The 72,089-nt window shown below is 34.3% G+C and overlaps 2 protein-coding genes and 1 non-coding gene across 3 annotated transcripts; 1 reads left to right on the forward strand and 2 right to left on the reverse strand.

Moving 5' to 3' along the window:
- Nucleotides 1-25,912: 25,912 nt before the first annotated feature.
- Nucleotides 25,913-26,744, forward strand: LOC112765241 (uncharacterized). The gene is made up of 2 exons (XM_025811157.2): nt 25,913-26,056; nt 26,453-26,744. Exons 1-2 carry the CDS (start codon nt 25,963-25,965, stop codon nt 26,653-26,655), a joined length of 297 nt encoding a protein of 98 aa, XP_025666942.1. The 5' UTR covers nt 25,913-25,962; the 3' UTR covers nt 26,656-26,744.
- A 1,807-nt stretch (nt 26,745-28,551) lies between these two features.
- LOC140181091 (uncharacterized) lies at nt 28,552-29,875 on the reverse strand. The gene is made up of 4 exons (XM_072223820.1): nt 29,692-29,875; nt 29,395-29,610; nt 29,027-29,296; nt 28,552-28,918 (listed from the first exon to the last, which is right to left on the reverse strand). Exons 1-3 carry the CDS (start codon nt 29,788-29,790, stop codon nt 29,195-29,197), a joined length of 417 nt encoding a protein of 138 aa, XP_072079921.1. The 5' UTR covers nt 29,791-29,875; the 3' UTR covers nt 28,552-28,918; nt 29,027-29,194.
- Nucleotides 29,876-54,410: 24,535 nt separating this feature from the next.
- Nucleotides 54,411-54,518, reverse strand: LOC112767705 (small nucleolar RNA R71). Its single transcript, XR_003185147.1, has one exon. It is a non-coding gene; the product is annotated as a small nucleolar RNA R71 (small nucleolar RNA).
- Between the last annotated feature and the right edge of the window lie 17,571 nt (nt 54,519-72,089).

Here is a 72,089-nt window from a genome sequence, read left to right on the forward strand (position 1 = left end):
ACCATCTAGGCCATTCCATCAACCTAAAGCTTATAATTTTTTTGTTTACCATATTTTTCAACTCAACCTATTAAAGATTAATGCATTGTGGATCAGAGCTTTATTTAAAAGTTGTCGCAGACCAATATGTTACTACATGCACAAAATGAGATTCAGACCTTAAAACTTACTTAAAAAAAATAGTGAACTAAACACTAAATTAATTCTAATTGATTATCTTAAAACTTACATTATCACCCCGATTTAGGAGCAAGTCATCACATCAATGCTAAGCGTGCCAATCTCCCAAATCAGAGAACAATCGAAGGTCCTAATCAACTTTTTGTAGGCAATAGACAAATTTTTTCTTTTTCTTTGGTATAACAATGAATCAATAAATTTTTTTATTGTCTACGATATTTCTCAATCCAATAGGTCAATAACTAATCGTCAAGGATCTGAGTTCTATTTAAGGGTTTGGTGCTGGCCAATGCATTATTGATACAAGGTGAGATTCAAACTTTCGACAATTACTTAAACATATGAGTAGGGTGACCACTCGACCAACCCAAATTGGTTAATCAACCAGTAATTTATATCCTTTTTTTTGGACATGGCCTAAGGCCAAAAGAAACGACCCGACCCACACAATCAGAACTCAACCCGACCCGAAGAACTACCCACACAGAGACCCACCCCCAAATTGACCCCGATCCTCTCTTCTTCTCCTTCACCTTCGACCATAGATCTTCGAAAGCTTGAGCCTATTGCTGCATGTGGATGGAACGAGCTCTCGGACCCTCATCAGTGGCTTCAGTCGGATTCTGCAGGTGTTGATTTCTCAAGGTCGTCAAAGCTGTGACTCCTCTGCTTTAAGAAGGCTGCTCCTCGTCTTCAATGGTGGCGATTTGTGCTTCGCCTGGTTTGTTGCTTCCTCGCTCTAAAGCGCAAGTGGTTCCGTTCTCCCTGGGGTGCTTTGTCCATTTCTCTAAGGAAAGTCCTACTCCTGCCCTGTGGTAACTCATGTTGTCCCCTCCCGTGGCACCTCCCAAGTTTCATTGAGGCTGCCAGCGACTTCTACCAAGGGCCCTTCTCCCTGTCTCTGTTGGTTCGTTGTAGATCCCAGTTCCTGACCCAAGCATTCCAAATGCTCGAGTCTGATCATCCACTCCAGCTTCTTCACTCTCCCCTGGTTCAACACCCACCCTCCCAGGTAAAATCTCTTCTCTGTGTTGTCTTTGATGGCTTGTTGAAACTGGAACCAAATTGGTATGATTCTGTATATTTTTCTCCTGCTAAAGTGTTGCGAACCCTGCTTCTATTCTGATTGTATTCTTAATTTGAGCAGGTGGATTGACGATCCACTGCCTCTGTAATCCATTCTCGCTGCCATTGCTGCCAGTTGGTGAGCTAAGTTGTTTCCGTCTCTTGGAGTCCAGGTAACTCCCACATCTGGAGCCTTATTCAGCAAATGGAGAATGTCTCTGATGATTGCGTTTGCCTCTGCCAAAGAAGTTTTTGCCTTAATTGCTTGAACCAAAGGTAAGCAATCTGTTTCTATTATGCATTTTTCTAGCTGAAGATTTTTAATAAGAATGAGTGCTTCTCTGTATGCTTGAACTTCTGCTGCTAAACATGATGTTGACTTGAAAGTTGTTAATCCTGAGACAATTTTTTCTCGCCAGTCTCTGGCTACCACTACTGAAGCTGCCATGCCTGTTTCCTTGTAAAAATCCGCATCAGTGTTCACCTTTAACCAATCCTTGGGCGGAGGCCTCCAGGTAACTCTCTTCTTTTCTGTGCTCCTGCCTGCTCCTGATATATTTTCATTGTTAATTTTCTCAATTGCATTACAAACTTCTGCTGCTAGATGTTCTGAAGTGAATATTACTTTTTCTTGTTTGACTTGTGATTGCTGAAATATGTGCTGGTTTCTCTCTTTCCATATGCACCAACACACACATCCCAATTTGCATAAAATTTTGTCCTAGTCCTTCCCAGTCTTTCTCTTGATCTTTTCAATTGTGTCCATCACCCAACTCCCAAAAGATGTCATATTATGAACCGTAGGCAAAACTTGTAAGTTAGATCCGAACCACACAACTCTAGTCCATGGGCATAACAATAATGCATGTTCAACAGTTTCATCTGCTTGCTGGCATATACTGCATAACAATGTTTTTACTATTTTCCTATGATACAAGCTAGCATTCACTAGCGGAATTCCATGCATTGCTTTCCATAAGAACATTCTTACCTTTTGTGGTACTGGTAGCCTCCAAATTGTCTCCCAAACCTTCCGCAGCTTCTGACTTGTTGATGCTTTGCTTAGTCTGTTCTCCTCTATGGCATCTTTTTTCTCCTTCGCGTTGTGGTAGCCTGTTCTAACTGAGTACTCTCCATCGCTCCTATACGGCCAGACAAAATGATCCCTTCTATTGATTAGACTAATTGGTGTTTTGATTATTAACTCAGTTATGTTGTCAGGAAATAAATCCCGAATTTTATTTGCATCCCATCTCTCTCCTTCTTTTATCAACTCACTCACTTTTTGAAGTTGACAATCCACACACCTTCCCAGTTTTCCTTTTTCTGCCACCCAGTTATCTTCCTAAATATCTATTTCTACTCCACTTCCTACACTCCACCAGCCCTTTCTTTTGAGAAAATCTCTTCCCTCCAACATGCTTTTCCATATCCATGATGCGTTTCTTCCTTCTTCTGCCTCCCATAGATTGCAATTAGGATAATAAATGGCCTTCAAAATCCGAGCCCATATAGCATCCTCCTCTTTTAGCAACCTCCATGCTTGTTTAGCCAAGTGTGCTATATTTTGACATTCTAAGTCTTTAAATCTCAAGCCTCCATTCTTTTTACTCTTTGTCATTTTTGTCCAACTCTTCCAATGAATGTTTCTTTCCTTTTCATTATTCGACCACCAAAATCTGGCTGTCGCTGCTTCGATTCTTTTGCAGAAGGATATTGAAAAATTAAAGACATTCATAACATAGATTGATATTGCCTGTATTACCGCTTTTATCAAGACCTCCTTACCAGCTTGATTTAAAATACACTTGTTTCGTCTACAATTTATTGGGGTAGATATATAAAATATTTTTGGTAGTCATCATCAATATCTATTAGTACAATTTTTATCACAATTAAATCCATATTGAAAATATTGAATGCTCACTCCAATGCATTTTATTACGATTAACTATGAATGAATTTTTTACTAAAAATTAATAAGGAAATTAAACAATGATCATGATTAAATATAAGGAAAAAAATAACAAATAAATTAACTTTTATTAACCTATCGTCAAGTGAAGCATTTTACATCCTATATAAAGTGCCCTATTATCAAGTTTTTAACATCAATATCATAAAAATCCACGCACTATACGATTGTTTTAATTTTCTTGTGAAAAATGAATTCTAAGAATAGCTTGCTCGTCCTAACTCTCTTTGTCGGAGTGGTTCTTATCTCCGCTAGGAATTTTCCCGACGAGACATCTTCTGACTCAAAATCATCAGGTTATTATTAGGTTCATCCTTTTATTTTTTTTTTTAATTAATTTCTACCCGCCTTCTTTTTAAACATTCAATTATTAAAAAAAATTATAAAAGTGCTTACGGACTTCCTCGATTGAGTTACGATTTTTTCATGTGTTAAATGAAAAAGTTGCATGTAATTTTCATATGATAACACACATGATCTAATAATTTTTAATGATTCAAATGTCAGGTACTAACACTTTCCGATTCCCATTCCCCCCAATCGGCCTATTCCCCCCACTCCAACTCCCCCCAATCGGCCAATTCCCCCCAATCGGTCAATTTCCCCCATTCAAATTCCCCCCAATCGGTCAACTCCCCCCACTCCAATTCCCTCCATTTCCGTTATCACCCGGTTCGCCATTCACATTTCCATTCCCATCGCCACCCTCCTTGCCGTTACCATCGCCATCGACACCGGGCTTGCCAGATACACCACCAGTTGGGCCCCCGGAAGGAGAAGCACCAGTGGAGCCACCTACTACCAGTTGATATGGTGGAGATATAAATATATATACCTATATATTAGTGGCGAAGTGCTACAAAGAATAAAGATATTGATATTACTAGTTAATGATGACACATTGTAATATAAATATAAATATATTATATATATCGTACCATTATAGATAAATGTGGTGAATTTTTATTCATATTACATTGTTACAGAATTTTATTTGCTTATTAATAAATAGATAAGGACTTTGCTAGATAGATAATGACTTTTAGTGAACAATAGGCTCTAAAATTAGCCAAATAAAGTAAAAATACACTACACTCCCAAATTACTCACCTAAATCTTAATATTATAATAACGATTCGCACACCTAGTGAATTGAATATCCGATATATCCATTATTTAGTATTTTCATTGCTTACTTATACTTTTCAAAAAATAAGTAGATAAATAAAAATACTTTTATTTAAAAAATTTCCTACCACAATTAAACTAGTAATTATAATAGTCACAAAAAAAAAAACTAGTAATTATAATAATTTAATACTGAATTCCATTTTATATTTTTTATTTGTTTATCACCGATAAATAGATGATTATTTTATATCATATTGGTAATGCATCTGATTATCAAGTTTATCATTTTTGAGTTATTTACGTATTATCATGAATTCTAAGTTTCTAACACTAAATATGTTAAAAAAAAATATACTCATTCCAATCTAGAAACAAACTCAAAATCTAAAACTTCAAAATATTTGACAAGGTTAAAGTTCATACATGTTCATTATGGGTACTTTACAATGATGTATAACATTTAATCTGTCACAAGGATTATAGAAACTAAATAAAAGGTTGAACCGAAAAATTTAAATATGGTAACGTCATAAAACATATTAAAGTGAATGTTCAAATTTTGACATATGGACAAATTAAAGTTTTCATTTCATTACATACACAAATAGTGTAACACAAACACATAACACCAACTCGGATTTGTATTTGTCGTTGCTTCATCCAAGTTCTACATCTATCTATCTTTTCAAAGCCTTTTGATTAGTTGTTGTACATGTGAATTTTGATGGTTTTTTATTTAAATAAGTTAAAAAAAATAATTCTCAAAAAACCATGATCTAAAAGCAAACTCAAAATGTGCATGATTCATTTAACTTAAAAGGCCTGCTAAATGAGTTTTTGTTTTTTTGTTTTTTGTTTTTTCATGGTATCCCCCAATTATTCAGTAGGTTAAGGACTAATCCATCGCTAATTGAAACTCTATTTAAGAATTTATCGCTATTTGTTTCATTTAATTAACACCAATTTTTTTACGAAAAATGGACCAACTATCATTTAGGGTCCTGCACGAACCAAATGAGCCACATGCCCAGGACTTGAGAGATGCAAATCTTAACTCTCTCTAGTTTACCACAAAGCTAAAGATAATGTTGCTAAACTAAATGCTAAGGGAGAATGTATCTTAAGAGAATGTAAAAATGTATTTATAACTATTGAATTAATTTAAATGATTGAAATTAAATATGACAAATAAATCGGTATATAAGTAATGTATTTAATAGCTATTGTATTTATAATCATTATCTTTAATTTTCATTAAAATATATCTAATAATAAATTAAAATAATTAAATTTCACATAATTATAAAAATATAACATAATTAAAGAAATTTTATGTATATGTCTAGATTAAGGAATGAAGATTTGTGACATCCTAATTATTGAGATAAGAATGCAGTAAAAACTGTTACTTGTTAAGAAACAAGTTTATAATAGTTCTGTTAGTTTAGTCATTGTGTAACCATTTCTGTTACGAGACAGTTACGTCAGGTATTAGTTTGTTATTCTATTAAGTAGTAGAGAGAGATTATTGATGTCATTCAAACTAAGTGGTGACATGTATGTGAAGAGGCTTTATAGTTAAGGGAGACAGAGGTGGCTGTAATTGAAAGAGATACAAGATCCAATTGGAAGAAGCTAAGACTACAGTACCAACTCTTTGGCAGACTTAGCCATGTTACGTTGTGGTCAATTACTATAGGCTTGATTAGTAATTTCAGCCCTCTTCTTCTACTTTAACTCCACAACAGCGGATTCCTTATGCATTTTCATTCCCTCCATCACTATCATCTAGGCCATTCCATCAACCTAAAGCTTATATATTTTTTTTGTTCGCGGTATTTTCCAACTCAACATGTTAAGGATTAATGCATCGTGGATCAGAGTTTCAATTAAAAGTTTGTGCTCACCAATATGTTACTATATACCCAAAACAAGATTCAAACGTCCAAAACTTGTTTAAACGAAATAGTAAATTAACCATTAAATCAATTCAAATTGATTATCCTAAAACTTACATTATCAACCTGATTTAGAAGCAAGCCATCACATCAATGCTAAGCGTGCCAATCTCCCAAACAGAGAACAATCAAAGGTCCTAATCAGCTTTTTGTAGGCAATAGACAAGTTTTTTTCTTTTTTTTTTTTTTTTTTGGTTTGGCAATGAATCAATAATATTTTTTTGTTGTCTATGGTATTTTTCAGTCTAATAAGTCAATAATTAATCATCAAGGATTTGAGTTCTATTTAAAGGTTTGGCGCTGGCCAATGAATTGTTGCATATTAAGCTGATTTTGGGATTCACCGAAAATCGAACTCTTGACCTTTCGGATCTAGAATTCTTTTACTATGTCATGAAACCACTCATCCCAAAAGCTTAACCTGACAGAAAAAGGTAACACTAATGGTTATATCTCTAATACTGAATAAACCTCCATTATACACATTGTACACTTAGACCATTGGCTCCCTATATTTTCTCATTACTTAAACATATAAGTAGGGTGACCACTCGATCAACCCAAATTGGTTAATCAACCAATAATTTATATCTTCATCATGGTACATCTTTATTATATAATGGGCATCAAAATATTTGTTTGTTAGGAACAACAACCTTGGGGTGTTTTGAGGGCCTGCTATTTAAGTGAAATATCGTGGTTTCAGCCTGGTTTATGAAATGGGCCTACGTAGTGAAAGTGCATTGATCTAGCTATAGGAATAGGGATACCGATCCAAAAAAAGAAAAGTTCAATTACAGAATCAAATTTTTTTGTCAATATCAATAATTTTTTTTTATATTTTAAATATTAAAATTTAAAACCTTAAATTATAACTATAAATCTTAAATTTTTCAAAAATAAAAGTCCAACAAACAAAGATTGTCAATCCATGCATTTTCACTAGGTTAGAACGGGTTAAATATTCGCAGATACAATTAGTATTTCATGCACTAATATTAACTGCTGTATTTTATGCAATTGTAAATTCAAAGATGAGGTTAGCATGACATAAAGCTCTACGTCAAACACCCAGCCAAACTTAAAAAAAAAAAGGTTAAGTATAATCATCAAGATTGATCCAAAAATCCAAATGTTCAAAGTTGAAACAAACACTCCAACGAACAATGTTAAATTGGCTTGATCACGTCAAAACAAGATCATGCACATGGATCCTTATACTGAAGTGTGAAAGCGAGCAAGCGCTCTACACTTTGATGCGTCTATTCTGTGTCCTTTTCCTTTGATTTCTACTCTCATTAATTTCCAGTTCATACGTACGTGCCTATATTTTATGCATATTTTTATCTTTGATGAACATCTGTAATCCCAGGTGGCAATACATCTTACATCATCAAATATATAGGCCATTAAATTGCATGTGTGTGTGACCTCTTATATATTTATGGTAAATAGCTAGAGAAGAAAGCTTCACATTTTGAGTGCCGCATAATAGGGAATGAATTAGGTCACTTTTATATAGCTCTTGGTTTAATTTTGAAATTTCTATGCTTGAGGTGTATTCTACTAATAATCTACTATCTATTATACACGGACACTAATATAAAGACAAAATATGATATACAATATAAATATATAAATATATAAATTTTATAGGATATAAAAATACGATGTATATATATATAATATAAAATATTTTTTAATTATATAAAATATTTAAAAAAAATTAAATAAGCTGACACATAATAGTATTTAAATATGTCAAAAAATATACATTTTTTTTTATTAAAATACGATCGGATATCAAATACACATATCGAACAAATATCATATTCAAAATATATCTGACACGCAGGCACAACAACTAACTTGGCAAAAGATCCGTACTTCATAGTTTACTAGTATTCCTCCAAAAATCTATGTTAAATACTAGTTTTAAACAAAATTTAGAATGATCTTAAAAGTTTCTACAAATTTGAGTGAATTATCATAATATTTTTTTTTCAAAAGTCACTTTGCAAATAAAATGATTTATGAGAAATTAAATATATTAGTTTTTCAAAGAAATACCAGAAAGAGTAAATGCTCACGAACTAATTTTCTCTCTCTCAATTAAATATATCTTTGACTAATTTTCTCTCTCTTCATTTTTTAACATAATGCAGTATTTTGGATTTTATTCTATTTAGATTTAGCTAATATATATTTTAAAGGCACAAAATAAATTTAATACTAGTAAAAAATTTTAAATATTTTTATTTAATAAATATAAAATAAATATATTAAAAATTTAAATTTTTTATATTTTTAATAAAAAAAATTATTTTATAATCTTAACATGTGTGTCCTAAGAGCACGAAATAGATAAATCCAAAATAATAATCTTTTTATTTTTCAACATTTATCACTTTTCAATTTCAAATTTTAAAAAAATCTAATAACTTACATAGTAAACTTAAAATACATATATTTAATCATAATTTTAGAAAATTAATATAATATTCTAGACAGAACATGAAAATGAGAATATCACTTCTTATGCAAAATAAAATAAAATAGCTAAAGGTAAAGATTTTTCAAATTTTATAGTTAAAATTTATACTCTTAATTTTTGAGAATGTCACTTTTTACATGATTTTTTTTACATTATATATTTGTATAAATTAAAAAAAAAACTCACATTAGCACATGAGAATATCGAGTTCTCTCCCGTCAATAAAGAGAGAATAAAGTAGTAAAAGAAAAAATAAGTATTGATGTCAAAAATAATAAAACCTCATCTACATTATATCTATATTATATTTCGAGAAAGTCTAGGGGATAGCAGATTTTGTGGTTTTTAGCCATCAATTAGATATTAACGATGTTTTTAATGGTGTGAGATTGTATCTAATAATATAGAATCATTAGATATCCTTTTGATGGTTAAGTGCAAGGGCCAGAATTTAACAAAAATAATGGAAGTGCTGTTACATAATATTTTTTAAAAAATATCTTTTATACATATAATTTTACTATTTATATTTTTTAGTTGTTACATTTTTTTGTCTGCGTTTTTTTTGGTGGTCAATTTTGGTGTCCAATTTTATCGTAGGTATTAATTTAGAGACTTTGATGATAGAATAAAATGATTCAATTAAAAATAAATATTAAAATTATAAAAAGAGTATTAAAAAAGTACAAAAAAAAGTACATATTTCTCTTTGATAAAACAGCTCTAACTAATTTTAAGAAGTAAAAAATACTAATTATGATTGATTGGAATGATATCTAATTTAATTATTCATTATTTAATTACTCTCTATTAATTTATGACAACATTAATGAACAGAATCTTAACTTTAAAAATTTAGAATATTAGTTTTACACCTATATTTTATTAATTTAATAAAAAAATAAAATTAATTTTATGGAAGTTCATTTTTTAACCATGTACAAAATTTTTATTCTTTTTCAATCTAAAGGTATCAAATTCTTTAAGTTTTAAATTTATCTATTTTAATTTTTATTAAGGGGATCACTTAAATAAAAATGCATATTTCATCTTTTAGTAAAGATGTACGTATTGTATTTTAATTGGTTTCTATATAATTTATTTGGTATTCTTTGTCACATATTATTAAATTCTTTAAAAAATTTTCTTTCCAAAAACAATAAAAAATATTTAAATTAGACTAAAACAAAAAATATAATAGATTAACTATTAGATTTTTTCTAAAATTGTTTATATAAAAAAATATGTCACACTCATCAATATATATATATAAAACAAGCTTAAGTCTCTTAAATTTTTCTAATAGTTAATCTATTATCTTTTTTGTTTTAGTCCAATCTAAATATTTTTTATTATTTTTAGAAAGAAAATCTTTTAAAGAATTTAATAATATGTGACGAGGAACATTGAATAAATTATACAAAAATCAATTAAAATGTAATACAAAAACATCTTTAATAAAAAATGAAATAGGCATCTTTATTTAAGTGTTCCCCTTTTATTAATACCATATTTTTTTTAATTGAACGAGTTAAAATTCTAAATTCTAATTAGTATGTGAAATTTTTGAAATATAGTTTAAAATTATAAATTTTACAATTTGATATTTTTTATTAAAATTAAATTTTACTCTAAATTAAAAAATTATAGTTATTTCACTAAATAAAATTTAAATTAACATTTATAATATTTAGTAGCTCATTCACCCAATTTTAACAATAACTCCCTCCAACTAAATTCTCTGATTGCTCATTTAAGTTTGATAACATGCAACCAATCCCTTTCGCTAGTAACGTTTTCTTCAGTTTCTCCAAATCGTAATTTCTTAGCTCCTGCACTTAGATCAAGCGAGCTAACCTTTAGAGCAAATCTGTTTCGTTCAATCCGTTCCTATTTAAGTTCTGGGTACGATCACAACGAACGTTTTGCGAAAGTGTAGGGACCACGATTTGCACCCTCAGTTCGAGTCGCCAAAGAAGCAAACAAAATCGGCAGAATTTGATTCTATCGGCGAACCCAAATCGCAAAGAAAACTTAAAAGGAATCTAAGTTGCTTCATTGCACCTCCCTTACAGTCACTCTCTCTTTGAAGGTAGTATTATGAATTTTGCCTTTAAAACACTGTAATACGAATCTCCTGGGTAGATTTACGTTTTCTCTTCTTGTCTTGTTGTTAGTGGAGATGAGTGCGTTGTCTGATGCATAACCTGAATTTGAGGAACTCTTTCGAAAGTATGCTTGATAACTTTTTTTTTCCCCAATATTTTTTGTGTAAGAACTAGATCTGCATCTGCGTGTATCAATGCTGCAACCTTTGGCTCTTGTCGGTACTGAGATCTCCATGCATGATGTTATAAGTTATAACTTTAGTGTCGGATACCTTAATAGCACCCATTTAGTTTCATGGTTTTGTAATTATTGAAACTTGTACGAATATGGACAGATTTAAACTATGTAGAAGACAGTACTAGAAGTCCTGATGTTACCGTTGGAATTCTACCACCAAAGTTGGATAAAGTGACATTTCTTCAGGTTAATTTTCATGGGATCATTTTATTTTTTATATTTTTTTAGTCAACAATAAAAATTAATTTTAGACCTTTCTTTCTTGTTATTTCAATATGCATTCTTTCTTTTGTTGCTGACTGTAGATAGATTTTAAATTACTGATTAACATTTTAAAATATGTTATGCAACTGACAGCTCCAAAGCAGCTGCAAATTACATCCAAAAAGTAAGTGTTGTATCTTATTTTTTCTGATCATCTTTGAAAGAGTCAAATCATGGCCTATTAATTTCTTAGCTGATCTCTATCTTGCTTAGCAGATTTTATTGGAGCACACAAAGTAACGGGAGTATCGACGGTGTTAAAACCGTGGTTATTGGAGTAAAAAGCGTGACTAATTAAAAACGCTTTGCCCTCTTTAGCCGTTCATTGTTGCAAAAGCATAATTGCCACAGTTTTTTGAAATTTTTTTGTGGCTAAATTCCTTATCTTTTGTAGTAGATCTCTCTTTCTGCGGTGGATCACTCCTTACCAATATAATTAATGGTGAGTTTGATTATTAAATTTTTTTATTCAAAAAACATATCTTTATTTAATTATATGATGGAACATATATTCGTATATAAAATATAACATAATAAATAAATCTATTCAAAGTACTTAAAAATATAATTAAAATTATAAACATACAAATATAATAATAAAATTTAGACTCTAAACAAGTAAACATATTTTTTATCATACATAAATTATTTAAAAAATAAATGAATTGTTAAAATTAGTAATATACACAAAGTTTAAAATGATAAAATCTAACTTTCTTACAAATATTTTTTATAGTATTTTTATTCTTTTAATTTTTAATTTATTAGTACTTTATTATTTAATTAATGATTGAATAAATTATTTTCATGAGAAATTATTTTTTGTATTATCTTAAAGAAGAGACGAATATAACAATTTAAAAAATAATGTGAAAATGATATTTTAAATAAAAATAGTTAATATTAAAATTTTTAAATACAAGAGTAAATTATATAGATATTTAAGAGATAAATATGAAATACATGTCTAAAATAAATAAAACAGACAAAAATAATTCTCTATTTTCCAAGAGTACTCGCATTTTATCTATTTTATTTATTTTAAGCATGTATTTCATATTTATCTCTTAAATGTTTATACAATTTATCTTTGTATTTAAAAATTCTAATATTAAATATTTTTTATTTAAAATATCATTTTTACGTTATTTTTTAAACTGTTATATTGGTCTCTTCTTTAAGATAATATAAGAAATGATTTATCATAAAAATAATTTAGTTAATCATTAATTAAATAATAAATTACTAATAAATTGAAAATTAAAAGAATAAAAATACTATAAAAAATACGGTAAAAAAATTAGATTTTATCATTTTAAATTTATGTTATTAATTTTAATAATATATTTATTTTTTAAATAATTTATGTATGATAAAAAAATATGTTTAGTTATTTAGAGTACAAATTTTATTATTATATTTGTATTTTCATAATTTTAATTATACTTTTAAATACTATGAATAGATTTATTTTATTATATTATATTTTACATATGAATATATGTTTCATTATGTAATTAAATAAAGATATGTTTAATCACAAAAAATTAAAGATATATTTTTTTAATAAAAAATTTAATAACCAAATTAACCATTATATTAGTAAGGAGTGATCCACGGTAGAAAGAGGACGTCAGTGCGCTGGCTATACTGGGAGGAAGGCGTGAATAAAGAGAGATTGCGTGAGAAGACAGTAAATTGCGTGTCGCACTGCTTTTTGTCACGACCACAATAGTGATGCTTGAAAAGACCGAAGCTACATAACGAAGAAAGACGGAGGAACGAAAATATGTTTCAACGAGAGTGGAATTTTAATATTTTAAGAAATTATACCATTATCCATCTCAAATAATAAATTACAACCCAACTATGGTTAAGATAATAATCCATTAAAATGTGACATATCATGAAGGATACATATTATTTTAGAGGAAGTTGGGTAAAATTTAATTTTTTTTTAATCTAGACTAATATTTAGAAAGCAACAGTTCATTGAAGACAATAGAGTAATGATAGTGGTTTAATTTTTTTCTTTTGGGTGAATATAATGGTTTAATTTGATATGTGATGAAAGTTCTGAAACTGATCTCCACTAGACACAAAATACGTACTAAATGTTGAAAAGTTTCAACTAAATGAAACTGAAAACAGGAGAAAAAAGGCCAGGATTCTCGCATTGAAAGGTTATCATCACACGTATTTATATAAATTGTTAGGTGGGTCCCACTAATTCTTTCATATTGAAGTTTTTTAGTGTTTTTTTTACTGCTATATATATGGGTGTGGAAGCACCCGTTTTCTTCATCCTTCTTAAGAAATTACAGTGTCCACTAAAAATAAGAAAAACAAAAATGAGGTTCAAATCAGTTCTCTTGTGTTGCCTTTTGGGATTGGTTCTTATCTCAGCTGTAATTGCTGATAAGCCATCTAGAGATGCTGTCCAAGGTATGTGAATTTGATCCAAAAAGTAATTAATTCATTCATGTTTAATTTTAGGTAATCGTTATGTTTTTAGTTTAATTTATACATTTGAAAATTTGCAAATCAATTTCAGTTCGTTTTAAATATGATTATCAAAGCCACATTATTTTGAGATACATTATATTTGAGATTTAATTTTAAATCATGTAATAATATATGTACGTAATTTTATCATGCAGCTGTAACGATGGAAGACCTAAATAATCCCAATGTAAGATGCTTGGGTTTTACAATCAATTGTGGCGGTGGAGGTGATGGTGGTGGCGGCAGTAGCGGCGGCGGTGGAAGTGGCGGCGGCGGCGGAAGTGGCGGCGGAAGTGGCAGTGGAAGTGGAGGAGGTGGTTACGGTGGTGGCGGAAGTGGCGGTGGTGGAAGTGGTGGTGGCGGAAGCGGAGGAGGTGGTTATGGTGGTGGCGGAAGCGGCGGTGGAGGAAGCGGAGGTGGTAATGGTGGCGGTGGAAACGGTGGCGGAAGCGGCGGTGGAGGAAGCGGCAGTGGTGGAAGTGGAGGAGGTGGTTATGGTGGCGGCGGAAGTGGTGGGGGAAGCAGTGGCGGTGGTGGAAGCGGAGGAGGTGGTTATGGTGGCGGTGGAAGTGGAGGGGGAAGCAGTGGCGGAAGTGGTGGGGGAAGCAGTGGCGGCGGTGGAAGCGGAGGAGGTGGTTATGGTGACGGCGGAAGTGCCGGGGGAAGCAGCGGTGGCGGTGGAAGCGGAGGAGGTGGTTATGGTGGCGGCGGAAGTGGTGGGGGAAGCAGCGGCGGCGGTGGAAGCGGAGGAGGTGGTTATGGTGGCGGCGGAAGTGGAGGGGGAAGCAGTGGCGGAAGTGGCGGGGGAAGCAGTGGCGGCGGTGGAAGCGGAGGAGGTGGTTATGGCGACGGCGGAAGTGGTGGGGGAAGCAGCGGCGGCGGTGGAAGCGGAGGAGGTGGTTATGGTGGCGGCGGTGGAAGTAGCGGTGGGGGAAGCAGTGGCGGCAGTGGAAGCGGAGGAGGTGGCGGTGGGGGAAGCAGTGGAGGTGGTTATGGTGGTGGAGGAAGTGACAGCGGTGGCGGCGGAAGTGGTGGTGGAGGAGGTTATGGGGGAGGAGGTGATAGTGAATGTGGAGGAGGTGGAATATAATAATAGGACATTATAGTGGTGGCAAATGTTAAAATGTCACTAAAATCATGTAATTCATAATCTATAATCCAATGTAACTGAAGGCGGATCAGCCTATAAAAATTTTCTATTTCATGTTTGTGCCAAAAGCTTAGCTTGCCTCTTAAACTTAATAATCATATTTTTGTTTCTATTCATACATGATTTAATATATAATAGTATTAAGCAACTCTAATTGATAAATTATATAAATTTTTCCACAGTTAAACGCACTAACATGATGTTTAGACTCAATTAGGATTCGATTTTATAAGAAAAGTTTTTGGTGACCTTCATATGATTTTATAAGAAAAGTTTAATCTTGATATTTTACTTTTTAAAAAAATAAAGATTATCAATTAAATTTCTTTTTTATAAAAAATACATAAAACTAAAGTTTTAATATATTTAGTATGTATTTATTAACGTAAGAGTTTAATTTATACATGTTATAAACGGACTTTTGTGGTGCATGCTTAATTATTACTCTCTCGAGAAAAAAGTATTTCAATTTTTTTTAAATCTTTATTTGTTCTTCAAGTTTTTTTCTAAGTATGTAAAAACATAAATATTTAATCAATGAATTTATTTAATAATTAACAATAAAAATAAGATTATTCTTAAACTCATTTTGTGGTTTTTGTATACGTATGTATGTGTGTCTCTTTTTTTAACAGAAAATTAAATAAAATGATGAAAAACCAGTTCCTTCCTTTTTTCTCTTTTACTAAAAGGTTGATGATTAAATAAAAATCAATTTAATAAGTAAAAGGATAAAAGGCTTCTAGAATTGATACTTACAGCAAAAGAGTTTATTAATATACTATTATAGCTAATTCAACTATATTTTTTAAAATCAGCGTTTCTCCTCCACATATATCCGCTTCTGCTCTTGTTACTAAATTTTTCGATTAAGGGTGAGTTTGGATAAATAGTTTAATTAAGATTTTTAAAAAAAATAATTTAAATAATAAATATTTATATTAAAAATAATTTAAAAATAAATTATTTTGTATTTGATTTTTAGTTTTAAAAGTATTTATTTTTAAAAAAATACGATAAAATTTTTTTATTATAAAAAAAATATTTTTTAATTTTTTATAAGTATTTAAATAATTTTTTAAAAAGTTATAATTTGGCTTTAAAAATAGTATTAGATATTAATGTTACTACTTTTTACAAGTCAAAAATTCAAAAAATAGTTTTTGAAGCTTTTTAAATAGATCCTAAGACCGCTCGTAAACTAATTTTCTCTCTCTTAGTTAATTATAATTTTAACTATTTTTTATATAAATTTAATTCACAAGTATTTAAGGCTACATTTTAGAATGTAAAAAATTTGTAAAAAATTCAAATTTTTTCAAGTTTCTAAAGCATCTATTATTGTATAGAAAATGTATAAAAGCGGAAAGCTTTGTAAAATTTTTTTACCTCAATTGCTAGTATTTTTAAGATTCTTTTAGCATTTTTTTTGTGTGTTTTTTTGGATAGAAAAAAAGATGTTAGAGATCCCAAAAAATAAAACACAATAAAAACAGAAAAAACTACCTAACTTTCTTTATATTTGGAGAGCCATTATAATTGAAATACATAACTAGAAAGATGTTTGGAGTGGCTATATCAAATAAGTGAAGTCCAAGAACAAGGTATTGTCCTTTCTTGGCTAGAATATCCGCAACAGTGTTCGCTTTGTGAAGAGTATGGTTCCAAGCCACTTGTTGAATACGCCTAGCGTGCATCATGACTTTATCCACCAAGGGTGCGCAGGGGTGGCTAGCTAGAACGCTTTTCCTAATCATATTGATGGCCATTAAAGAATCAAACTCAACAATGACATGCTGCATGTTATTGGCGACGACAATTTAAAATCCCTTAACCATGCCCCACAGTTTTGCATGCATGATCGACCAGCTCCCCAAATTACACTAAAGTTTTTGACAAACCTTTTAAGATGGTCTCAAAATATTCCACCACATACCACACTATTATTATGGGAATGAAAGGACCCATCCACGTTAATTTTGATACCATTCTCAGGGGGAGAGAATCATCTGATCAACCGGTCGTAGTTCTTCTTGCAAAGCTTGGGATATATCTTCGTATTCAGAGCTCTTTGAATGCCATGATATTGAGCCTTAATAGCCTCACTATCTTTTTTCAGAGAGGTAATCTTTCCTTCAAAAATATATTTGTTTCTAAAGAACTTCAGGGATGATAAGATCACTCCGAATAGAATAGACAAATCATTTTTCTTAGACAAGTTTAGGATAAGCCAGTCACGAAAGTTGGATTGGAAAAACATGTTACAAAACTCTTGGGGGATAAAGTAATTCCAAACAATCCGAGCAAAAGGACAATTCCAAAGGGTGTGCTCGGTTGTCTCGTCATCATTATTGTACCTAGTACAATTAGCAACCGTAGATAAATGCTGTCTTTTCCTCTCTGAACTCGTAAGGATAGCATTGTTTGCTACCAACCAAATGAAGGTACAAATCCTCTCAGGTCCTTCCAGTTCCATGCAAGTTTAAAAATCTGATTCGGGTTAGGAGAATTATGGGCAATCGCCTGGTAAGCAAATTTTAGACTAAAGCTACCATCTGGCGTGAGAGTCTAGACAATATGATGATGTTGACTGAACTATGTCTTCCAAGCACAAAACTACATTGAGTGGGTTGAACAAATTTTTCCATCACTTTTCGAAACTTTTTCACTAAAATCTTTGTAACAACCTTGTAACTAATGCTAAACAAACTAATAGGGCGCATTTGTTTAATATTAATGACCACTTCCACCTTAGGAATTAAAGTTATGGGAGTATCATTTATATCTTTCATCTCGGCTGGAAGTAAAATAATATTCTCAACCAAACGACATAGATCAGCTCCTACTACATCTCATTTATTTTGATAGAAAATAACTTGAATACCATCCTTTCCAAGTGTTTTCAAGCTGCCAATATCATAAACAGACTCCTTTATTTCTTGAGGAGATACCCTGCAACCCAAGAAAAAGAAGTCATTATCATTTAAAGGAGGAAAAGAGTTACTAAGAATAAATGGAATATTTGACAGATTATTAGAATAAAATTTAGAATAAAAATCTGTGGCCAATTTTTTCAAGTCGGTTGTGTTGGATATCCAATTTCCGTCATCATCTTGAAGGGTATCAATGTTGTTCCTTCTACGCCTTGCCTTAGTAGTGTCATGGAAGTATTTAGTGTTGCGGTCCCCAAATTTAATCCACTTGCACCTTGATTTTTGGAACCAAAAAATTTCTTTTTGGTAAAGTATCTTTTTGTATTTCTTCCAGAGGTCAACTTGAAGCTTCTCCAGGAACTTGTTTCCATTGTGGTTAAGGCTATTTTGAATTCCTTGGAGTCTTCTGATAATAGTACTTTTCTTCTTGAAGATGTGACAAAAAAATATTTTCATTCCATGTCTTGAGAGAGTTCTGGAAGTCTAAGATACCCATTGTCCATGAATCTCCCATCTTCTAGGTAGTTGTTATTATGAAATCACTCATCCCAAAAGTTAAACTGATGGTTATATCTCTAATACTCCCCCTCAAATAAGAGCCTCTTTTGGGTTTGTTTGATTTTGCATAGGCCTTCTTTTGTCTTTTATTTGTCTTATGCTATTTTTTCACTTGTGGGGTCCACCAAGGATCGAACTCTTAACCTTTGGGACATAGAGCTATAATACTATGTTATGAAACCACTAATCCCAAAAGTTTAAGTTGATGGGAGAAGACAATATTAATGATTATATCTCTAATAGTTGTTACCAAATTATTGAAATCTGGATGGTCCATCCAAGCTGCAAGAAATCTAAAGGGGTGTCTTCTTCTATTGGGGGAGAGAGTAGGGCAGAGTTGCAGCCATAGTGAAAAATGGTCAGATTTAAAACTGGGGAGGTGCTTAATTCTGGCTTCTAGAAAAAGAATTTGTCAATATAAATTGCTTAACCTTCTATCCAGCCTTTTAGCCAGGTTGGCCCTTTTCCTAGTAAAAGGCCAGCCTGAGAAGCCTAAATCAATGATACCACAGCCAGTAACACACCTTTGGAAGTCAATGCAAAATAGCGCCCCCTCTATGATCATCATTATGAAGGAAAGCGTTGAAATAACCAATTAAGCACCAAAGGAGGCTTGTTTCTGCACACACTTCACATATTTTATCCTAAAGAATTTTCGTTGTACTCTCTGTGGGTATTTGTAGATAGCTGTGAGAATTCAGGGAGGAGCTCCATTACACTCCACTTTCATATGAATAAAATACTAGTTATGATGAAGGACTTCCACTTTCTAGATGTTTAATTGTCAAAGACATTAGATACCACCTGCTTACCCCCTAGATTCTTCAATGAAATAGTTATCAAACCCCAATTTATCTCTCACAACTCTGCCTCTAGACCCATTAATATGTATTTCCAAAAAAAATCAGAAAGCTTGAATTATATTCTATTGTTAGATCCTTGATAAAGGAAGGAAAATTTCTAGCTCCAGCACCACAACAATTTCAAGCGACTAAATTCATCATAACAATGGAAAAGAAAGAGGTGGTCACTAAAGACCCTAACATTGTTCTTTCGGGGCCAGGCCCCTATTGCCAGTCACATTCTGATAAATAGAAAGACTTTTTTTGTTATGGTTGGTGTCACTAACATTTTCAGAGGTATCTGGAGTTTTATCCGGAGATAACCGTGGGCTCTAACACGAACCTGAAGTTGAGGCCACAAGGTTGTGTCCCATAACTTGGATTAAAAATTGATTCTTCACCATATAGTTCTCTAGAAATGAATTGTCAAGCTTTGACGCTTCATAAGCTTCATTATGTTTGTGTTGCAGCTTTCTCATCTCCTCAAGCATGATTAACTCCATTGCTACCACATCAGAATTCCTTAAACACATGCTCTCGGTCTTAGCCAAAGGAAGGGCGGCAGTTAGAGATTCTAGGGCCATTGTGATGGCCTTTTGTTTAGCTTTAGAGGTTTTATTGGGCTTAGAAGACCCAATTTTTATTGAGACATTCTTTTTCAAGCCTTGTAGGTTTTTTCCCAACTCCTGGTTTTATAATTTTTTCTGGATCTGATTAAGGGGTTGGATCTCCTTATGGCTTGAGGTTTAGGAGGCCTAATATACATGGTTTGTGAAGATAGGGATCTTTATGCATAAAAATCGTGGTGGCAACATCTTGGGTTTTCTCGTTAAGGATAACGAACCTAGAGCCACTAAAGTGTGTTCTTGACCATATCTGAATTATTTCCTTCCTTAAGCATTGGAGATTCTTTCCCATGAAGAGATCTCTTGTGATTTGGCGTAATCTTTTCGTGCTTCCTTCTCACCTGCCATCTAACCATGATCCACGGCCCGAAGTTTGAGGGGTTCCTGATTTGGCCGAGGATTTTACTACCCGTTAGGACTTTCCTTACCAATTCCTTGATCATGATTATCGACGGAATTCTGGGACAACTTTGATATCGTCAGACCACCTGTGGCAACTTTTATCCCCGGATCACTTTCTCCAACAACACCCTCACCACACAGCTCCGATCGATTCCCATATTTACCACAAGTGAAGTAGATGAGATGCAACCATTCGTACTCAATGTTGAGCATCATTCCAAGCACCAAGATTCTAGGAACAAGTTTTTTAGATAGGTCTATTTTCACATAGATTCTGGCAAACCGCCCTCGAAAGTGAATAAATGTGGCCTTATCGATCTTTAACATACTCCCAATAGTTGATCCCACCAGCCAGAAAAATGGTGGTTATATAGCTTAATAGGTAGATTTGGAATCCTAATCCAAACTGTAATTTTTTTGACATTTTGTTCTTATGTGAGAAATAAGGGTCTCTATCTTTGAACAATAAGGTAATTTTCATCAATTATCCATGGTCCTTCCATAAGTGGATGGTTGTAGTCCTCTTCATATGAAAAATGAACAAAAAAGTAGTCACAGTCCATGTCAATAACAATGAGCTTACCTTTTGTTGCCCAGTCTCTATTTAATCTTTACTCCATGAAACCCAAGCTGATCCTTTTTTCCAGGACTTTAACGATGAGGGATGCATGCCAAGGTTTACATCATTCATTAAATTCTTTCCTGGAGACTGGAATGATAGGGCAAGAATCAAACGGTACGGTTTTCCTCATTACGTTTCCATCTTCTTTATACCACCTATCTTTTGGATTTGAGTCCTCTTGACGTACATCATCCAAAGAATCCGAAATCGCATTCTTAGATGACTCAGAAGGTGTTAGAAGCATATCCTTATATGAGGCAGCCTTGTTTGTATGAGCCGATGAAACTTCTTCAGTCAAAATATCCATGGTTCTACTATGTATGTTTGGATCAATCTCCTCGTGTTGTTTAACTTTTTTAGTGATTCGATTCATCTGATATTCTTTTTCTTTAGAACCCATAGACGCACTTTCGAAGAAAAGGGTGCTTTCAGACATCATGTACTCCAATGTACTCTGCTTCTTTAAAAAGATCGACGGTAGATAGCCAAAGGCGATGACTAGAGAGTGTTCGGCGGTGGCCAACAACAATAAAAGCGATAGTAATAACAGTGGTGAAAGAGATTATGGAAGTGGTGGTGACAATAAAAACAAAAAAAGAGGAAGAGATTATGTGTCCAAAGCTTGCCTTTCAAACTTAATAATTCATATTTTTGTTGCCATTCCTACGTGATTTAATATCTGCTTCTTCTTTTTTAATTTTTATCAAAGTTAAGATTTCATTAATGAAATAGAAGAGTTTGGGTCTATGCTAGACCATATACACGGCCAAATTTAGGCTTTCCAACAAAAGACATGTCTAAAATAAACCAAACGAAACAAAGAAAAGAAAATAAGAAAATTAAAGGTGTTCAGGGAAGGTTTTCATCTTCTTCAACTATGACCTGTAGCTGGCGAAGAAATCAGCCATGTTACTCCTTGCTATGTCCAATATGTGTTGTTCCTCAAAAGTTTTACCTTCAAAAACAAACTTGCTGCGTGCCTTCCAAATCTCTCAAAGTATGTTTGTTGCTCCTCTCAATTTTTGGGTTTTATTTCTACTTCTTTTCATCTTCACGACTAATTCCATCCACCATTTCCATGCTTCTAGAATTTGTTGCGAATCGGGAACTTCAATTCAAGCATTGGTCCAAATTGCCCAAGATTGCTTACAGAAAACCAAGCAATAGAGGATTGACTCCTCTACAGCAAGACATCTTCTGCAAATAGGGGAGTTAGAATGAATTCTTTCATTTAGCTTTTTACTCACTAGGATTTCATTGTACACCACCTTCTATAAGAAGACCCTAATATTCGGCTAACATTCTGGGTTCCAAATGGAGATCCATATCCTTTTCTATTCGCACTGAATCGGCAGTAGATAAAGAGGCAGATGGTAGAATTGATGAGCTAGTGTATAACCTAAAGCAACGGTATAGTTACCCTTTTTTTCTTATGACCAGGTAACCGAATCATCTCCTTCAACAATTTTTGTTTGCGAAATTGCTTGAATAATGTCTGGATTGAGACTAAATTGATGTTTTGTGATAAGTTGTTGGTTCCATTATCTATTTTGTGTTTGGAGCTAGTTAACCCAAATTAATTGAGAGTCACACTATAAGGAATTATCTAAGTTACCAAGGATGGAAAATTTTTAATCCAAGAGTCTTCTAGGATACGTACTGATTGCCCATCCCCAATCCTCCATTTAACTCCTTTTTCGACTACCTTCCTGCCTTCTAATAAGCTCCTCCATCCTCAAGAGGGATTATTTTCAATCTCTGCTCTTAAAAATCAGAATACTTAAAATATTTGCTTTTGTAAACTTCGTGCACTAGGGAGTTTGTTCTTGTTTGTAGCCGTCAACCTTACTTTCCTAACATAGCTAAATTGAAGGCTGTGAGATCTTTGAAGTTCAGACATCCTTGGTTCTTTGGTCTGCATACTATATTTCATCTTATCCATTGCATTCTTCTTTTCGCATCCCGTTGGCCTCACCAAAATCGGATGATCATTCTGTGAATTTCTTCCATGAGAGTCTCTGGAAGCTTAAAATAACTGAGTGTATAGATAGGTATTGATGTTGCCACTACTTTGATAAGTACCTCCCGCCCACTCGCCGATAATAGAGATCGTTTCCACTGTTGAAGTTTATTAGAAACCTTGTCTTTAATATAGGTAAATGTAGCTTTCTTATACCTAGGAATCACTGATGGCAAACCTAGATACTTGTCTTGATTTCCTACATGAGGCACTTGAAGGATTACAGCCAAAGGATCTGTTACCATTGTCGGAGAGTTGTGACTGAAAAATACCGAAGATTTATCTAAGTTGATGACTTGACTGCTAATTAATGAGTAAGTGTTTAGAATGTTCATTAAATTATGACAGTCATCTTCAGTAGCTCTACTGAATAAAATAGAATCATATGCAAAAAATAGGTGACAGAGATGACGATGACGTTCCGACGTGCCACCGGCATTGGCGATGGTGAGTTCTTGACGGCGATGGAGAGAGCACACCCGAAGAGAGGGAAAGAAGAGAGAGAGAGAGAGGGTTCAAACAAGTGAGAGAGAGGAGTTTCGCATTTAAATTTTAAGCCACCTTTATTGTCGGATTTTTTCGACAGTAAATCATCAAAACGACGCATTTCACTAAACCATTATACTGACGGATTATACGGCTGAAAAATTCGATGGTAACGGCGGAAAATCCATTCCGACGGTAACTTTTTATGGCGACGAATTTCTCTTTCTTTCCATCGGTAAATCCACTGCTACTTTGCGACGGTAATTCCAACTATAAATCCGACGGTACTCAACATTTTTCTTGTAGGGATTGGATCTAGATCGGGACATTAGCAAAGTCTTTATCTTCCACATTTTCTCCAATCTTCAATCTCCTTATGTTGATAATGAAGTTTTTAAAGAGCCATGGTGCCCCATCTCAATTCTAATTACATCCACCTCATTATTAAAGTAGAATTGAAAAATGTTGCCTCCGTAGTTTTGCACTTTAAGTCTTACCTGTTGACCCCATATATAGCATACAATAATGCCGATTCCATAGTTCATGAGCTAAAGAGCTTGCTCGCCAACACCCTTCTAACGAGACTACGAGATCATTTATGAATTCCAGTTTGTATGTCAGCGTCTTCAAATCCAATAATATCCCTCTCTTTTTCCAGTAACCTTCTCTGTAGCTGATTAACAAGTTCAGCGTGATTATTCATCTGTTTAGAGACTATCAGATAAAACATTAACAACTCACATATTTAAAAATTAGGATTAACTCCAAAATCATAGCAGAACACTCAAAACCCTAGTGGCACTTTTTAAAGTTAAGATAAAACAGTAGTGTTAGCTAGTTCCTAATAGGAAAAGTTTAGGGGGCAGCAACTTTTGTGTTTTGTGGCCAGCACTTAACCATCAAAAGAAAAGTGAGTGATCTCCCACCATTAGATGTAATCTCACACTATTAAAAAGACTATTGATGACCAATTGATGGTTACAAAACACAAAAATTACTGACCACCTAGCACTCCTCTTTTTAATATTTGCTTCTACTAGGTATATAAAAGAAAATTGATATATAATTTTTTTAGATGTTGTTTATCATAAATAATCTGTAAAAAAATATTTTATTAACTCGAACATATGAATATATAGCCTTTTAATTTTAGTATAATAATATATTTATAATCTTAATTAAAATTAAATTTGTTATTTTTTATATTTAATTTATTAAAATATAGATTAATATATAAATATGTTAGTGTCTATTAATACATTAATATATAATTATAGTACGAAGCAACTTGTACTTGATAAATTCTATATACTTTTACATTTATATTTTTATACTCTATATATAATAGAAATATGAAAAGGTTGACGTAGAACTTTCTTTTCTAAAATAATTTTTATTATATATAATTTATAATTTTTTTTAATTTTTAAGACTTGAACACAAAATCTTTTAATTAAGTTATAAACTACTTATCATTTCAACTAATTTCACTTTTATTATTTTTATACATATTTAATAAATAAGAAAATAAATCAATAAATACTACACTAGTATTATATAATAGGGATATGGATGCGGAAGATAGTTATTAGTTAGTATACACATTTTTTTTATTAAAATTTCTTTCATAATTATTTTATTAATTCTAAGAATTAAACTCGTGACGTCTTGATTTTAATATAACATATTTACGATTTTAACAAATCTCAATTTTGTTATTATTATGCATATTTAATTTATAAAAAAATTAGATTAATAGACTCATTAATGCATATTAATATATTAGTTCTTATAACTTCAATAATAGATCACCTTCTAATTTAATTAGAGGAATATTTAGAAAGCAACAGTTAATTACGATAGTAGAGTAATAATAATGGTTTACAAAAATATTTAGGAAATAATAAAAAATTAATTTAAAATTGTTCAATTAAAATTACTTTATTTTGTATTAATTTATTATTATTAAAATAATTAAATAATATTAGATATAATAAATATATATATAATTATAAAAAATATATGTATAAATTTTTTATTTTTATGATATTTTTAATCTGATAAATAAAAAATTATATAAGATTCAAATTTTCAATTCTTGTATAAGTATAACCACTGGACCAAAAAGAAAAATGGTACTAAATGCGAAAAATTTCCAACCAAAAGTCAAATCTGAGAATGAGGAGAAAAAATGCCAGGATTCTCGCAATTAAAAGAGAAAGTTTTTATTACTCGTATTTATGTAAATAGTTAGGTGGGTCCCACATTCCCACTAATTCTTTCACATTCAAAATTTCTAGTGTTTTTTTTTACCGCTATATATATGGGTGTGGAAGCATCCTTTTTCTTCATCCTTCTCAAGAAATTACAGTGTCCACTAAAAAAAAAAAAAAAGAAAAACAAAAATGAGGCTCAAATCAGTTCTCTTGTGTTGCCTTTTGGGATTGGCTCTCATCTCAGCTGTGATTGCTGATAAGTCATCTAGAGATGATGTGCAAGGTATATGAATTTGATTCAAAATAGCAATTAATTCATGTTTAATTTTAGGTAATTTTTACTTAACACGTTTTTAGTTTAATTATGAAAAATGCTATTTGTACACTAAAATCAGCCACTAAAATTAGCCACTAATATATTTATATATAAATACATGTGTGGTTTAATTTATTTTCAATGTGTATTTGTATTTCATTATATATTTTATACTGTGACTGATTTTGATGACTAATTTTGATGTACACGTAGCATAACCCTTTAATTATACATACTAAATTATAACTTTGAAGTTTGCAAAATCAATTTCAATTCCTTTTAATATAATTACCAAAGTCACATTATTTTGAAATACATTATATGTGAGATTTTATATCATGTAATAATATGTGTACATATCAGGACATCATGGTGACGGCTACGGTGGAGGTTATGGTGGCGGCTACGGCGGAAGTGGAGGAGGTGGCTATGGTGGCGGCGGAGGTGACAGCAATGGTGGAGGTTATTATTGGGGTGGTGGTTACAGTAGTGGAAGTGGAGGAAGCGGAGGAGGTGATGTAGGAAGTTCTGGTGGTGGTCCCGGTGGTGGTGGTGGCAAATACTAAATTGTCACTAAAAATATGTAATTAATAATCTATAATCCAATTTAACTGAAGGAGGATCAGCCTATAAACAAAATTTTCTATTGATTTAATGTTTTGTTTGTGCCAAAAGCTTGCCCTCTTAAACATGATAATTCATATTTTTGTTGCCATTCATACATGATTTGAATCCTTTGATATAAATGCATAATCGATCATATATTAAGAAACTCGTAGTTGATAATAAACTATATAATTTTTTTCACTGTAAAATGCACTAACATCATGTTTGTAGTCAATACTTTACTAAGTCCTCACATTAATTAGGGTCGGATTTGATAAGAAATGTTTAATCTCGATATTTTATTTATATTAAAGTATATCAATTACAAAAATTATAAAAAATGCATAACATTTAAAATTTCAATGTATTCATTTAAAAAAAAAATTTAATTTGTATATGTTATAAACGGACTTATGTGATGCATGCTTATTACTCCTCTATGGAGAAAATAAAAGTATTTCATTTTTTTTCAAACCTTTATTTGTTAAAAAAGTTTCTTTTTAATGTGTAAAAATATAAATATTTTTATCACCGAATTTATTTAACAATTAACAATAAAAAAGATCATTCTTAAACTCATTGTGTAGTTTTTGTACATGGGCGCATATGTGTGTGTCTCACTCTTTTTTAACGCAAAATTAAATAAAATAAAAAATCAGTTATTTCATTATATCTAATTCATAAGTTTTTTGTTATTTCCAAAACTTAAACTCAAGATCTTTTAATTATATTATAAGCAACTTACTATTTTAACTAATTATATTTTAGTACTATTAATCTATTATTATACACATTTAATAAATAAAAAATAAATTAATAAGTATGCTAGTGTCTTTGTTAATTGCAATAGTAATGATTTAATGTGAAATGTTAAACTAATCTTCACAAGGTATAAAATAGAGTGAAGATTCAATTTAATTTTTTCATCTTCACAAAAGACAACACGATTTCTAATCTTATTTCATATTATTTTATTATTTTAAGATAATGTAACTCTTTTGTTAAAAGATTTGTCAAATACTAATAGAAATTGATTTTGTGACTGTCTTTTATATATATATATATATCACTACAAGGGAACCGGGAAATAGCGGTGGTTCCTGGAGTAATTTGCGGCGGTTTCAAACCGCCACGAAACGGAATTCCAACGGTTTGTTAAGCGTCGCCTATTAAGGGGTGGTTATATGATTTTGCGGCAGTTCTCAGGAACTGCTGGCACAACCGCCGCAAAACCCAAGATTAGCGTCACAATGTTTAGCGGCGGTTTAAAACCGCCGCGATCTGAAAATCTGTGATCGACACGAAGTGTTCGGCGGTTTGAAACCGCCGCCGTTTAATGGCCACGGTTTAAAGACTAATGCATTTACCGGCGGTTTGAAAACGTCGCGGTTTAACGGCCAATGTTTTTTGAAATGTAACTGGCAGCGGTTTAAAACCGCCGCTATCTCCTAACCTGAATTTTCAAATTTCTAACGGCTAGTACGCAACCGCCACTATTTTCTGGTTAAATGGCCGCAAAAATACTATTTTGTACACTAGCAATCCACGCTGTTTTTTATTTCAATGTACATTTTTTTTTCGTTTTTTTTAATCGTTCTTAATATTAGTAAGTTAAATTATTTAAAATCCCGAAAAATAAATTGCAGGGTAAACGACAATAGCAAAACCATTAATTTAATTAATATAATTATCCGAATATCAACAAAGTGTACTCCTTACTAAGAGTTGCATAATCAACAAAATAAAAGTGTATATCTGAAAGAAGAAAAGGTTCCACAATCCTAAGATCTATTTTCTATTCTGTCCATCCAACGCACTCATCCATGTGGCGACGTCTGATGGCAGCTTCGTACCTTGCCCTTGAAGTAGACATAACAAAGCACTCTCCATTGCCTGCATCCTGACCTTTCCAGCTGCTACTTCATCCTCCACCGCCTGTCTTTTGGTCTTCTCGGCTGCTACTTCATCCTCCACTGCCTTCCTTTTCAATTTCTCTGCTGCCAACTCTACTTGTAGTTCAAGCAGCACCCTTTGGGTCTCCTCCCTTTCAAAACCATTGCTCGGCTGATGGGAATTCATACCGAAGACTTGACTAGAAGTCGGCCCCAACCCCATGCCACGCACCCTACCCGGGCGCTCTTTTCCGAGAGCTTGAGCAAGCGAATCATTCTGGGATAACAGTCTAGAAGATTTATCGCCTTGCTCAATAGCCTCAATTCTTTCCTACACACATAGATAAGAAATTAAGAGCATTTATTAGCTAGTCGCTAACCGCACAGACTTCCAATAAAATTTTAAAAACTAAAACATAGGATTGAACACATTACTTACTCCAATAGCGCGAGCTGCATCATGGATATAGGAGCCATTAGTTCTTTTGTGCGTTAAGAGATACAACTCTCCTCTACTAACTATCCTCCCTTGTCGTTCCGACTGTACCAATAATGACGACAAAGTGAATAAGGTAGAGGAACATATAGTTCTAAAACATTCCCAAAATTAGATTACCTCTTCTTCTCCGAGCCTTACCAAGCTTTTCGATCCGCCAGTGTGGGTGTAAAGCTGCTTTGATCGATTCTCGGCATTTTTCTTACACTTCTCCTGTCATGCCATCAAATTAAGAGTTACTAGACACTAGTTCTGACGAACTAAATGAAGCATAAATGGACTTTGTCTGTTATGAAACAAAACTATATTACCTGTGTCTCTTCGCTATTGCGATAATCGAGAAACTTTCTCCAATGGTCCGCAGTAATTCCATCTGGGCGGTTTTCAATATTTGCTGCAAGTGAAAGTTCGGGGTCATACAAGTGATGGTATAATCTGTTCCTCGTTTCCTTCCAAGCCCTTCCTAGCATTTTGAATATTATAGACTTTATAATTCCTCTACTATCTTCTTCAAAATGGAACATTTCCTGCAACATTAAAATTAAGCTGTGAGTAGTGTTCAAAGTATGAGTTTGGAATGGTACGAAGAAATAAAAATAACATTTTACCTTTACTATTTCATTATAGACCTTGTCCCTGGTGCGAACCTTTCTCCAGTCCCTCTCGCAGATTGGGAATTTGGTGTAGTCAGATCCTAGCAGTCCCATAACGCCGCTCAGTAGACCTGCTTCATCCACAACTGGTTGCAGTGCACTGTTAAACCTGAGTACGACCTTTTTTCTGTTAGGTGGCTTCATAGCTTCCTTCACACTCAGTTTGACCACGGCCCTAGGCCCAAAAAATTCAACCATCAACCAATCACCACAGTCCAACAGAGTCCCAGTAGCAAACACAAATAGGAAGATGCAAGCACAAGCAAACAGTTATTGCAAGTAGAACAATTAGCAATTAATCACATAGGCAAAGCCAAGTATGATATGCACGCCCAAGCAATGTCACATAGATGCATATGATGCATGCCTGTCGCTAGTGGCTAATGACATCATCTGTCAGTTATAAAGCCAACCCGACAAGTCCTGGTAGCTAACCATTGGACTGTCTCTCTGTCGCGCATCCCCAACTCGAGTTATACTCATCATAAACTTGATCATAATCATGATCCATATCCATCACCCTCACTGGTGAATATTTACGGGGGCGAGCTCATCCGGGACTTTCATAGTGCCCGGCCACACTTACGACATAGGGTCAAAAGAGCTTCGAGTCTCAACCTGGAGCACGTGGTGGCTAGCCACTGCTTCCTCCCAGGGAAACTCTCATCTCCGATAGTGGAAGTGCAAACATTCACAATTATCAATATCTCAGCATATATGCATTCATTCTCAGCCATGGATCAACATCCATCTCAGCCATCCGGCTCACGGTTCAATCCAGAACCAGCCAATATTCATAATCATACACAGCCATTCCGGCTCTCAACAAAACAACACTTCCACATTCAAAATCATCAAATTCATGAAATCGGCATTTAAGCCATAAATCATTTTCTCAATTCATTTCACTTTGAAATCAAGTTTCAGCTCTTCTCAGCTTTGGCTTTAAAGATCTCATTTTCTCAAATTATCTCAGGCTCATAAGCCACTTTTACTCAAGAAAAATTCCCTTTTTAAAACAAGCCACTCTCGGCTTCCTCTTTCCAAAACTTCCAAAACCATGGAAAGTTAAAGATTCCTTTTGAAACATTCAAAATCACCCATCCAAAAATGAAATTTTTGTAACAAAAGTTTCTCGGCAGAGTCCCAAGTCCTTAGGGGAGAATAGCATAACTCATTTTGGCAAATTCATTTAAAATCATTAAAACCTTGGCTTTCCGATTTGAGTAATAAAATAATATCTAAGCCAAACCGAGTCACGTAATCATTTACTTCCTTCAAAGCCGTTTCCTTTACTTAGGCAAAACCAGCTTCAACCCCATGACAAATTCTAAAGCGTTTCAACTGTTCAAAATTGTTTGTCTTGCAAAAGTTCAGAGTTCAAAGAGTACTTAAAACCTTTCTCAAAACATTTCAAAATGAAACCTGTCGATAGACATTCAGGTTCTTTCAAAGTCATTGAAACTCCTCTAATTGAAACCCTCAAGTCAAATTCAAAGGCATTGCCCTTGTCACATTTAAAACAGCTTTAAAACATAAGTTTCATCTAAATAACTTTCTCCTGAAAGAGATACAATGCCTTTCTTACGAAGCAAGACTAAATCACAATTTCCTCTTTAATAATTCATTTCAAAAGCATGAATCATCCTTTTCTTGATAATTCAAATAAAATAGTAGAAGTCTTTAACTCATCATTTTTCCAAACAACATTTTAATAAAAACTCGGATTTTATAAAAATTCCGGCAGCATCTCCCCTAAAACTTGAAGTTTGCCTCCCGGTTTGGGTCCCAACAAAACCATTCCACAATCCTTTTCCAACAGCCCAAAATCCAAAATCAGTTCAAGGCAAGCCAAATCCAACAGTCATCTCAATTCCATATTTCAAGGAAACCGTTTCAAAAATCAAATCATTATCAGCCGAATAAACTCATTTCCAAAGCTTTAAAGAAACGGTTCAGTAATAATCATTTATCAAAAACCAGATCATTTAAAGCAAGCCAGGCTGAATTCAAGAGTGTATTCTATTTTTCACATCATCAAAATAATTGACTCAATTTAAACCAATCCTCAACGGATTAAACTCATATTTCAAATCTTTTAAAGAATCAACTTCAAAACATTACATTTCACAAAGCCGCGCAACAATTCAGCCAAACCAACATCCATAATCATCCGAATCAGTCAAATAACACATAAGGCAATTACAATCACCAAATACACAATATCTCACATCAGTATCCATATGTAATAATTCCAACAATAAACTATAGTTTTCGAAAAGCGCCCCTACCTCAAAACGCAATTCCATAACCCAACGTCTCAGAGTCCTTTCCGCTTCAACCCGAACTGACGGCGACCAAAACCTCAGCTCCCAGTCACGTTCGCAATAACCATAGCAATACTAATCGCAACATACAATAATCAGGACTCAATCTTATAGCAATTAACATCACAAACCTCACCGTGAGATAACAAAACAGTAACAAAAGGGCTTTCAAATCGAAACGCTTACCGAATCAAAGAAGGGACGGCTGAACCGAAACAGCGGCGGTCTCCAAACCGGTTCGGCGGCAGCCACCTCAAGCGGCAGCGATGACCTGAACCATATGCAGTGACAACGAGGTTCCCAGAAACTCAACGGAAAGGAGAACCAACGTAAAACCCTTACCGATAGAATTTTCCGGCGACGGCAAAAGTAGCCAAAGGCTCCAACGGTGCTCCCGAAAGTCACAGAACCACTCCCGACGGTCAGAAACACAGAGACGCAGCTCCCTTTTTCTGGCAGCGACACCTGTGGCGGTCGAAACCCCTTTCTGACAGTGGCAGCTCCGGCGAAGGCAGCGCCGGCGACATAAACGGCGGCTGGACGCGGTGGTTGGACTCCCAGTCCAGCCTCAGATCTTTTTTGCCTGCTCTGCTCCCGAACTCTCTCTTTCTGGCTCTGCCATACATGACAGCGGCTGACCCTATGTCGAGGACGACGGTGGCTCCCAGACACGGTGTCTTCTCTCCTCCGGCCATGGCTCGCATCTCCTCCCTCTCCGGATCGCGATTCGAACGGCGACGGCAAGGAGGATTCGACGGCGAAAGACTGGCGAAGTCGGTGGCGCTGTGTCTCCCCCCCACCCGCGAGCTCGACGTTAGCTCCAAGGTGGACTAGCGGCGGCACGGGCAACAGCGCGGCTTATAGGTGACAGCGACGCGGTGAGTTCCCCTTCTCCTCTCAGTGACATGACGAGACGACCCTGGCGGCGCGGATTGGTAGCAGCGGCAGCAATGTGGCCTCCTTCCCCCTTTCTTTTTCGGTCTCCTCTACTCCCCCTCAGATCTCTCTTTCTCTTTGTTTCTTTCTTTCTTGGAGAACAAAGGAAACTGCATGTGTTGTTGTTGCTGCGCAGCAAAGGCAATGAGGAAAGGGGTTGGGCTGCGCAGCGTGAAGGGAGGATGGAAGGGAATGGGTTTAGCAAAATTAGGGTTAGGGGCATTATAGTAATTTCACATAAAATTGGGAATAATATAGTAATTGAAACTCAATTAAATCCAACCCTAATTATATATAGAAAATACTATTTGTTCATCACTTTCGCAAATTATTTTCAAATAAAATGTTCAAATCAAATAATTAGAAATAATATACTTAATTTCTTCATTTTCCAAAATAGCAGTAATAATATTTAAATTATTACTCATTTAATCCAATAATTATAAAATTGGATAATAACTATAACTTATTTCAAATTCAATAAATCAAAACTTGCTTTGATTATCTTTAATAAAATAATTTCTGAAATTAAGGCTATAAATAACCATATGATTTGAGACTTGATCATAATAAGACTTTTCAAAAGTTCTGGGTCTTACATTCTACCCACCTTATAAAAATTTTCGCCCTCGAAAATTGATACAAAACGAAAGAAATCTCATAACACTTCACCCTTGAACACATTTAAGGAAAAAGCAAAAATATCTTAACATATACACATATATAGGGTTTTCAAATACTTGGATGGTCGTATGCATAAAGATACAAAGGTAAGGGTGTGATTGCAAAGCAACCATTACAAGATAGGCTCAATGCACAAGGTCATATAATCTCAAGGCCTTACAAAACTTGAGGTGCCAAAATACGGTGCAAATCAAGATAGGCATTCACAAAGCAAAGATGACATGGCTCAAACATGTGATAGTAAAGTAAGGCATCGAAGGCTATAAAACATGATGGGGTTAAAACGACGTGCTCAACATTCACACACTAGTCTCGTATCAACCTCAAAGCTTCAACTTTCCAACTCCATCAAGCACTTTACAATCCCCATATCCGATCATAAGCCTAATGACGGCAAACCCATTCGCAAGGAACAAAACACCCACAACTCTTAACGTTGCACACCTACCGCTTCAACTTTCATATGAACACATCACGTCTTAAAGAACTAACGCATCGCGTTACTATATCTACAGATCGCACGTGATATCAAAATAATTCTCGAGTCTACTCAGAAGAATATGAGATCTTAGAAAGGAGAGACAAATGTCAAAGACAATACTCATAGATTTGAAAGAATATATCCAATTCCAGATAAACAAGGATGTTCAATTTACAACTTCAAAGATAACCCTTAGATCAAAGAAGTTCAATAGGATCAATAAGAAGAAAACCAGTGCATCAGTTTGAAACAAACTCAAGCTGAGTCGAGGAAGCATGAGGTTTACAGAAGAGAATATTTCAAACCCAAGACAAAGCTCACAGAACTCAAGAACATGATTAAAAATACTTTTGAATACATTGTTCATGAAAGAGTCGAAAACTTGCGAAAAAAACCACTTTGCAGTCTAGAAGAAAAGTTGAGCAACAAACATTCTTCAAGAGAGTAGCAAAAGCATAAACGTGACTTCACTTCAATACAATTTCATGTTAAAATAGATCATGTAGAGTCTTAAAAACAAGATGCACACCGGCTTGGCTAAGAGCTAAAATATTTTCATCAAATATTTTAGAAAATTAGTTAAGTGCACAATCTTAACCAAAAGTAATTCACAAAACTCAGGAGAGAAATCAAATGCTTGTTCAGAAACTCCCAAAGTCCATATTCAAACAAGCGTGTATAACATTTATAGCAAGTACGAAAGAGGAAGTTAAACTCTTCTTAGAAAAGAAACCCCGAAGTAAAAATTTGCTTACAATTTGGTAAAGGAAATAAGTGGTGCGTTACAAACGAACCGATTTTCACTAAACAAGGAAGCTTTTCAAAACCTCATTTAAAATAGCGCATGCCAACTTTAAATTAACTTCGCCAAAATTGAACAATGGTTTCAATCTCAATCAAGCAACAGAAAATAAATTCCGTTTAATATTTCTTCAAGAGAATTCAAAACTTCTTTAAAAAGTTCAAAACAAGGCTCCAAAAGTGTTCTTGAAATCACCATCTCAGAAGAACATTCAAGAAGTTTAAGATGTACTAAAAAGAAGTCAAGCTATGCAAGAAAGGATCTTAAACCAAGATAGCTCAAACAAGATCCACTAGGCATGAGACATCAAACAAGCTTTCAATTGATTCAAAAGAATACAAAAGTCATAGAAAAAGACAACTCAACCATTAGTAATTTCTCAAGGATAAATCTTTGACTAAAAACTCTTGTAGAGATAATGAGAGAATAAACAATGCACTAACTTGAAACGAATCAAACTGACTCACGTAAGGATGAGATTCACAAGAGAGGACAAACCAAGATCAATGGTAATGTTCAAAAGATGTAAAAGATTATTTAAAAACAGAGTCACGTATGACATTCATAGAGGTGAAAAGCTTAAGAAGGAACGAGTCCGTTCATAAGAAGAAAGCTATGAGTCCAACATTTTCAAAAGAACAATAATGGCATAAACATGTAGTATGCTAAATCAGACTCAAATCAAAATGAATTAAGTAAAGCTTATCAAATGAAACTCAACCGGGATAAAAGCGAGAAATCCCCTTTCTTTCCAGAATTTTGAAAAATACCCCAAATACATAATCAAATGAAGATGTGCATTGGAACTATAGTAAAATTACTAGAAAGTCAAATTGTATTTGAAGTAAATGTAGTTCCGCAAACCAGTAAAAGTACAGGTGAGGTATTAGAAATAAATAGTTGTTAAACTGTATAAGAAATCTTCAAAGTTTCACATATAGATAAGTGTATATCTAGTCAAAAGTAATTTTTATAAAAATCTCGAAATTAGCTGTAATCACTGTTAAACAGGAGAAAAACTTAATCAACAAGTTCTCTAAAAATGAACTCGGAACCTGAAGTTAAAAGTCACAGCACATTAAGATAAGTTCAAGGCTATATCAAAGAATACTTGAATCAAGAAGAACTCAAACAGAGGAAGATAGATGCAACAAGGATCTTAAACCAGCATATGCACTTAAGGTCAAACAAGGATGTATATCGATAGAGGAATAGAGTTGAAAAATCAAACTACTTTTCAAAAGGACTAACAAACAAGAACTTCAAGTTAGGATATAAAAGAACAGGTCGACTCGAACAAAAATCAAGACACACAACTGAATAGCCTCGAGAAAAAGTTTCTAACGTTCCCAAAACCCGCGATTCGCTTTACTCAACTCGTATATCATCTATGATAAGCCATCAGTGCTTTCATATACATAATTCACTAGTATTAAGTCGGCCAAACTTAATACCAAAAATTATGCAATACAAGACTAACAGCGTTAATCAATAGATCGTCATGTGCATAAAGCTCTAATTCTCGTCATTCGACAAGACCTAATACATGACAAACGCTCAGAGTATGCAACTGAAGCATAGTTGGTCCATTCCTTAGGCTCTACAGGAAGGACTGCTCTGATACCATAATGTAACACCCTAACTACCAAAGCTCATGCTTCCGGCTGCGCAACTCTGATAGCTCGGACATTACGACGACACTTGTACTATTTAATACTAAAATATGAGCCTGTTTAAAACTTTAAACCGCAAAGCCGCTCCCAAAAATACTTTTGCCATACAACGTACATCCATACATATACATATACATATATATATACATATACATATATATATATATATATATATATATATATATATATATTACAAGCATTACCCAATACAATTCCTATCCCTCTTACAGAATGTATCAAGATAAAGGCGAGGGAACAAAAATATACTAAAGCAATACAGAGCATCTCAACAACAACTAAATGAACTCTTCATAACTTCTGCGCCATATCCTGAAAGGGGAAAAATGTAGGGGGTGAGAACATCATCTTCGAAAGGGTTCTCAGTAGAGGGTTTTTGGGATTACTGTAATAGGATACGTGAAGATAAACCGTACCAATGACTAATAACCGTCTTATGCCTCTTTTCAAAAACAATGGTTTACAATAAAAGTAAAGTCAAAAATCTTTTCTGAAAGAGGAACCATTCAATTCTCAAAAACTCAAAAGCCTTTCAAAACGATTTATCTATGCTGAAACAAAATAGTCTTTCATATTTTCTTCCAAACCAGAAATACAAAACCAAAATCAACCCTCGGTTCATCTCATTCCAACCACGGCCCTAGGCCCAAACAATTCAACCATCAACCAATCACCACAGTCCAACAGAGTCCCAGTAGCAAACACAAATAGGAAGATGCAAGCACAGGCAAACAGTTATTGCAAGTAGAACAATTAGCAATTAATCACATAGGCAAAACCAAGTATGATATGCACGCCCAAGCAATGTCACATAGATGCATATGATGCATGCCTGTCCCTAGTGGCTGATGATATCATCTGTCGGTTATAAAGCCAACCCGACAAGTCCTGGTAGCTAACCATTGGACTGTCCCTCTGTCGCGCATCCCCAACTCGAGTTATACTCATCATAAACTTGATCATAATCATGATCCATATCCATCACCCTCATTGGTGAATATTTACGGGGGCGAGCTCATCCGGGACTTTTACAGTGCCTGGCCACACTTACGACATAGGGTCAAAAGAGCTTCGAGTCTCAACCTGGAGCACGTGGTGGCTAGCCACTGCTTCCTCCCAGGGAAACTCTCATCTCCGATAGTGGAAGTGCAAACATTCACAATTATCAATATCTCAGCATATATGCATTCATTCTCAGCCATGGATCAACATCCATCTCAGCCATCCGGCTCACGGTTCAATCCAGAACCAGCCAATATTCATAATCATACACAGCCATTCCGGCTGTCAACAAAACAGCACTTCCACATTCAAAATCATCAAATTCATGAAATCGGCATTTAAGCCATAAATCATTTTCTCAATTCATTTCACTTTGAAATCAAGTTTCAGCTCTTCTCAGCTTTGTCTTTAAAGCTCTCATTTTCTCAAATTATCTCAGGCTCATAAGCCACTTTTACTCAAGGAAAATTCCCTTTTTAAAACAAGCCACTCTCGGCTTCCTCTTTCCAAAACTTCCAAAACCATGGAAAGTTAAAGATTCCTTTTGAAACAGTCAAAATCACCCATCCAACAATGGGATTTTTGTAACCAAAGTTTCTCGGCAGAGTCCCAAGTCCTTAGGGGAGAATAGCATAACTCATTTCGCCAAATTCATTTAAAATCATTAAAACCTTGGCTTTCCGATTTGAGTAATAAAATAAGATCTAAGCCAAACCGAGTCACGTAATCATTTACTTCCTTCAAAGCCGTTTCCTTTACTTAGGCAAAACCAGCTTCAACCCCCATGACAAATTCTAAAGCGTTTCAACTGTTCAAAATTGTTTGTCTTGCAAAAGTTCAGAATTCAAAGAGTACTTAAAACCTTTCTCAAAACATTTCAAAATGAAACTTGTCAATAGACATTCAGGTTCTTTCAAAGTCATTGAAACTCCTCTAATTGAAATCCTCAAGTCAAATTCAAAGGCATTATTCTTGTCACATTTAAAACAGCTTTAAAACATAAGTTTCATCTAAATAACTTTCTCCTGAAAGAGATACAATGCCTTTCTTACGAAGCAAGACTAAATCACAATTTTCTTTTTAATAATTCATTTCAAAAGCATGAATCATCCTTTTCTTGATAATTCAAATAAAATAGTAGAAGTCTTTAACTCATCATTTTTCCAAACAACATTTTAATAAAGACTCGAATTTTATAGAAATTCCGGCAGCATCTCCCCTAAAACTTGGACTTTGCCACCCGGTTCGGGTCCCAACAAAACTATTCCACAATCCTTTTCCAACAGCCCAAAATCCAAAATCAGTTCAAGACAAGCCAAATCCAACAGTCATCTCAATTCCATGTTTCAAGGAAACCGTTTCAAAAATCAAATCGTTATCAGCCGAATAAACTCATTTCCAAAGCTTTAAAGAAACGGTTCAGTAACAATCATTTATCAAAAATCAGATCATTTAAAGCAAGCCAGACTGAATTCAAGAGTGTATTCTATTTTTTACATCATCAAAATAATTGACTCAATTCAAACCAATCCTCAACGGATTAAACTCAGATTTCAAATCTTTTAAAGAATCAACTTCAAAACATTACATTTCACAAAGCCGCGCAACAATTCAGCCAAACCAACATCCATAATCATCCGAATCAGTCAAATAACACATAAGACAATTACAATCACCAAATACACAATATCTCACATCAGTATCCATATGTAATAATTCCAACAATAAACTATAGTTTTCGAAAAGCACCCCTACCTCAAAACGCAATTCCATAACCCAACGTCTCAGAGTCCTTTCCGCTTCAACCCGAACTGACGGCGACCAAAACCTTAGCTCCCAGTCACGTTCGCAATAACCATAGCAACACTAATCGCAACATACAATAATCAGGACTCAATCTTATAGCAATTAATGCCACAAACCTCAGCGTGAGATAACAGAACAGTAACTAAAAGGGCTTTCAAATTGAAACGCTTACCGAACTGAAGAAGGGACGGCTGAACCGAAACAGCGGCGGTCTCCGAACTGGTTCGGCGGCAGCCCGACAGCCACCTCAAGCAGCAGCGATGACCTGAACCATATGCAGTGACAACGAGGTTCCCAGAAACTCAACGGAAAGGAGAACCAACGTAAAACCCTTACCGATAGAATTTTTCGGCGACAGCAAAAGTAGCCAAAGGCTCCAACGGTGCTCCCGGAAGTCATAGAACCACTCCCGGCGGTCAGAAACACAGAGACTCAGCTCCCTTTTTCCGGCAATGACACCTGTGGCGGTCAAAACCCCTTTCTGACGGTGGCAGCTCCGGCGAAGGCAGCGCCGGCGGCTGGACGCGGTGGTTGGACTCCTAGCCCAGCCTCAGATCTCTTTCGCCTGCTCTGCTCCCGAACTCTCTCTTTTTGGCTCTGCCATACATGACAGCGGCTGACCCTGTGCCGAGGACGACGGCGGCTTCCAGACACGGTGTCTTCTCTCCTCCGGCCATGGCTCGCATCTCCTCCCTCTCCGGATCGCGATTCGAACGGCGGCGGCAAGGAGGATTTGACGGCGAAAGACTGGCGAAGTCGGCGGCGCTGTGTCTCCCCCACACCCGCGAGCTCGACGTTGGCTCCAAGGTGGACTAGCGGCGGCACGGGCAACAGCGCGGCTTATAGGTGACAGCGACGCGGTGAGTTTCCCTTCTCCTCTCAGTGACATGGCGTGACTCATGGCTCCGTGGACGGGACGACCCTGGCGGCGCGGATTGGTAGCAGCGGCAGCAACGTGGCCTCCTTCCCCCTTTCTTTTCCGGTCTCCTCTACTCCCCCTCATATCTCTCTTTCTCTTTATTTCTTTCTTTCTTGGAGAACAAAGGAAACTGCGTGTGTTGTTGTTGCTGCGCAGCAAAGGCAGTGAGGAAAGGGGTTGGGCTGCGCAGCGTGGAGGGAGGATGGAAGGGAATGGGTTTAGCAAAATTAGGGTTAGGGGTATTATAGTAATTTCACATAAAATTGAGAATAATATAGTAATTAAAACTCAATTAAATCCAACCCTAATTATATATAGAAAATACTATTTGTTCATCACTTTCGCAAATTATTTTCAAATAAAACGTTCAAATCAAATAATTAGAAATAATATACTTAATTTCTTCATTTTCCAAAATAGCAGTAATAATATTTAAATTATTACTCATTTAATCCAATAATTGTAAAATTGGATAATAACTATAACTTATTTCAAATTCAATAAATCAAAACTTGCTTTGATTATCTTTAATAAAATAATTTCTGAAATTAAGGCTATAAATAACCATATGATTTGAGACTTGATCATAATAAGACTTTTCAAAAGTTCTGGGTCTTACAATCATCGCAAACCCTCGATTAAAACCAAACACCAGAATAACCCACGACATAATAACCAGGAAACCCCTAACAGCAACCGCATACAGAACATGTTCTTCCTAATCTGAACCATAGTCTCAATAGATGGTTCTTAGAACTACGTCAACATAAACCAACGCACACCAACATTGCAAAATCAACAAAAACTGTCAAAAAAATTAAATCTTACCCTATGGCAGTTACTGTTCCTTCCTCCAACAGCGTAAGTTCTCCGCGAGGTCCTCCAACCTTCCAATGTAGTAGCGCCAACTCCTCCACAAGCCTTGATACGCACAGAAATCGTCAAGTACACAACGAGGTTCTGATCAAAGGCAAGTATCTCAGGGCAGAGAGTCTCGGAGAAGAGAGAAGACGAGGGGTTTTGGAGCGAAAGTTCAAGAGGGTTGTTATGAGAGGAGTGATGGGAAGAAGGTTTGAATATCCCACGTTTGAATAAACGACGTCGTTCCATTGATTTGGGGGTGGAGGATTGACACTACGCTATTTTGTTCTCTGTCACACTAGCACTTAACGTTCCAGCTCAGCAAACGTTAGACACATCAGCAACTGAGATGACGGAAGGACGAACTCGATCAATATGAGTAACTTTCGGGGACGCTTTTGATTAATTTTGTCTTTTGGAGACGAAAATGGAGATCGGAGTATCTTTCAAGGACGATTTTGACTATTTACTCAAAAATAAAGTTACGATGATAAAGATGTAACGGAAATAGTAAATGGGATTTAAATTTTAAAACCCCAACTATTATATTTAAAATCATTTACAAAATTAATTTCTATTAAAATTTGATAGACTTTTTAACGGAAGATCACATTATCTTAATATAATAAGATTAAGGGTTTTAAAGTGACTTTTTTTTTTTGTATTAAAAGATCTCATTAATTTTGTTTTGTGAAGATAGAAAAAAATCGAATTATATGTTCACTCCGCAAAGTACGTACTAAAGGTTAAAAACTTTTAACTAAGTCAACTGAAAATAAGGAGATAAAAAGCCAAGATTCATGCAATGAATAAGGAAGTTCTTTTATTATTTATGTAAACAGTTATGTGGGCCCACTAATTTTTTGACACTAAATGTTCAAGTGTTTTTTAACCGTAATATATATTTTTTGTTGTGTCTAAATATGTCTTAATAAAAATTAAAAAATAAAAAATATTTTAAATACGTTTAAAATACTTAAATACTATTATATGTCAATGTGTTCAGTTTTATTTTTAATATGTATTATTGAAATAAATTTAAAAATAATATATATTATTATTTATTAAAATAAAAATATTTTAAATATTTTATGTAATTAAAATAAGATATTAAAAATAATAAAAAATTAATTATTTTTAATATTAATAAAATATCAAAATATCATTATGATTTATCTAAAAAAATACTTTATATTTTATATATATGTGTGTCCTTATATTTTATAATATTTTAAAATTCATGTGTTGACGTGTCTTATATCGTATGGTATCGTATCGTATTCTGTGTCTGTATCCATACATCATAACTAGACACTAAATATAATTACAATGTATAATCCAATGTACCTAAAGGTGGAACAACCTATATGGACAAAATTTTCTATTTTATGTTTGTGACAAAAGTTTGCCTCTTCAACCATAGTTGTCAGAATCGAACCGATGATTGAACCGGTCAGATTACTGAGTCACTCAATTACTGGTTCAACCGGTGGATTACTGGTTGAACCGATAGAACCGGTCGTACGTAAATAAAAAATATAAAATAGTAAAAATTTGAATAAAGTGACAATTAGGTCCTTAAAATTTTCGACTTCAAATTAATTAGCCCTTGAAAAAAAAATAAAGTACCAATTTGGTCCTTCAAGATAGTAAACGATGAACACATTATGTCCCTCCATTAATTTATCATGTGAAATTTAGTGGTGATGCTTATATGTCCCTACTAATTAGTCCTAAGTCGAAATCTTCGAAGACCTACTAACTCAATACTCTAAAAAATTTAAAATAAATATCCTTACTAATATTTTAATATGTAAATGTAAATATTAAAATATTTGATACTTATTTTATAATTCTATAAATTCTAAAGAATTAAAAAAATTGAGTATAAAACTAAAATTAAATTAAATAAATATAAAATAATTCAGTTGTGTATGTATATAATTTATAAAATAATTAGCACATAGATTTACAAACAAACACATTAGCTTGGTGGCGCTGGGTTTGATACTCGATACTCCTTGCATGCATTTTTGAATATTGGATCCAATATTCTAATGTTGTTGGAGCACCCAAGACCTGCATTTGTTGGGAGCACCATAAGACTGGCCAGTTCACGAATCGCATCGAACCGGTCGATTTTGATCGGTTTCGTCCAGTTTGTAACGAACCGCCCGATTTTAAGTGGTTTAAATCTTTATTCGGTCCAAAGCTTTAATCGAACCAGCCAAACCACCGGTTTACCAGTTTTTCAGCTGAACTGGCCGATTTGGTCCGATTCGTACAACACTGTCTTCAACTTAATAATTCATATTTTTGTTACCATTCATGCGCGATTGAAATATCTATTTCTACTATATATCATAGGGATATAAAAAATTTTGTATTTTTTCCCTTTAAAATGTCGTTCATTTTTACATATATATATAATATAAGGAAAAAAATTGTCAATTCCAAGAGTGGATCCAAGTCTTTTAATTTTAATATCTTGATGACTAAAAATTAAATTTATTGTTTTAGGAGGAGGAGGAGGGTTGTGTTAGGTCTTCGACAACCAACATAAAAATATAGTCGAACCCCATGATGAATCAAAGACATTATTGCGCTAAAGCTAGGTCGTTGCCTGGAAGTAACGCGCTGTATGACTCGAGTACGGTGTCAAATGAGCAAGAGCCGCTGCATCAGTGCCCGGATGTAGTGTTAAATGAGCAAGGGTTCTCGCGTTTTCGTGAACGGACGAGGGTAAATAAGCTAGTTCACAAAGTAAAAGGTAAAGGTCGGAGCGACAGAAAGTTGAGATTTGGGACATGGAACATAGACACTCTAACAGGAAAATCCATGGAGGTGGTGGACACCATGACAAGGAGGAAGATTAACATTATGTGCCTACAAGAAACAAAATGGGTTGGTGCGAAGGCTAGGGAGTTGGATACTTCTGGCTTCAAACTTTGGTATACAGGAAAAGTGAAGAATAGGAATGGGGTTGGAATAATTGTGGATAAGCAGTGGAAGAAGGACGTAGTGGATTTCAAGAGGGTGGGAGATCGGATCATCTCTATCAAACTTGTGGTGGAAGGAGGTGCTTTCCATGTGATTAGCACCTATGCACCGCAAGTGGGTTCGAACGAACAACACAAGATAAGGTTTTGGGAGGATCTAGAGAGTTTGGTTCAAGACATACCTTTGAGAGATAAGATTTTCTTAGGAGGAGATTTAAATGGCCATGTTGGTAGATAAGTGACTGGATATGGGAGTATTCACGGAGGCCATGGTTTCGGGGTGATCAATGCCGAGGGTAAAACTATTTTGGACTTTTCCTCAACCTTTGATCTTCTTATCGCAAATACATGTTTTAAAAAGAGAGACGAACATCTTATAACCTATAAGAGTGGCATAACAAGCTCTCAAATCGACTTCTTCCTGTTGAGGAGAGTCGGCCGGAAATTTTGCATTAATTGTAAAATTATCCCGGGAGAGAGTTTGACAACACAACATAGGGTGCTCGTCATGGATTTTTGCGTTGAACAAAAGTTGAGGAAAAGACATTATACGAAGAACCCAAGGACGAGGTGGTGGCGGATGAAAGGTGAGGAACAAAGAAGCTTCCTAAGACGAGTAGGAGAAGAGCCAAAGTGGGATGGAAATGGAAGTGCAGAAGAGATGTGGAGGAAAATGGCAGAAGTTATTAGAAGAACAGCAAAAGAAAGCTTTGGTGAATCTAAAGGAATAGGACCAAGAGACAAGGAGTCCTGGTGGTGAAATGCCAGTGTACAAGAAAAGATAAAGATAAAAAGGGAATGCTTTAAAGAGTGGTCTTTATGCCGCAACGCAGATAATTGGGAAAAATATAAGGCGGCTAAGAAAGAGACAAAAGTGGCTGTAAGTGAAGCAAGAACACGAGCATATGAGGGTCTCTACCAGTCTTTGGGCACAAAAGAAGGAGAAAAATGTATATATAGAATCGCAAAGATCCGTGAAAGAAGAACGAGAGATTTGGATCAGGTTAAGTGCATAAAGGATAAGGATGGAGAGGTGTTGGCTCAAGAGGAGAAGATTAAGGAAAGGTGGAAGAGCTACTTCTACGAGTTATTTAATGAGGGACAGAAGACTCTTCCGAGCCTTGGTCGATTATGCACAAGGGAAGAAGATCAAAACTTTGACTACTATCGAAGAATTTGAGACTTCGAGGTAAAAGAGGCTCTAAAGAAGATGAAAAATGGCAGGGCAGTAGGACCTGATAATATCCCGATTGAGGTTTGGAAGGGTCTTGGAGAAAAAGGCATCAACTGGTTAACGAAGCTTTTTAATGAGATTTTAAGGTCAAAGAAGATGCATGATGAGTGGAGAAACAGCACCTTGGTACCTATCTACAAGAATAAGGGGGATATACAAAGTTACGAAAACTATAGAGGGATCAAGCTTATGAGTCATACCATGAAGTTATGGGAAAGGGTGATAAAACAGAGGTTGAGAAAAGAGACACAAGTAACAGAGAACCAATTTAGATTCATGCCAGGCAGATCTACCACTGAAGCGGTATACCTTTTAAGAAGGATGATGGAGAGGTATCGTAGTAATAAAAGGGATCTACATATGATGTTTATTGATTTGGAAAAAGCGTATGATAGGGTACCAAGGGAGGTTTTATGGAAGGTTTTAGAAAAGATGAGGGTAAGAATCGCATATATTCGTGCAATTAAAGACATGTATGATGGGGCCACAACTAGTGTGAAGACTCAAGGTGGTGTGAGAGAGGAATTTCCTATTGGTATAGGATTACACCAGGGATCATCCTTAAGTCCATACCTTTTCACATTAGTCTTGGAAGTACTCACAGAGCACATCCAAGAGCCTGTGTCATGGTGCATGCTTTTTTTCGATGATATCGTCCTTATGGAAGAGTCAAGGAAAGACCTAAATAAGAAGTTGGAGTTATGGAGAGAAGCTTTAGAAGTGTATGGTCTGCGCATAAGCCGTAGCATAACGGAATATATGGAATGTAAGTTCAGTCCGAGAAGGGAAAACCCTAATATAGAGGTGAAGATTGGAGAAAACACCTTACGAAAAGTTAAAAGTTTTAGGTATCTTGGGTGCATCATACAGGATAATGGAGTGATTGAACAGGATGTAAATCATAGGATCCAAGCAGGGTGGTCAAAATGGCGGAGTGCATCTAGTTTTATATGTGACAAAAAAATGCCTTTAAAACTTAAAGGTACCGCTATAAGACCGGCTATGCTTTATGGTACGGAGTGTTGAGCGGCTAAAGGGGAGCACGAACATAAGCTGAGTGTGGCAGAGATGAAGATGTTGAGATGGATGAGTGGTCATACGCGATTGGATAAAATAAGGAATGAAGATATAAGGGAGAGAGTCGGAGTAGCACCCATTGTGGAAAAGATGGTTGAATCGCGTCTTAGGTGGTTTGGACATGTGAGAAGAAGACCGATAGAACATCCAGTCAGGAGAATGGATGAGATGGAAGATGGACAAGGGGCGAAAGGCAGAGGAAGACCTAAGAAGACCATCCATGAGGTGGTCAAATGAGATCTACATGTAAATGGTCTCTCTGTAGACATGACACATGACAGAGCACAATGGTGTCGTTTGATTCATGTAGCCGACCCCACTTAGTGAGACAAGGCTTTGTTGTTGTTGTTATCTACATTTAATTTTATTGCACTAACAGATAAAAAAATTTATATATACATATTGTTGGGAAAAATTCAATAAAGGTTCAAATAAGAACCTATCTAACAGCAGAAGTACCACAAATAATTTTCCCACAACCTATGCGATTAAATAGGCAATACCAAAAGATACTTCAAATAACAATTATAATGGCAGAAATTAAATAATCAGACACCAGAATTTTAACGTGGGAAAACCCCCAAAAGAGGAACAAAAAACCCAGGGAACCTAGTCCAGAAAAATCTTCCACTATCAGAATAATAGGTACACAAACAGTCTTCCTAGTGACACTAGGGTATCTCAACAATCAATAAAATACATCATCAAAACTGATGGAATCAACATAAACCTTCCACAAAAGTGGGTATCTCAAATCAGGCAAAACAGAAGGCAATACAACTAGCAAGTTATATCCTAATGTTCATCTCTACACCAGGAATAACATACTAAAATTTCATAAGAAATGGAGCAAATTTACCAGTTCAATTGGATCAAAATAGCTTTGCTCTTTTCCCCCAATTTTCTCTTCTCTTCGACGCTGCACTGTTCCCTTTTTTTTCTTTTGTTTTGTAAATGAGAGAGCAAGACTCTCGTTCTCTCTCCCTCTGTGGCTTATACGCCATTTTCTTTCATTCTTTATTTTATTTTTTTTGTTTTAAAAGTTGTGGGCCCCAAATCCTTCATAGCAAAGGATTTGTTCAAGTCTTTCTTAAGACTTTCAATCTTCTTAGTGTCATGACCAACAATCAATATGTCATCAACATAAAGCAAGAGAATTATAAAATCACCATCAGAGAATTTCTTAACACATATACAATGATCAGAAGAAGTTTTACTATACCCATGACCTTCCATGAAGGAATCAAACTTCGTGTACCACTGCCTCGGCGCTTGCTTCAGCCCATATAAGCCCTTCTTCAACTTGCATACAAGGTGCTCCTTTCTTTTGACCTCGAAACCCTCTGGTTTCTCCATATAAATTTCTTTATCTATGTCACCGTGAAGGAATGTAGTCTTCACATCAAGCTGCTCAACCTCTAAATTCAAGCTAGCTGCAAATCCAAGCACAACTCGAATAGAGGACATCTTCACAACTGGAGAGAAAATCTCCTTAAAATCAATACCTTTCTTTTGCTCAAAGACGTTCACAACCAATTGAGCTTTGTACCTTGCTCGTGAGACATTTTCATCCGCTTTCAACTTGAACATCCATTTATTCTTGAATGCTCTCTTACCTTTCGGAAACTTCACCAATTCAAACGTATGATTCTCATGCAAGGATTTCATTTCTTCTTGCATGGCCTTCAACCAATCTTCCTTATGCTCATCAGATATAGCTTCCTGGTAGCTCTCTGGCTCCCCAGTCTCAGTGTTCATCACATACTCATGAGGAGAGTATTTTTGAGAAGGATGATGCTCTCTAGTAGACCTTCTCAATTCAGGCTCAACTGGTGGTTCAGGTGGAACTTCAACATCTGGTACCTTAGGTTGAGATGTAGGTTCATCATGCAAATCATCACCATCATTATCAACTTGTACATCTCCCCTATCAACAGGAGGTCTAGTGGAAGGACTAGGTTCGTCATCAATAGAACATCTAATAGTTATTGGCTTATCTGTCTTCTCAAGATATTCAATAGTTTGGTATTCAAGAAAAATCACATCTCGGCTTCTAATTATCTTCTTTCTCACCGGATCCCATAATATGTAACCAAAGTCTTCGTGATCATAACCCATGAAGATACACTGCTTTGACTTTTCATCCAATTTGGACCTTTCATCTCTTGGAATGTGAACAAAAGCCCTGCAGCCAAACACTCGCAAGTGACTATAGGAGACATCTTTCCCTCTCCAAACTTTCTCTGGAACATCACCATTTAGTGTAACTGAAGGAGAAAGGTTGATCAGATCTACTGCAGTCCTCATCGCTTCACCCCAAAAAGATTTAAACAACTTTGCATGAGAGACTATACACCTGACTCTATTATTGATAGTACGATTCATTCTCTCAGCAACCCCATTATGTTGAGGAGTCTTAGGAACCGTCTTCTCAAGCTTGATCCCATGTCCTTTACAATACTCTTCAAACGGACCCCTGTATTAACTAACATTATCTGCTCGAACACATTTCAATTTCCTTCCTATTTCTCTTTCAACACTTGCATGAAAGTGTTTGAAGATACCGAGCACCTGGTCTTTAGATTTCAAAATAAAAGCCCACACTTTTCGAGAACAATCATCAATAAAAGTAACAAAATATGATGCACCACCTAGTGTCTTAGCATCCATAGTGCAAACATCAATGTGAACTAAATCTAGAACATGTGATCTCCTATGAGGTTCAGAATTATGAAATGATACTCTAACATGCTTTCCAATAAAACAATGAGTGCAAGTATTTAAAGTTGTACCTTTCACGGGAAGTGAGTGCTTCTTGGCCAAGACGCTTAGTCCTTTCTCGCTCAAGTGACCAAGACATATGTGCCACAAATCAGAAGAGAAATCATCAGCTACATTCACATCTTCTTTGCACAAATTTGCTTGTAACCGGTAGAGAGTAGTGAGACTATTGTCTTCTCTAGCAACAATGAGAGCTCCTTTGGTAATCTTGCATTTCCCACTACCAAAGGAAGTGCAATACCCCTCTTGATCCAATGCCTTCACTGAAATGAGATTGAACCGCATATCTGGCTCATGCCTAACATTCTTCACTGTAACTTGCATCCCATGTTAGTTTCAAGCCACATATCACCCATACCAATGATATCACACACTCCTTTATCTCCCAATTTGATCTTGCCAAAATTTTCAGCAGTATAAGAAGTGAAAAATTCACGCCTCGGAGTGACATGACATGAGGCACCAGAGTCCATAATTCAAGTGGAATCATCACAGACAAGATTCACATAATTTTCATCATATGTGATAAGAACATCTTCATAAACAATAGCAGCAGTTTCTTTATCACTATCTTTATCTTTGTCTTTGTTTCTTCCCCTTGATTGTTCTCTTTTCAAGAACTTACAATACCTCTTGATATGCCCCGGCTTGCCACAATGGTGACAAATGAACTCCTTTCTTGGTTTGTACTTTCCTCTTGACTTGCTTCGACTCTCTGACTTGTCAGAACTGTGAGGTTTTCTACTTTGACTTCTCCCCCCGTGACTCTGAAACAGGTGTTTCTGACTGGGAAGAGGCATTAGTCAAACCTCGCTCTCTTCTCCTAGCTTCTTCATTCAATATGCTCTCTTTAATCATTGCTAACGTCAACTTCCCATTTGGAGCTGAGTTAGTCAGTGTCACAACCAGAACTTCCCAACTATCAGGCAAAGAGCTCAACAACAACAACAAGGCTTGCAACTAATCATTCAAAGTGATTTCATTATTTGTCAGTTGGTTCACTGTCTCCTAAAAAATGCTCAAGTGCTCCGGCATTGATTTACCTTCAACATACTTCATATTGACAAGCTTCCTAATCAAGAATGCTTTGTTTTGCACATTCTTTCTCTCATATAACTCCTTCAATTTGTTCCACATATTCTCGGCATTCGTTTCGGTGTCAACATGTGGATTGATGAGCGGATAATTTATACGCTTTTTGGCATTGTTTTTAGTATATTTTTAGTAGAATCTAGTTACTTTTAGTATATTTTTATTAGTTTTTAATTAAAAATCACATTTCTGGACTTTACTATGAGTTTGTGTGTTTTTCTGTGATTTTAGGTATTTTTTGGCTGAAATTGAGGGACTTGAGCAAAAATCAGATTCAGAGGTTGAAGAAGGACTGCAGATGCTGTTGGATTCTGATCTCCCTGCACTCAAAGTGGATTTTCTAGAGCTACAGAACTCCAAATGGCGCGCTTCCAATTGCGTTGGAAAGTAGACATCCAGGGCTTTCCAGCAATATTTAATAGTCCATACTTTGAATAAGGATTGACGACGTAAACTGGCGTTCAACTCCAAGAATGACCTCTCCACGTGTAAACTTCAAGCTCAGCCCAAGCACACACCAAGTGGGTCCCAGAAGTGGATTTCTGCATCATTTACTCAATTCTGTAAACCCTAGTAACTAGTTTAGTATAAATAGGACTTTTTACTATTATGTTTACATCTTGGGACGTTTAGTTCTTAGATCATGGGGGCTGGCCATTCGGCCATGCCTGAACCTTTCACTTATGTATTTTTCAACGGTTGAGTTTCTACACACCATAGATTAAGGTGTGGAGCTCTGCTGTTCCTCAAAGATTAATGCAAAGTACTACTGTTTTTCTATTCAATTCAACTTATTCCGCTTCTAAGATATCCATTCGTTCCCAAGAACATGATGAATGTGATGATTATGTGACGCTCATCATCATTTTCACTTATGAACGCGTGCCTGACAACCACTTCCGTTCTACCTTAGATTTAATGGATATCTCTTGGATATCTAATACAGAGGACCGAGTCCGAGATATTAGAATCTTCGTGGTATAAGTTAGAACCCATGGATGGCCATTCCTGAGATCCGGAAAGTCTAAACCTTGTCTGTGGTATTTCGAGTAGGATCTGGGAAGGGATGGCTATGACGAACTTCAAACTTGCGAGTGCTGGGCGTAGTGACAGACGCAAAAGGATAGTAAATCCTATTCCAGTATGATCGAGAACCGACAGATAATTAGCCATGCAGTGACAGCACATTGGACCATTTTCACAGGAGGATGGGATGTAGCCATTGACAACGGTGATGCCCTACATAAAGCTTGTCATGGAAAGGAGTAGGATTGATTGGATGAAGACAGCAGGAAAGCAGAGATCAGAGGAACGAAAGCATCTCTATACGCTTATTTGAAATTCTCACCAATGAATTACATAAGTACCACTATCCTATTTTATATTTTATTTATTTTCATCCACTATAATTTCTTAATACAATTTAATCCGCCTGACTGAGATTTACAAGGTGACCATAGCTTGCTTCAAGCCGACAATCTCCGTGGGATCGACCCTTACTCACGTAAGGTTTATTACTTGGACGACCTAGTGCACTTGCTGGTTAGTTGTACGAAGTTGTGAAACAGATATAAGATCATGAACGTGCGTATTGAGTTTTTAGCGCCGTTACCAAGGAATGGAATGATCATGATTTCGCACACCAAGTTTTTGGCGCCGTTTCCGGGGAGAGAACGAACAACAAATTTTACAACCTCAGAGTAACAATTTTGCATACCAAGTTTTTGGCGCCGTTGCCGGGGATTGTTCGAGTTTGGACAACTGACGGTTCATCTTGTTGCTCAGATTAGGTAATTTTCTTTTTTGTTTTATTTTCAAAAAATAATTTTGTTTTCAAAAATCTTTCAAAAAAATTTCTTTTCCTTTTGTTTTCGAAAATTATTCTAAATTTTTAAGAATGAATTCTAAAGTTTTAAAATGGTATGCTGAAGTTTGGCTGGCCATCAAGCTTTAGACTAACCTGGTATGATTCCTGGAATCTTGATTGAGGACTTTGAATTCATTGCTTCCTTTTCCCTATATGTTTTCAAAAAAAAAATATACAAAAATCCAAAAAAAATTACTAAAATCATAAAATCAAAAATATTTTTTGTTTCTTGTTTAAGTCTAGAGTCAATTTTTAAGTTTGGTGTCAATTGCATTTTTTCTCTTTCTAAAAATTTATGCATTTTTCGAAAATTCATGCATTCATAGTGTTTTTCATGATCTTCAGGTTGTTCTTGGTAAGTCTTCTTGTTTGATCTTCATATCTTCTTGTTTTGTGTCATTTCTTGTTTTTCATATGCATTTTTAATTTGTTAGTTTCTAAAGTTTGAAAATTTCTAAGTTTGGTGTCTTGCATGTTCTTCTTTCATTAAAAATTTTCAAAAATAAGTCTTGATGTTCATCTTGATCTTCAAAGTGTTCTTGGTGTTCATCTTGATATTCATAGTGTTCTTGCATGCATTGTGTGTTTTGATTCATAATTTTTATGTTATGAGTCTTTTTCATGTTTTTCTCTTTCTTCATTAAAAATTCAAAAATAAAAAAAATATCTTTTCCTTATTTTACTCAAAATTTTCGAAAATATGATTTGATTTAGTCAAAAAGTTTTTAAATTTAGTTGTTTCTTATGAGTCAAATCAAATTTTCAATTTAAAAATCTTACCTTTTTCAAAATCTTTTTCAAAAATCAAATCTTTTTCATTTTTCTTATTTATTTTCAAAAATTTTGAAAATATTTTTTAAAAATCTTTTTCTTAATTTTATCTCATAATTTTCGAAAATATTATCGACAATTAATGTTTTGATTCAAAAATTTCAAGTTTGTTACTTGCTTGTTAAGAAAGATTCAAACTTTAAGTTCTAGAATCATATCTTGTGATTACTTGTGAATCAAGTCATTAATTTTGATTTTTAAAAATCAAATCTTTTTCAAAACTTTGATTTCAAAATCTTTTTCTAACTTCTTATCTTTTCAAATTTAATTTTCAAATCTTATCTTTTTGTTTCAATCATATCTTTTTAAATTTCAATCATATCTTTTTCAAAAACAAATTTCAAAACTTTTTCAATCAATCTTATCTTTTTGTTTCAATCATATCTTTTTCAAAAACTACCTAACTACTCTTCTCTCTCTAATTTTCGAAAATACCTCCCTCTTTTTCAAAAATTCTTTTTAATTAATTAATTGTTTTAATTTTTAATTTTAATCCTTTAATTTTCGAAAATAATCAACCCTTTTTTTTTAAAAAATTAATTTTCGAAAACTTCTCTCTTTCATCTTCTTCTATTTATTTATTTACTAACACTTCTCTTCATCTCAAATCACTGCTCCTATCCTCACCCTTTTGTTTGGATTCTCCTTTCTTTTCTCTTCTACTCTTCTTTTCTTCTACTCACACAAAGGAATCTCTATACTGTGACATAGAGGATTCCATATTTTCTTTGTTATTCCCTTCTTTGTCATATGAGCAGGAGCAAGGACAAGAACATTCTTGTTGAAGCAGATCCTGAACCTGAAAGGACTCTAAAAAGAAAACTAAGAGAAGCTAAAATACAACAATCCAGAGACAACCTTACAGGAATTTTCGAACAGGAAGAGGAGATGGCAGCTGAAAATAATAATAATGCAAGGAGGATGCTTGGTGACTTTACTGCACCTAATTCCAATTTACATGGAAGAAGCATCTCCATTCCTGCCATTGGAGCAAACAATTTTGAGCTTAAACCTCAATTAGTTTCTCTGATGCAGTAGAACTGCAAGTTCCATTGACTTCCATCTGAAGATCCTTTTCAGTTCTTAACTGAATTTTTGCAGATCTGTGATACTATTAAGACTAATGGAGTAGATCCTGAAGTCTACAGGCTCATGCTTTTCCCTTTTGCTGTGAGAGACAGAGCTAGAGTATGGTTGGATTCTCAACCTAAAGATAGCCTGAACTCTTGGGATAAGCTGGTCACGACTTTCTTAGCCAAGTTCTTTCCTCCTCAAAAGCTTAGTAAGCTTAGAGTGGATGTTCAAACATTCAGACAGAAGGAAGGTGAATCCCTCTATGAAGCTTGGGAGAGATACAAGCAACTGACCAAAAAGTGTCCTTCTGACATGCTTTCAGAATAGACCATCCTGGATATATTCTATGATGGTCTGTCTGAATTAGCTAAGATGTCATTGGATACTTCTGCAGGTGGATCCATTCACCTAAAAAAAACGCCTGCAGAAGCTCAAGAACTCATTGACATGGTTGCTAATAACCAGTTCATGTACACTTCTGAGAGGAATCCTGTGAGTAATGGGACGCCTCAGAAGAAGGGAGTTCTTGAAATTGATACTCTGAATGCCATATTGGCTCAGAATAAAATATTGACTCAGCAAGTCAATATGATTTCTCAGAGTCTGAATGGAATGCAAGCTGCATCCAACAGTACTCAAGAGGCATCTTCTAAAGAAGAAGCTTATGATCCTGAGAACCCTGCAATAGCAGAGGTAAATTATATGGGTGAACCTTATGGAAACACCTATAACCCGTCATGGAGAAATCACCCAAATTTCTCATGGAAGGATCAACAAAAGCCTCAACAAGGCTTTAATAATGGTGGAAGAAATAGGTTTAGCAATAGCAAGCCTTTTCCATCATCTTCTCAGCAACAGACAGAGAACTCTGAACAAAATACCTCTAATTTAGCAAACTTAGTCTCTGATCTGTCCAAGGCTACTCTAAGTTTTATGAGTGAAACAAGGTCCTCCATAAGAAATTTGGAGGCACAAGTGGGCCAGCTGAGCAAGAAAATCACTGAAACGCCTCCTAGTACTCTCCCAAGCAATACAGAAGAGAATCCAAAGAGAGAGTGCAAGGCCATTGATATATCAATCATGGCCGAACCCACAAGGAAGGGGAGGACGTGAATCCCAAGGAGGAAGACCTCCTGGGACGTCCAGTGATCAATAAGGAGTTTCCCTTTGAGGAACCAAAGGAATCTGAGGCTCATCTAGAGACCATAGAAATTCCATTGAACCTCCTTATGCCCTTCATGAGCTTTGATGAGTATTCTTCTTCTGAAGAGAATGAGGATGCTACTGAAGAGCAAGTTGCCAAGTACCTTGGTGCAATCATGAAGCTGAATGCCAAATTATTTGGTAATGAGACTTGGGAAGATGAACCTTCCTTGCTCATCAATGAACTGAGTGATCTGGATCAACTGACATTGCCTCAGAAGAAACATGATCCTGGAAAGTTCTTAATACCTTGTACCATAGGCACCATGACCTTTGAGAAGGCTCTGTGTGACCTTGGGTCAGGGATAAACCTCATGCCACTCTCTGTAATAGAGAAACTGGGAATCCTTGGGGTACAGGCTGCCAATTTCTTATTAGAGATGGCAGACAAATCTATGAAAATGACTTATGGACTAGTAGAGGATGTGCTAGTAAAGGTTGAAGGCCTTTACATCCCTGCTGATTTCATAATCCTAGATACTGGGAAGGATGAGGATGAATGCATCATCCTTGGAAGATCTTTCCTAGCCACAGCAGGAGCTGTGATAGATGTTAACAGAGGAGAATTAGTCCTTCAACTAAATGAGGACAACCTTGTGTTTAAAACTCAAGAATCTCCGTCTGTAACAATGGAGAGGAAGAATGAAAAGCTTCTCTTAGTATAGAGTCAACTAAAGCCCCCACAGTCAAACTCTAAGTTTGGTGTTGGGAGGCCTCATCCAAACTCTAAGTTTGGTGTTGAACTCCCATATCCAAACTCTAAGTTTGGTGTTGGGAGTCTACAAAATTGACCTGATCACCTGTGTGGCTCCATGAGAGCCCACTGTCAAGCTATTGACATTAAAGAAGCGCTTGTTGGGAGGCAACCCAATTTTTATTTATCTAATTTTATTTTTATTGTTCTTCCATGTTTTATTAGGTTCATGATCATGTGGAGTCACAAAATAAATCAAAAAATTAAAAACAGAATCAAAAACAGCAGAAGAAAAATCACACCCTGGAGGAAGGACTTACTGGCGTTTAAACGCCAGTAAGGAGCATCTGGCTGGCGTTCAACGCCAGAACAGAGCATGGAGCTGGCGCTGAACGCCAGAAACAAGCATGGAGCTGGCGTTCAACGCCAGAAATATGCTGCATATGGGCGTTGAACGCCCAGAACAAGCATCACTTCGGCGTTTAAACGCCATAAATGCATGCAAAGGAATTTTACATGCCTAATTGGTGCAGGGATGTAAATCCTTGACACCTCAAGATCTGTGGACCCCATAGGATCCCCACATACCTCCACTCACCTTCCCTCCTCATAATCCTATATCTCTCTTCCCCATCACCCCTTCACCACTCACATCCATTTCTTCTTCTTCTATTCTTTCTTCTTTTGCTCGAGGGCGAGCAACATTCTAAGTTTGGTGTGGTAAAAGCATAGTTCTTTTTTGTTTTTTCATAACTATTGATGGCACCTAAGGCCAGAGAAACCTCTAGAAAGAGGAAAGGGAAGACAAAAGCTTCCATCAAGGGTCTATAGCTCAGTGGTAGAACATTTGACTGCAAATCAAGAGATCCCTGAGATACCTCAGGGGATGCACTTTCCTCCACAGAACTTTTGGGAGCAAATCAACACCTCCCTAGGAGAATTAAGTTCCAACATGGGACAATTAAGGGTGGAACATCAAGAGCACTCCATCATCCTTCATGAAATTAGAGAAAGAGCAATGAGGGAGGAGCAACAAAGACAAAGAAGAGACATAGAAGAGCTCAAGGACATCATTGGTTCCTCAAGAAGAAAACGCCACCATCACTAAGGTGGACTCATTCCTTGTTCTTACATTCTCTGTTTTTCGTTTTCTTATGTTAAGTGCTTATCTATGTTTGTGTCTTATTACATGATCATTAGTAACTATGTCTTAAAGTTATGAATGTCCTATGAATCCATCACCTCTCTTAAAAGAAAAATGTTTTAATTCAAAAGAACAAGAAGTACATGAGTTTCGAATTTATCCTTGAACTTAGTTTAATTATATTGATGTGGTGACAATACTTTTTGTTTTCTGAATGAATGCTTGAACAGTGCATATGTCTTTTGAAGTTGTTGTTTATAAATGTTAAATATGTTGGCTCTTGAAAGAATGATGAACAGGAGACATGTTATTTGATAATCTGAAAAATTATAAAAATGATTCTTGAAGCAAGAAAAAGCAGTGAATACAAAAGCTTGCAGAAAAAAAATAGAAAAGAAAAAAAATAGCAAAAAAAAATAATAGAAAGAAAAAGAAAAAAGCAAGCAGAAAAAGACAAAATCTCTTTAAACCAAAAGGCAAGAGCAAAAAGCCAGTAGCCCTTAAAACCAAAAGGCAAGGGTAAATAAAAAGGATCCCAAGGCTTTGAGCATCAGTGGATAGGAGGGCCTAAAGGAATAAAATCCTAGCCTAAGCGGCTAAACCAAGCTGTCCCTAACCATGTGCTTGTGGCGTGAAGGTGTCAAGTGAAAACTTGAGACTAAGCGGTTAAAGTCAAGGTCCAAAGCAAAAGAAGAGTGTGCTTAAGAACCCTGGACACCTCTAAGTGGGGACTTTAGCAAAGCTGAGTCACAATCTGAAAAGGTTCACCCAATTATGTGTCTGTGGCATTTATGTATCCGGTGGTAATACTAGAAAACAAAGTGCTTAGGTCCACGGCCAAGACTCATAAAGTAACTGTGTTCAAGAATAAACATACTGAACTAGGAGAATCAATAACACTATCTGAACTCTGAGTTCCTATAGATGCCAATCATTCTGAACTTCAATGGATAAAGTGAGACGCCAAAACTATTCAAGAGGCAAAAAGCTACAAGTCCTGCTCATCTGATTGGAGCTATGTTTCATTGATAGTTTGGAATTTATAGTATATTCTCTTCTTTTTATCCTATTTGATTTTCAGTTGCTTGGGGACAAGCAACAATTTAAGTTTGGTGTTGTGATGAGTGGATAATTTATACGCTTTTTGGCATTGTTTTTAGTATGTTTTTAGTAGAATCTAGTTACTTTTAGTATATTTTTATTAGTTTTTAATTAAAAATCACATTTCTGGACTTTACTATGAGTTTGTGTGTTTTTCTGTGATTTCAGGTATTTTCTGGCTGAAATTGAGGGACTTGAGCAAAAATCAGATTCAGAGGTTGAAGAAGGACTGCAGATGCTGTTGGATTCTAACCTCCCTGCACTCAAAGTGGATTTTCTAGAGCTACAGAACTCCAAATGGCGCGCTTTCAATTGCGTTGGAAAGTAGACATCCAGGGCTTTCCAGCAATATATAATAGTTTATACTTTGAATAAGGATTGACGGCGTAAATTGGCGTTCAACTCCAAGAATGACCTCTCCACGTGTAAACTTCAAGGTCAGCCCAAGCACACACCAAGTGGGCCCCAGAAGTGGATTTCTGCATCATTACTCAATTCTGTAAACCCTAGTAACTAGTTTAGTATAAATAGGACTTTTTACTATTATGTTTACATCTTGGGACGTTTAGTTCTTAGATCATGGGGGCTGGCCATTCGGCCATGCCTGAACCTTTCACTTATGTATTTTTCAACAATAGAGTTTCTACACACCATAGATTAAGGTGTGGAGCTCTGATGTTCCTCAAAGATTAATGCAAAGTACTACTGTTTTTCTATTCAATTCAACTTATTCCGCTTCTAAGATATCCATTCGTTCCCAAGAACATGATGAATGTGATGATTATGTGACGCTCATCATCATTTTCACTTATGAACGCGTGCCTGACAACCACTTCCGTTCTACCTTAGATTTAATGGATATCTCTTGGATATCTAATACAGAGGACCGAATCCGAGATATTAGAATCTTCGTGGTATAAGTTAGAACCCATGGATGGCCATTCCTGAGATCCGAAAAGTCTAAACCTTGTCTGTGGTATTCCGAGTAGGATCTGGGAAGGGATGGCTATGACGAACTTCAAACTCGCGAGTGCTGGGCGTAGTGACAGACGCAAAAGGATAGTAAATCCTATTCCAGTATGATCGAGAACCGACAGATGATTAGCCATGCAGTGACAGCGCATTGGACCATTTTCACAGGAGGATGGGATGTAGCCATTGACAACGGTGATGCCCTACATAAAGCTTGCCATGGAAAGGAGTAGGATTGATTGGATGAAGACAGCAGGAAAGCAGAGATTAGAGGAACGAAAGCATCTCTATACGCTTATCTGAAATTCTCACCAATGAATTACATAAGTACCACTATCCTATTTTATATTTTATTTATTTTCATCCACTATAATTTCTTAATACAATTTAATCCGCCTGATTGAGATTTACAAGGTGACCATAGCTTGCTTCAAGCCGACAATCTCCGTGGGATCGACCCTTACTCACGTAAGGTTTATTACTTGGACGACCCAGTGCACTTGCTGGTTAGTTGTACGAAGTTGTGAAACAGATATAAGATCATGAACGTGCGTATTGAGTTTTTAGCACCGTTACCAAGGAATGGAATGATCACGATTTCGCACACCATGGATACACGCTAAGATCAAGCCATTGCCTAATCAATGCAACTGCCTTCCGATTAAGCTTCTTCCATTCAGCATCGGATTTAGTACCTTTGGATTTATCTCCCTCCACAGGATCATACAAGTCCTTTCTATACAGCATATCTTCCATGAGAGTCTTCCAAATTGAATAATTTTGGGAATTCAATTTGACCATGTTCGGTCCATGAATATTTTCCTCCATTTAATCAGCACAGAGATAAACAACCAAAACTCTAGATACCACTTTATTGGGAAAAACTCTATAAAGGTTCAAATAAGAACCTATCTAACAGCGGAAGTACCACAAATAATTTTCCCACAACCTGTGCGATTAAATAGGCAATACCAAAAGATACTCCAAGCAACAATTATAATGGCAGAAATTAAATAATCAGACACCAAAATTTTAACGTGGAAAAACCCCCAAAAGAGGGACAAAAAACCCACAGGACCTAGTCCAGAAAATATTTTCACTATCAGAATAATGGGTACATAAACAGTCTTCCTAGTGACACTAGGGCATCTCAATAATCAACAAAATACATCATCAAAACTGATGGAATCAACATAAACCTTCCACAAAAGTGGGTATCTCAAATCAAGCAAAAGAGAAGGCAATACAACTAGCATGTTATATCCTAATGTTCATCTCTATACAAGGAATAACATACTAAAATTTCATAAGAAATGGAGCAAATTTACCAGTACAATCGAATCAAAATAGCTTTGCTCTTTTCTCCCAATTTTCTCTTCTCTTCGACGCCGCACTGTTCCCTTTTTTTTTTCTTTTGTTTTGTAAATGAGAGAGCAAGATTTTCGTTCTCTCTTCTTCCGTGGCTTATACGCCACTTTCTTTCATTCTTTATTTTATTTTTTTTTGTTTTAAAAGTTGTGGGCCCCACTTGGTTGGGGACCCACCAACACATATAAATAAGTATTATTATGTCTGCAAAAATAACTATTTTAAACAATTAATATGTAAATAGTCATCTAAGATTGTAATGTGAGAATAGTCATCTAAAACTGCATTACAGGACATAAAAATAGAGACACAGAGACACAAAATCATATTTGACAGATGAGACATGAATAGAAACATTGTGTATAGATAGTAGAAACACTAAATTGGTATATTTTGTGTTCATCTTAACAGAAAAGACACAAAGATACTAACAAAAAATACAACTCATTTTTTAAATATTTTTGTTAATTTTTTATAATTTTTTTTTTAATTTTTGAATGAAAAAAAATGAGAATAAATTGAATTTTCGTAATTTGTTCTAATTTATCACCGAATAAAATACAATACTAATTTTTATGTTTGTATCATTTGTGTCTCTGTCTTTTGTATCTTGTTTTCAGTATTTACTTGTCTTGTCCTATTTTTTGGTGACTTAAATAAGCTAAAAAAATCAAGAAAAACAAAAGAACTGCTTAAATAGAGGGACAGTCCCGTTTAAGATTACTTTTGAACTCTTCGCAAGGAGAAGGATGCTCCACTTGATGAAGTTGTAACCTCATCACCATCTTTACCATGGTGTTTGCCACCATATTTGCATCTCTCATAATCAAACGAAAGTTAACACGCCAATTCCAATGCATGATATTCGTTATTTTGAGCACCAACAGATCAATAAACTCAAAATCATCTTGGTGATTAGTAACAAGATTAAACGCTTCCACACAATTCGTCTCATAAAGAACATCTTATTGATCCACATTCTAGGCAAGAGATATCCTCTCCAAATAGCAAATAATTCTCCTTGAAAAATACTATTACTCTCAATCATTTCCAAACTCCCCCTTTGCCAACTCCCATTACAAATTTACAATCTCTAATAATGCAAGCAAAACTAACACTATCAACAAAATCAGGATAACTAGAATCATAATTAATCTTAAAGGTACCAATGGATGAGAATTTCAAGAACCACTTAGAATAGAGGAGAAGGACATATGTTGTAATTCAAAAATACTCCTAAGCTTCTTTTCTGAAGGTAATACTAGACAAATAACTTTTTTCAGAGGCCAAATCTCATGAAGATTAAAGATGTCTTTATTCCTTACTCACCATATCCACCAAAGTCACGAAAAGAACCTGAACGGATGCTCTCTACTATGATACAAGAGCCAGTTCTTCAAATTCAGATGATGACAAGAAATATCCAACCTATGCCATACAAGCTAAGCTTTTGGACAATCCCGAATACAATGTAAAATCGATTCCTGACTAGAAAGGCATCTTGGGTACCTATCCGATAACGACATTCCTCTTCTAAAGCGAACTTGCCGTAGGAAGAGCCTCCTTAAGACACAGCTAATCCAAAAACTTGTACTTTCTGGAACAAGCTGGTGCCAAAGTCAATTCTCTCGCTCCTCCCAACTAAACTACTGCTTATATAACCATAAATAATCATTGTGTGAGTCATAGAATTTGGCAGTAAACCTAGACCAATACTAACCCACTTCCGGACCTGCTTGCACATCTGGATTGTAAGAAATAATATTACCTTTCAAATTTTGAGATAAAGGATAATAAAGAGTATCCAAATGCCACCTACCAACTGACCAAATATCCTGTATCCAGAGGTTCGAATCAGAAATGTGAACATAATCCATCTCATTAGATAACTGCCCTTCTCTCCTCTAGCCAGAATACCAAAAATTCTGGTTCAAATCCCCAATACACCAAGCAAATCCATCCTTCAATACTTTTCAAGCCTTGTAAAGACTCTTTTAAATGGGAGAGTCCTTATTCTTAAGGTAACCAAAATAGTCATATTGAAATGATCAATATTTGGCATCCAATAATTGGGCTCATAACTTGTTTGGTTGATGGAAAAAAGTCCAAACTAACTTTCCAAGAAGAGAAATATTCACACAATAAGGATCTTTGATCCACAAACCTCCATATTTTTTTAGAGTAACTAGTACCTTCCAAATAACAAGATTCAACCTTCTTTCATCAACTTGTCCTTTCCAAAAAAATTCTTCATCATAGACTCTAGTTTACTAATGATCCCTTTGGAAAAAATAAAGACTTGCATCTGGTATGTGAGAATAGTGGCTACAACGGAACTAACCAAGAAGAGTCTACCTACCCGATTGAGTAAATTCTCTTTCTAACTTGTTAGTCTACCCCAAATCTTATACATGACACTATTGAAAGTTGAACAAATCACCTTAGAATGGCTAAGGATAACCCCAAGATACTTGCCCAATTTCTGGACAAATCTGATGGAGGACACCCAGTGAAAATCTCTTTCTTTGTCATAGAGACATTCTTGGAGTAAAGTGCTTTAGACTTCTCTACATTAATCTTCATCGCAAATGCTTTACAAAAATTCTCCAAAACCACCATTATATTTTGCACTTGTCTCTTTGTAGCTTTATAGAATAAAAGTAAGTCATCTACAAATATTAAGTGGGATATTCTTGGTCTCCCTTCTAGAAACAGCAACTGACTCCCATAAGCCCAAATCAACCTGATAACTAATAAAGTATGACAATCCTTCCATACACAACACAAAAAGATAGGGTGACGTATGATCTCTTTGTCTAAGACCTCAGTTAGGAGTAAAATCGTTCAGATGATTATCATTCCAAAGAATGGATAAGGAGGAAGTAGTAACACAAGTCATAATCAAATTAATTGTAAGATTGGGAAAACCAAAACTCTTAAAGGTATGGGCCAAAAATCTCAAGTCAACTCTGTCATAAGCTTTCTCCAGATCAATCTTAAAGGCCAGTATGCCTTTCTTTGATTTAGCCTTCTTTATAAAGTATAGGACCTCTTGAGCAATAATGATGTTGTCAAGAATTCTACGTTCCGAAATAAATTCTCCTTGAAACGGGCCAACAATCTCCGTAAGATGAGGACGGAGCCTATTAACAAAGACCTTCATGATGATCTTGTAAACTACGTTGTAGAGACTAATCGGCCTGAAATCTTTCATAGATACCGGCGTTTCAACGTTTGGAATAAGAACCAGTAAAGTCTTCATCATTCTCATATCAAGTGCAATACCGAAGAATGCCTGCTTAACCATCTTCCAAACATCAAAACCAATAATCTCACAATATTCCTTGAAGAAGAAAGTTTGAAACCCATCAGGACCCGGAGCTTTAAAAGAATTCATGTGAAAATAGTTGTTCTGCTTTTCTCCGTAGTAACTGGTGCCATAAGATAATTGCAAGTTTCCTTATTCAGAAAAGGAAAAGGTACATCACCAAGGCAACACAAATCAACATCATCAAAACGACAGAATAAGCTTTTGTAGAAAAACTCTTCTTTCTGACTCAGAACCTCCGGATCAGTTTCTCACACTCCATCCTTGAGAAAAGGGTCATGAATCTTAATACGCTTCCTTCGTACAAGAGTTTGAACATGAAATACTCTTGTATTGTTATCCCCGAACCTTACTCACTGCTCTCTGGACTTTTGGAATCATATGAACTCTTCTTGTACTAGAGTATTATTATAATCATCAAGCAACTGTTGCTCTTTCTGACGTAAATAAATACTATCCACCACTTCCAAACGCTCTTGCAAATAATTAATCTGATGCTCAAATTCACCTTTCTTAACAAAAATGTTACCAAACACCTTCGAGTTAAATTCTAAGGAATTCTTCTGCACTTCTAAAAACTTGCCATGAATCCTTCTATTACCAAACTACCATGATTGATTCACAATATCCTTATATCCGGGATGAGTAGCCCAAGCATCAACAAATCGAAAAGGTCGATTCTCTTTAAACTGAGGAGACCTTTACAACGCATCGAAATAGGGTAATGATCAAACTGAAACATATTTAAAACTTCTGCATAAACCTCTGGAAAGATAGATAACCAACCACTATTTATACAGACTCGGTCAAGTTTTTTTGCCATGTTAACATAATTTTTTACCCACCTGTACCTAAAAACCGTCTCCTAATAGTCTTCAGATCAAACAAACCATTATCCTCTAATGAAGTAGCAAACTCGCCTACTCTTTGATGAGAAAATTGACAACCCTTAGATTCATGAGAAAATATAACTTCCTTAAAATTACCAAGAACAATCCAAGGTCCTTGGAAAATCATAGATTGTACAAAAATATAATCTCAAAGGAGAACCCTTTTATTAAATTGAGGGCTACCATAAATACCACTACACCTCCAAATCAAATTATCAAACTGAATCTCAACAGTAACACCCTGATCAAAAGTATCAATGTACTTACAACAAACACCTTACATAAAGGATAGAAACCAAATACCCCATTATGTCCCTCCTCTTCCACTATACCAATAGAGTAATACCCCAACCTTTCCCAAAACAATTTTAAATGCTGAAAATGAGAGCGAGTTTTAACCACAATAAAAAAACAGGTCTAGATTTTCTATCAAGTTCCTTACAATGCAACCGGACTAATTTATTAGAAACTCCCCTAATGTTCTAAACAGACGTATTCAAACTCTCCAAAAATAATAGAGACAGAATAAATAAGAACATAATACTCTAAATAGAATCACCACCCTGAATAGGTGGTTTGTCTTGCAGTACTGGCGTACTCTGATCCTCAATAATTACCACCCTCGGACCCCTTAACGCTGCACCTGCCATACTTCCATCTACTAAAGTTTCCTCCGTTGCGCCACCATTTTTATCAACCGGTGAGTTCTGCAGGGAGGAAGGCCGCAGACGCTTTCGGAGAGAAATTTCATGACGTGCAGGAGTTCTGTGCGATGGAGATGACACAATTTTATGTTTTTCTCGTGCCCTATTGTAATGCCAATTGATTTGCCTTCTGGTGCGGATTTTCTAACCACAGACTAACCGGCAAGTGCGCCGGGTCGTACCAAGTAATACCTTACGTGAGTAAGGGTCGATCCCAAGAGGATTGATGGATTAATCAACAATAGTGTTTGATAGGATTAGTTAGACAAACAGAAAATAGTGTTTGAATATTCACAGAGCATTAATTAATAAATTTAGATGTTTGAAGACAGACAGGTGAATAAGTTGGGAGTAAAATATTGAGAAAGCAGTTAAGGCTTCAGAGTTATCTATTTTTCCGGATTTACTTTTCTTACTAATTATTTTAATTATGTAGGATTTAATTTATGGCAAACTATATGTGACTAGACCCTAATTTCTTAGACCTTTCTAGTCTCCTCTAAAATTCATTAACTGCCAATTTCTTGGTCAATTAATTCCAATTAGATGCTACATGATCAAATTCCAGTTTATATGCCACAAAAACTCTAATTACCCAAAAATAAAAGGATTATATGTCACGTATCCCGTTAAATCCAGATAATTAAAATTTAGGAGAATATGTTTTCAAGCTGTTGTTAAAGTAAAGAGTTTTTCCAAGTTATACAAGAACTCAAATAGAAAGAGGGTCATACTTCCGTTCTACCCAAATTCATAAGATAAAGAGCGAAAACAATTCTTAAATTATAAATCCATGCATAAATTAAAATAGAAAAAGTAATAAAATTAATCCATAGAAATAGACAGAGCTCCTAACCTTAACAATGGAGGATTAGTTGCTCATGGTTCAGAGTAGAAAATAAGGATTCTAATAAAATGTATTTTGGTAGTTTTGAATCTGATGGATCTGAATCCCCTAAGGAAGGAAAGTTTCTCCCTTTTATAACTAATCCTAATAAATTTAAAATCAAAATATCTAAAACTAAAAATAATATCTTTTCCTAAAAATAATATTTGAATTGTAATTTAGAATTAATTATAGCAATGAGCAAATCTTCAATTGATGGATGGGGACCACTTGGCTTCACTAGGATCCACGCCTAACTTGGACTTGGCAGTATGAATTTGAGTTTAGTTGAGTGAAGCTGCACCTAACTTAGGCTTTAGTGCACCTAACTTGGGCTTTAGTGCGCCTAACTTGAAGTGGGCAGGACCAATCTCGCGTATTGTTGTTGTGTCTTGCGCCTAACTTGAGAAATCTCAAGTTAGGTGCAGCCTTGGCAGCGAGTTTGGAGAAGAAGTATGAAATATTATATATCGTTGGAAAGCTTTGGAAGTTAGCTTTCCAACGCCACTGGAATCACATCCATTGGACCTCTGTAACTCGAGTTATTCAGGTTTGAGTGCAGAGAGGTCAGGGTTGACAGCATCATTCGCCTTCATCTCTTCTTCTGCAGAAACTCCATCAAATCCAGCTAAATGCTACCTAAAATAAACAGAATTGTACAAGACTCAAAGTAGCATCCATATTGGCTAAAAGATAATTAATTCTTTATTAAACTCAACAATTTAGATGCAAATTCACTAGGAAAAGATAGGAAAGATGCTCACGCATCATCACCTTCATCACCATGCAAATTGGACTTTGCGACCCTTCTCGAACCATACTTGGGCTGCTTTCCATCTTGGTCCTTCAAACTTGATAGATGGCCCAATGTGAATTTTTTCTTACGCAGCACTTCTTGCCAGTCCTCTCCATCATCCATGCATGCCTCATTAACATGACCATCAGGCCCGTGAGGAGCCAATGATTCCGTAACCGCATGATTTTCTTTAACAACTCGTAATTTTTTGCTCAAATCACGAAAATCCTCACCCAAATCACGAGTTTCTGGTTCAACCTCTTTTTAAATTTCATGATTATTGTGTGGCACTTGTCTTATCCTATTCTTATAACTAAATACAGCCTAAATGAATGGACATAATTGAACGATAATGTATTATCAGTACATTAAAATTAAATTCTTATAAAAATATGAGTTAATACGTATTAATATATGAAATTGAATTTTTTTAATTTTTTTCACTTGAAAATATAAAATTTATTCTCTCGCTATATGTTTTATAAGTAAAATAAAAAGAAATCATAAAAAAATAAAAAATAAAAATAAATATTTAAATCACTAATATTTTAAAATCTTTTATCCTTGTAGTTAAAAGGATTTTATTTCAACATTAACATTTTAGCAAATAGAAAAAGGAAGAATCTGGTTTTTCTTTTTATTTAATTTTTTATTAAAAAAGAGACATATACACACGTATGTATACAAAAAAGTACAAAAATGAGTTTAAGAATAATCTTATTTTTATTGTTAATTATTAAATAAACTCAATGGTTAAAATATTTATGCATTGTTACGTAAAAGAAAAAAATTGATGAAACAAATAAAGAACTAGAAAACAAAAAGCGGTGTGCATTCTCCAATAACGGTGTATTAGTCATTTCTGACTCATTTTTTCATTAACGGTGTATTAATGTGGTTTGATAGGGTGAATTATTAATGATATGTGTCACTTCATATATAGTTTGGCTACCAGTAGTGATATGATAATGGATGTGTCATATATCATAATATTATTTGATTATATATGAGTTTATACAACGTGTTACAATATTATTTGTTTACATGTTATTCATTATGTCATTATTATAGATGTATTAAATTGGTCATAATTTTATATTAAGTAACCAATTTTAATTATTGAAATTAAATGTCATAAACTAAATTAATCTTTTTATTATTTTTTTATAAATTTAAAATTTTTTATATTTTTTAATACATTAATTTTAATTATATTTTTTATTTATTTTTTAAATATAAATATTTTTAATAAATATTTTTAAATTTTTTATTTTAATTATATAATTTTTAAAATTTTAAATTATGTGAATAAAATTAAATTAATTTAAAAAATAAAAATATACCACTACAGTCTAAATTGTATGAAAATGAGAATAAATTTACCATACCAATAAGCCACTTGTTACTTTCAATAAAGTTCCTCGATAAAGTGGACAAATTTCAATAAAATTTGCAATAGGCGAACTTAGCTTGCTGCTTCATACAAAAAAAAGGTCGAATCTCAATAAATAAAAATAAAATAATTATAATGTGGAAAATAATAAATTTTTATTTTATTTTATTTCAGAAAATTTTCCTAATTTGAACACTATATATAGTAGATTAACTAACTAAGTTACTTAAGCTAACTGCCTTTAGTTGCATTTTCTCATCGTCACGATCATCTTAGAAAAAAATTTTGGTGAAAAAAACAGTAGACACAGAAATTATTTCTATAGATTTACTTAATTAATTCATAATCAATTTAGATTCATCAACTAATATTTTATTGGACAATTTACCTAAATAAAATAGTTAAAAAAAATATTTACTAAAATACAACAATTACAATTTCTTTACTTACATTATTATGTAAACTGTAGTAAGTTACCACGTTTTATTTTTTACACATAAACCGTGACAGATAAACACGGTTTATGAAGTGATCGAGATGAGCATAAACCGTGGTAACTAAGCTCGGTTTATGAAGAGAGAACTTTGATCATAAAATTTTGTTACTTTCCACGGTTTATGAAAAGATACGTAAATGCAAAAATCTTTGTTACTTGCAACGGTTTATGAAGAGAAAAATTATATATATATGAGTGAGATTTAAACTGTTGAATAGAAGTATTTTACAATGGCAAATGAGAAATAGAGTTTTCTAAATAATAAGCGCAAATCACACTATTAAACAAGAGTTATCTAGAGTATTGGACCAGCTCAATGTTAATAAGATTTTTTATTTCTATTATAAAAAATAAAAACAAATTAATTCTTAAACAAAATCATGTTATTTTTTAGGATTTAATTTTTTTTGATTGTGTTTTCATAAAGTTTGCACAAAATTCACTTATCACATTAACTAAACTTATTTATTTACGTAAAGTTTTTTTATGGACTCATCAAACTTGTTTACATTTTAATACGATTTAAATTGTATTAGTATATTTTTATTTTTAATCAATTTAATTTTATTTAAATACTTAGATTTTTAAATTATAAATTTTGTATTAGTTTGTAATTTAAAATTTAAATAGATATAATTTAAATTAATGATTTATAAAATTGTATGTATTCGTATTATTGTACCCATATGATTAATTATATTTATTCGATTTAAAAAAAATAACGGTTGTTTTAAAATTTTAAATAAGTATATTTAAATTTTTAAATTTTAATATTTTAAATAAACATACTCTTATTATTTTAAAATTTTTTAAATTTAAATAAACGTACTCATATTATTTTAAATAAGTATATTCTTTTAATTTAAAAATAATATGAATGTATTTAAATAAAAAAAATTAACCACAGTTATTTTTTAAAAATCGAATAAATATAATTAATCATATAAATACAATAATACGAATACATACAATTTTATAAATCATTAATTTAAATTATATCTATTTAAATTTTAAATTACAAACTAATACAAATTTTATAATTTAAAAATTTAATTATTTAAATAAAATTAAATTGATTAAAATTTATAAAAATATACTAGTACAATTCAAATCGTATTAAAATGTAAACAAGTTTGTTGAGTCTATAAACAAACTTTACGTAAATAAATAAGTTTAGTCAATGTGATAGGTGAATTTTGTATTTATATTACTCCACGCATAAACCGTGGTAATTTAGGAGGTTTTATGATCACATAGACTACTCATAAACCGCGGGAACCTAGCACGGTTTCCACCCACGTTATTCATACATAACCCGTGCTTACTTTCCGCTGTTTATGCTCATCTTAATCAGTTCATAAACCGTACTTACCTGCTACGGTTTATGTGTAAAAAGTCAAACGTGATAACTTATCATGGTTTACATAATAATGAATTAGGACACGCAATTAAAGGATGGCAAAATCTATGGTGTAGATGTCAAAAAATATCTACACATGTAGAAATAACGTGTTTTGTTTTTTAAAGTGACATTTGGCATTTTTTTTTGGAACCAGTGAAATTTGATGTACACTGTACAGTAAGAATACTGTAACTTTCAGCTTTTTCTATTTAAATATAATGTTAATTATATTGTTAAATTTTAATGACATTTATTTTTTTGTCGCATAATAGGCCGAATAAAAAATTGAACAATGCATTCAGTTGGGCTATAAATCTGCCCAAGCAAAGCTTTCTCTGTTTTTCTTTTTTCTAACTATGTATAGTAACAGTATAAAGTGCAAAATAAAACTATGCAACATATTATTTGGTTCCTTTATCAAATTTACTCATCTAACAATTATTTTTTTGATTATAAAATTAAATTTTATAATGTCATGACTCCTTTCAAGAAATATAAAATGATCATAAAGTTGTTAAATTTTAAAGATAAAAAAAATTATTTTTTAATTATACTTACAAAAAAAATATATTAAAATAAAATATTAACTAGGTGATACGTATTTCAAATATTCGTGATATAAAGAGTTTAAGTATTATTTAAAAGTTATTAGTTTATATTTTTAGAATGTTCAATTTAATTTGATGTATTTTGATTTTGTTTAATTAGTTACTAGCTAGATTGGAATTTATATTTATAGGTTTATGTTTTTTTATTTTAACCTAAAAAAATGTTATAAATATCTCCTAAACTATTGTAATCGTCATATTGAGTGATTAGAGGTGTGAAAAGTCTCTTTTAATTTCATGATGAAACCATGGTGTAGACAAGTGAGGTTGAATAAGTCTCTGTTGTTGCATCGGAGAATTGGATAGAAGGTTGAGCGTGTCCCTTCAATTCAATTCTCAAAGTATATATGGACAAGTTAGGTTGAGTGAGTCTCTTTCTTGTTGCATTAAGAAATTGAATTAAAAGTCAAGTGATTCTCTTTGTATTCAATTTCAATCTATCCTTTGTTTTCTATTTTAATTTTAATATATTTTTTATTCAATTTTAATTCTTGTCTTTTGTTTATTTTGAGTTCTGTTCTTTATCAATAGACCTATTTCAGAATATATGTTTAACGATTAAATACTTTATCGCATTTTAAATTTGAGCCTTATTCTAAAGTAATATACTCTTAATTCTTTAGAATTGAATACTAATAAAATTGTACAATAATAATATAAATATTAGTTACTATATAAATATTGATTAAATTACTAAATATATTTTAACCTTAAATAAAATTATTTTTTACGTGTAAAAGTAAAATAAAAGGATATTTACAAACTATATATATTTTGTAAAAGGTTTAATTGCTCTGTAAGTCCTTATAGTTTTACGAAATTTTCAATTAGGTCCTTATATTTTTTTTTCTTTTAATTGGGTTCCTGCACTAATTTCTTTTTCAATTAGGTCCCTCTTGGCAGT

This window comes from Arachis hypogaea, chromosome 17, assembly GCF_003086295.3.
Source record: "Arachis hypogaea cultivar Tifrunner chromosome 17, arahy.Tifrunner.gnm2.J5K5, whole genome shotgun sequence".
Lineage (NCBI taxonomy): Eukaryota > Viridiplantae > Streptophyta > Magnoliopsida > Fabales > Fabaceae > Arachis > Arachis hypogaea.

Excerpts from the sequence above, each read along its gene's own strand:
- LOC140181091 (XM_072223820.1), bottom strand. The coding sequence starts at position 29,790 with ATGGGACTGCTAGGATCTGACTACACCAAATTCCCAATCTGCGAGAGG. Across the intron at positions 29,611-29,691 it reads TCTATAATGAAATAGTAAAG|GAAATGTTCCATTTTGAAGA; the intron begins GTAAAATGTTAT and ends TTAATGTTGCAG. Across the intron at positions 29,297-29,394 it reads GCAATAGCGAAGAGACACAG|GAGAAGTGTAAGAAAAATGC; the intron begins GTAATATAGTTT and ends ATGGCATGACAG.
- LOC112765241 (XM_025811157.2), top strand. The coding sequence starts at position 25,963 with ATGAGGCTCAAATCAGTTCTCTTGTGTTGCCTTTTGGGATTGGCTCTC. Across the intron at positions 26,057-26,452 it reads ATCTAGAGATGATGTGCAAG|GACATCATGGTGACGGCTAC; the intron begins GTATATGAATTT and ends TGTACATATCAG.